The sequence below is a fragment of the Peromyscus eremicus genome, chromosome X (genome assembly GCF_949786415.1).
Source record: "Peromyscus eremicus chromosome X, PerEre_H2_v1, whole genome shotgun sequence".
In the NCBI taxonomy this organism is placed as follows: domain Eukaryota; kingdom Metazoa; phylum Chordata; class Mammalia; order Rodentia; family Cricetidae; genus Peromyscus; species Peromyscus eremicus.
This window is the reverse complement of record NC_081439.1, coordinates 121751069-121823157: the sequence shown is the minus strand read 5'-3', so window position 1 is coordinate 121823157 and position 72089 is coordinate 121751069. Positions and strand designations below refer to the sequence as shown.

At 41.1% G+C, this 72089-nt stretch overlaps 1 protein-coding gene, 1 non-coding gene and 1 pseudogene across 2 annotated transcripts; all 3 read right to left on the bottom strand.

The window, feature by feature from the left end:
* Positions 1 to 8553: 8553 nt before the first annotated feature.
* On the bottom strand, positions 8554 to 9430 carry LOC131900217 (melanoma-associated antigen 11-like; annotated as a pseudogene).
* Positions 9431 to 30383: 20953 nt separating this feature from the next.
* Positions 30384 to 30508, bottom strand: LOC131900315 (U6atac minor spliceosomal RNA). The gene has a single exon (XR_009376213.1). It is a non-coding gene; the product is annotated as a U6atac minor spliceosomal RNA (small nuclear RNA).
* Positions 30509 to 34957: 4449 nt separating this feature from the next.
* LOC131899288 (melanoma-associated antigen 10-like) lies at positions 34958 to 40717 on the bottom strand. Its single transcript, XM_059250710.1, has 4 exons — positions 40489 to 40717; positions 37761 to 37842; positions 36910 to 36994; positions 34958 to 36359 (listed from the first exon to the last, which is right to left on the bottom strand). Exon 4 carries the CDS (start codon positions 36292 to 36294, stop codon positions 35380 to 35382), a length of 915 nt encoding a protein of 304 aa, XP_059106693.1. The 5' UTR covers positions 36295 to 36359; positions 36910 to 36994; positions 37761 to 37842; positions 40489 to 40717; the 3' UTR covers positions 34958 to 35379.
* Positions 40718 to 72089: the final 31372 nt, after the last annotated feature.

Below are 72089 nucleotides of genomic sequence, written 5' to 3'. Positions count from 1 at the left end.
AAACACATACACACACTTATGCACACACACACACACACACACACACACACACTCATGCACACACTAACACTACCACCACCAACAACAAAATAAAAGAAATTAAAAATCATGATTCATTAATATCTCTCAATATTAATGGACATAATTCCCCAGTAAAAAGACATAGACTAACAGGATGAATATGGAAACAGGATCAATCCTTCTGCTGTATACAATAAATAAACTACAACAACAAAGATAGAAATTACCTCAGATTAAAGAGTTGGAAAAAGATTTTCCAAGCAAATGGACCCAAGAAGAAAGCTAGTGTAGCAATCTAATATTTAACAAAATAGATTTCAAACCAAAATTATTCAAAATAGATAAGAAGAATATTTCATACTCATCAAAGGAGAAATACACCAAGATAGCACCTCAGTTCTTTACATTTATGTCCCAAATGTAAGGGCACCTATGTTTGTAAAAAGAAAATTACTGAAGCTTAAATCACACATTGGGCCTCACTCACTAATAGGGGGAGACTTCAATACTCTACTCTCACCAATGGATAGGTCATGCAGACAAAAACTAAACAGAGAAATACCAGAGCTAACTGGCATTATGAATCAAATGGACCTAAGAGATATCTGTAGAACACTTCACTCAAACACAAAAGAATATACCTTCTTCTCAGCACCTACAGAACGTGCTCTAAAATTGACCACATACTCAGTCACAAAGCAAGTCTCAACAGATACAAGAAAATTGAAATGAGCCCTCTATCCTATCAGTCCACCATGGATTAAAGCTGGATTTCAACAACAGAAAGCATACGAACTCATGGAAACTGAACAATCCCCTACTGAATAACTATTGTCTCAAGGCATAAATAAAGAAATTAAAGACTTCTTAGAATTCAGTGAAAATGAATGAACAACATACCCAAACTACAGGACACAGTGAAAGTGGCACTAAGCTCCTACATAAAGAAATTGCAGAGATCTCACACTAGCAACTTAACAGCACACTTAAAAGCTCTAGAACAAAAAAAAAGTAAACACACACACCCAAGAGGAGTAGAGGGCCGGAAATAATCAAACTGAGGACTGAAATCAGTAAAATAGAAATAAAGAGAACAATAAAAAAATAAATACAACAAAGAGTTGGTTCTTAGAGAAAATCAACAAAATAGACAAACCATTATCCAAAGTAACTAAAAGGCAACGAGAGAATATCCAAATCACCAAAATCATAAAAGAAAAGGAGGACATAACAACAGATCCTGAGGAAATCCAAAGAGCCATCAGATCATACTTCAAAAACCTTTTGCTCCACAAAATTGGAAAATCAAAAGGAAATGGACAATTTTCTCAATTGTACTATCTACCAAAGTTAAACCAAGATCAGATAAACAATTTAAGTAGACCTATAGCCCTGAAGGACATAGAACCAGTAATTAAATCTCCTAAGAAAAGAAAGCCTAGGGCCAGATGGTTTTTGTGTAAAATTCTGTCAGACCTTCAAAGAAGTGCTAATACTAATACGCTGCAAATTATTTCACAAAATAGAAACAGAAGGTGATTCATCTTCTGGAGCCACAATTTTCCTGATATCCAAACCACACAAAAGATTTAACAAAGAAAGAGAACAACTGACTATTTTCCCTGTTGCAAAAATACTCAATAAAATACTTGCATACCAAATTTAAGAACACATCGAAAAGATCATCCACTGTGATAAAGTAGGCTTTGTACCAGAGATGTAGGGATAATTTAACATATGAAAATCAAACTGAAAGAAAAAAACACAAGATCATCTCATTAAATTCTGAAAAAGCCTTTGACAAATTCTCAAATCCTTTCATGATAAAAATCTTGGCGAGATCAGGAATATAAGTGACATGCCTAAACATAATAAAGGTGATTTACAGCAAGCCTAGAGTCAATACTAAGTTAAATGGAGAGAAAAATCAAAACATTTACACTAAAATCAGAAACAAGACAAGGCTGTCCACTCCATATCTATTCAATATGGTACTTAAAGTTCTAGCTAGAGCAGTAAGACAACTAAAGGAGATCATCAATGGGACATAAATTGAAAAGGAAGAAGTCAAAGTATCATTATTTGCAGATAATAGAATAGTATATGTAAGAGACCAAAAAAATTCTACCAAGGAACTCCTACAGCTGATAAACACCTTTAGTCAATTGACTGGATGCAAGATTAACTAAAAAAAAAATCAGTAGCCCTCCTATATATAAAAGATAAATGGGCTGAGAAAGAAATCAGGGAGACAACATCCTTCACAATAGCCACAAATAATGTGAAATATATTGGTGTGGCTCTAACCAAGCAAGTGAAAAACTGTTGGTTGAAGTATTAAGGCAACTCCACGTAGTTAAAAGGGAGGTTTCTTTTGTGGGGTAACTTACAAATACAGGAATTAGTTACAGGGTCCGGGAGAGGTGAAGTGAAGTCCAGGGGTATTCTCTGGAGAACTCTGCTCGATCTACCTCCAGTGTCCAGGACCCAGGAACCAAGAGAGTTGGCACATGCAGATTTCAGGTCTTAAGGTATCCTGTCTCGGCCCTGCCTCTTAGGCGGACAGTTACTGGAAGCCTCATTGGGGGCAGTACTTCCAGGTAAAAGCTGGAATATCTACCCACTATATCTCCCCCTTTTGTCTAAATAAGAAAGTTCTAACCTAATACAAAACTATATATAATAGGAAAGATTATCAAATATTGTCCAGGAGGAATAAGGAATAATTAATTACCTAGACAAGATGGAACTGCAACCAACACAAACGATATCAAACAAGAGACACATACTAAAATCCAGAGAAGTCTGGAGCATAGATAAATGGCATGTTACAAAGATCATTACAAAAGGTGTCCTGTCCTAAAGTACCTAAATATAACACTTAATATGTTCTACCTAAGAATATATATACTAAGTTGTAACTATAACTGCTAGACTTCAATCCCATCAAAGACCTGAGAAGGAATATAATGATATCTGTGAAATGGAAGAAGGACACAAGCAACTGCCGAGGACAATTTTAAGAGCCATGCCATATTGCATGCCTGAGTTAAGTTTCTGTTGTCTGGTATTGAGCCACTAATCAGAAACTTTTGACACGCCTGGACAAGTCCTGAGTTATTAGAAAGTAACTTAACATTTCTGTAGATGTAACCAACCATCTTATTAAATAAGAAACACAGAGCTGATTCAGAGAAGAAAGCCAAGAGGTCAGAACTAAGAGCCTTACCCTTCCTGCTTCAGCCAAGAGAGCTCTCCAAAAGGGAGCTACTTCCTGTGTGTTTGTCTTTATAAAGACTTTTGGTTCTGCCTTCTCATTAGTTGTAAACCCATGCCTCATCACTGCCTGTCTGTAAAGACTTCCAGGTCTTCTATGGTTGGGATTGAGATTAAAGGCATGTGTCTCCAACGCTGGCTGTATCTTTTTACACACAGAGATCTACCTAGCTCTGTCTACCAAGTGCTCTGACCCCTGGGCAACTTTATTTACTAACATACAATTAAAATCACATTTCAGTACAAATAAAATACCACCATACATTTCCTTACCTTTCTGCTACACTGCCCATTAGTAACAATGTTTTGTGGTTAGGTTGCTTGGTTGGGTTGCTTGGCAACTCAACAGTACCCTAATCTTTTTCCAAAGAAAGTTTCTTGGTCTGCTTACTATAAAACCCACCTGAGAAAAATAAAATTTTGCAGCTTGATCAGAATACTGTCTTGCTGTCAATTCTTTGTGTCTCTTGTCCCTTTCATTCGCCATTCCCCCTTCCAGGGTCTCTGCTGAAGATTCTACTGGTCGGGACAGCCCTCCAATGTTTGTGGGAGTGCAAACTTGTAGAGCCACTCTGGAAATTAGTATGGTGGTTTCTCAGAAAACTGGGAATCAATCTACCTCAAGACCCAGCCATAGCACTCTTGGGCATATACCCAAAGAGCTCTCCATCCTATCACATGTACACTTGCTCAGCTATGTTTGTAGCAGCTTTATTCATAATATTCATAATAGCCAGAACCAGGAAATAACCTAGATGTCCCCCAACTGAAGACTGTGTGATGTGTTTACACAAGAGTATTACCCAACTGTTAAAAACAATGACATCATGAAATTTGCACATAAATGGTTGAACCTAAAAAAAAATCATCCTGAGTGAGGTAACCCAAACTCGGAAAGACAAACATGGTGAGAGGATATTATTTGTAAAGTAAAAGATAATCATACTACAGTCCACTGACACAGAGAAAGTAAGTAACAAAAAGGGCTTAAGATGGCTGCAAGGAACTTCCCTAGAAGGGGTAATAGATTCCAGAGGACTGGGGGTGGGAGGAGTTTGGAACAGGAAGAATCAGGTGGTAAGGGAAAGAGAAAATACTGGGGAAAAGACTAAAATTGGAGGCATTTGGGGGGTGGGGCAGGTAAAAACCCAGTGCAATGGAATCTACAAGAGTAACCCTAGCAAAGACTCCTAGTAAATCAGGACAGGGAGCCTGAACAGACCATCTTCTGTAACCAGCAAGGCTTCAAGTGGAGGAACTGGGACACCAGCCCAGTCACAAAAACTTTGACCTACACTTTGTCCTGCCTGCAGAGTGTTCTGGAACCAGAGCTTAGCAGAATCTTTATTCAAGAGACCAGAGAGACTTCATCCAGCAACTGATGGGAACAGACATAGTGTCCCTCAGCCAAACATTAGGTGAAGCTTGGGAGTCCTAAGGAGGAGAGAGAAGGAAGCATCTGAAGAACCAGGGGTTTCAGGGACACCATGACAACACAGCCCACGGAATCAATTGATTGAGACTCATGTTGGCTCACAGAGATCAGGGAGGCTGTAGAGTTCTGACCTAGGTCCCCTGAATATATGTTATGGCTGAGTAGCTTTGGGTTATTCTGGGACTCCTAATAGTGGGAGCAGGGTGTAGCTAGAGTTTTTCTTGTCCTATCTGGCTCACAGTCAGGACAAATCTCTTTTACCTGCCAGTCCCACAGCCACTCAGACCCAACTAAGTAAACACACAGAGACTTATATTGCTTACAAACTGTATGCTTCTTATTACCTACTTCTTCTATCTTAAATTAACCCATTTCTATTAATTTATACTTTTCCCTGTGGCTCGTGGCTTACTGCTACCTTACATCTCCATTGTTATGACAGCAGCTGGCAGTGTCTCTCTGCCTCAGCCTTCCACTTCCCAGAATTCTCTTCTCTGCTTGTCCTACCTATACTTCCTGCCTGGCTACTGGCCAATCAGTGTTTTATTTATACAGAGCAATATCCACAGCAGCGGGGGCTGTCTCTGACTCTTTTGCCTGCTTATGGAACACTTTCCCTTCTACTGGGTTGCCTAGTTCAGCCTTGATGTGATGGTATGTGCCTGGTCTTATTGTGGCTTTTTATGTAGTGTTTGGTTAAAGTATCTGGATGGCCTGCTCTTTTCTGAGGGGAGATGGAGAAGAGTTGGATCTGTGGTGGAGGGTAGGAAGAGACTGGGGGAGTGGAGAAAGGAGAAACTGTGGTTGGGATGTAATGTATGAGAAAAAAAGAAAAATAAAAGAAAAAAAAAGAAACTGGAGAACTGACTTGATGGTTAGGAAAATTTGCTGATCTTGAAGAGAACTTGGGTTCAGCCCCACATGGAGCTTTGTAACTACCTATAATTGTAGTTCTGGTACATCTGACATCTAATTTTGACCTCTGTACCTTTATGCACATAATTCACATATAGAAAAGTATGGAAATACACATATATGTAAAATAAAATTAATAAATATTTTTAAAGAAATATAATAAAAGAATAGAGGTGAAAGAACCTGAAGGGAATCAATCTGTTAGGAATCCTTTTCTCTGTTTCTTCTTTCCCTATCTGCTTGGCATATCCCCAGACTCTTTAGGGGAAGAGTCCAGCAAAATGACATAAAAGATCTAACTTCTAGCAAGAGAACACAAGGGACACTGCTAAAACAAGTAAAAGTGAGAGATCAGCCCATATCCTTGATTAAGAATTTGTGGTGTCCACCAGAGAGTATCTGAGGTACTTGATACCATGATCCAGACCTCAGACTGGGATGTGTCAGAGTCACAGACACCATGGAATAAAAGACTGCTGTACTCACAATGACAAAAAATCCTGTTTTTTATGATTTTTTTTATTTTTGTTTGTTTGTTTTGTTTTGTTTTTCGAGACAGGGTTTCTCTGTGTAGCTTTGCGCCTTTCCTGGAACTCACTTGGTAGCCCAGGCTGGCTGGTCTCGAACTCACAGAGATCCGCCTGGCTCTGCCTCCCGAGTGCTGGGATTAAAGGCGTGCGCCACCACTGCCCGGCGATTTTTTTTATTTTTAATTATGTGTATATGTCATTAGTAAGGTTGCCTTTGGAGGACAGTAGAGGATGTCAGGTCTTCTGGAACTGGAGTTACAGGTAGCTGTCAGTCACCTGAACTAGTAACAGAAGTACCACAGGAAAAGCTCAAAAGTATTGATAACCAAATCTCAAAAGTAAGATAACCAAATGTTATCTTAGGGAAAGAGAGATATATTAGAGGCTAACTGTGCTAGCAGTGCAAGTCTGATGATCTTAGATATATCCCCCAAACCCACATAAAAAGTGGCATGCAACAGCAAGCATCTGTAATCCCACAGTTCCTTTGTCAAGATAGGAGGCAGAATCAGGAGAATTAGCTAGACTTCCCACAACCTTCTACCTGAGACCAATTAACTGAGTGTATATAGTGTAGCAGCAGAAACAGAGAGACCTTGCCTTAACAAGGTGGAAGCAACCTATTTGCAAGTTGTCCCCATCCGTTCACAGCTCTGTTGTGGCATATGTGCATCTGTCCTCATACTCACACACACAAATCATTTTTAATTTTTTAATTCATCTGGGGCTAAAAAGAATGCTCAGTAGTTAAGAGTACTTGCTGTTCTTGTGGTGGACAAGAGTTCAGTTTCTAGCACTCACACAGAGACTCTAGTTCCAGAGTATCCTATGCCCTCTTCTGGCCTCTTCAGGCACCAGGGACACAAGTAGTTTACTTATATGTATGCAGGCAAAACACTCAGACACATAAGAAACATTTAATGGTGTCTTAGTACTCAGTGCAGTCTTTCCCAACAAAATAGGAAAAGGAGGTCTGTTGTTGAATAATCTTTTTGTATACTGTGAAGATATGTCATTCTTATTGGTTTAATAAAAAGCTGAACAGACAATAGCTAGGCAGACACATGGGACAGTGGGAAGAAGAAAGGGCGAGTTGCCAGTTAAATGGAGAGGAAGCAGCATTAACAGTAAGGTAGTAAATCCAGAAGACAAAAATTAGATTGATAAAAATGGGTTAATTTAAGTTGTAAGAGTTAGTAACAAGCCTAAGCTATTGGCCAATTGTTTGTAATTAATAATAAGTCTCCAAGTCATTATTTGTAAGCTGGTGGCCCAAAGAAAAAGTTGCCTACAGATGTACTGCCTAGGAGTTCTAAGGTTCACTTTCTTATGGTGCCATCATGTCTCAGGAATCCCTTGCAGAAAGAGGGAGTAAACCACACAGCACATTTATTATTTATTTATTAACTCACATTCCTACCCTTGGACTGGATTCCTCTCTGTATCTTTTGGTTTTATGTTTTGAGGTGATGTATATGTGTTAGTCAAGTGTTCTACCACTTAGAGATAACCTCAGCCTAATTCATCCCTGCACTATATCCACTGACAACAGGAGTTTTCTCTTCTCTCAGTTCTAAGGCAGCCTCACCTCCCAAGGGCCTGGCCTTAGCTACTTAGCAGTTTAATTACAATCAACTCTCCCAGCCTCCCAAGCTGCCTTGGCTTACAGCACTGATACTGGGATGATCACTCCAGGAGACCCCTCTGCAGCCCTCCTACACCTGTCTTTGTGGTCTAAACAGACTTCTCACTGTCTTCCACAGAGCTACATTACACCTTTGTATGTGTAATGATAGACATGGCTTCTGTTTATGTCCCCTTGCTAGCATGGGGTCTCGCAAAGAGCAGATGCTCAGTGAAGGTTTGGGGAAGAAATTCCATTCAGCTTGCTTTAGTTTCAATTTTAATTGTTTAACCAGAATAAGGGAGTAAACACTGTAAGACAATCAAAAGTTAATTTTATTCTGTTCTTCATGTTAATGTCAATTTTTTCCCATGGTCCAGGAAATTCCAATTTCAAAGTCATGGTATCTTGTGACATATTACAAATTAGAGGTCATTCTCATTTGTTTTGAAGATAATAATAGTCTCCTAACATGGATCAACAATTATATATGTATAACTAATGTCCTTTGTAACCTTAAAAGTCTCAAGATAATGAACCTTGCAGTAAAAATCAGCATTTTGAAATACTTGGAATTCTCAAGTCACCCAGTGAGAACAGGAAGAACGAAATGGTTCATAACCTCCTCCTACCAGCACTCCAATGAGGATACAGTTCTTAGATCTGCCTGACATGTTGTTAGTTGGAAATTGCCAGTGCACTAGAATGTGTGGTGGTCAGGGCAGTGGTATCATTTGTTGGGCAATTCAGGCCTAGGTCCTCTCATCTCTCAAAGCCTCAGAATACCTGAAGGGGTAGGCTCTATGGTTAGTCCCAGTGATACTGGCAAAAAATTCCAAGACTTTCTTCATTGTTGTTCCAGCATAAGCCCTTGGGCCCCACAGGAACTCATGGCTAGAAGTGTGGCTGTCAAACACCTGCCTGTATTCCACATACCCTTCCTGCACAAACTCCTCAGTGATGAAACTCTTGGGCTCCCCAGATATGAAATGATTCCTCCCAGCATTCAGCCCCATGATAGTCAACACATGACAAACTATCTCCTCAATGACACAGTTGCCTTCTATGAAGATGATATACATGATAGCTGAATTATCAAGCCCATCTTGGTGTAACATTCTCTCATAGGTGATACCTAGGGCAGTGTCAAGAATATAGGAGTGGACAAAGACCTGCCTCATGCACTCAGAGGCCTTACTAAAGACCACAGAGTAGTAATCCTCATAATCTCTCATGATCCTATTCAGCATTTCTGCCCTAGTTGTCAGCTACTTCCTCCTATATTTGATGGGTAAGAATCCCACCAAATCAACTACCTTTCTATTGAGTGCATCCTGCAGGGCAAACTCAGGGTGAGCCACTTCCCTAGCTTGCTTTCCAGAGGCCTCAGCAGGTGGTGCCCCTGTAATGGATGTAATGGAACCCATGGCAGTGGGAGGAGGCTCTCTGAGCACTCTCGGGAGAATTGAGCATTCCTCCAGCAGACACATCCACTGAGGTGGTGGCTGTGGCTTCCACATCCCCTACCTCATACATGGGGACCTGAGCACTCTCTGGGCCCCTTTCCTGTCTTTGGGCCTGAGGGTGGTCTGGGATGTTAAAGCTCTGACTGTTCTCAGTAGGATCCATCTTTAGGTTCTTTTGAAAGAACATGTTCAGGTTCACAAATAAGTCACAGCAATTAAGATTGACAGACCTGGGGGAGATAAGGAGAGGATGAATAAACTCTGAAAGCTATTTTTTGGGCAGCTCTCAAAATGTCTGTTATAGGATTTTTCTTGAGTGCTCTAGGGTCCTGCATATGCTCTGAGATCCTGAAAGGGATACAGACACTGCTCCTTGGGGTGTAACCCTCTTGCCTGAGTACAATCTCAGAACAAATTTCTTTGTCTCTGAGTTGGAACAGAAGGCAGTGAGAGGTGACTGCATAAGGTATCCCAATTCAGCATGTTCCATTTATCCAAGGATGGAATACCAACGTGATCTTCACCTTGATAAATGGAGAAGTCTGAAAATTTTTTGTGATTCCAGTGCCCCTTTCCCTAAGGCAAAGGCCTATTTCTGTGAGGCAGAGGAAAATAGAGGTAAGAGGATAGGATTCTACTAAAGTGCTTGGATTTTTCCACTGTTGGCTGGAGGGCCAATGGGTACTGGGTTCCCTGTGTGGCGGTGGGACTCTCTCATTTTTCACTTTGAGTCCTACCACATACCTGATCCTCCCTCTGATGATTTGTCCAAGTGGTTCTTAGAAGATCCTTCTGTTACCCTAGACAAATTCCTGAAAACAAAATAGAAGTACTAGAATAACAGCCTTGCAGAGGACTGTGGGAGAAACAGGGTTCAGGGAAGACTTTTGTAGTATCTCTCTCTGTGCTCTGGACTGGATTTTCCTTCGGTTATCCCTTGGTTTCCTTATCTGGACCTTGCTGTATCTTGGAATATTTCTGCCTGTAACTCTCACTCTGATCTAGTTCCTTGCTTCATAGGAAGAGAAGTGAGTTGTTGCCATACTTGTATCTATTGACCCCTGTGTGGGATCTCCAGTGATAACAACATAAGCTGGACTTATCTCTGCTAGGATGGGTGTTCCCTAAGTCCACCTAAGTTTTTCTTTAACTGTCCACCTTGATATTTCCCCTTTACACCAGAATTCATCTGTCCAAAGACTCACACATTTCTTTTTGAGGTACTTTAAGAAATCAAGGCACTTAATACCTCTAAGGACTGACACCATCATATAGCCAGACTGTGCTATCATTTTATATTTTGCTTTACTCTCAGTCCTCAAGGAATGATACATTGACTGCTGTTCTCCATGTGTGTCTCCCTATGCTCAACTGACATCATCACTAGCACTGAGAGATTGTCATCACCCAGAGATGTCTCACCACAGTTCAAGAAGCCTAAGAGAGACCATCCACAGCATCCATCCCAACAGAGATCTGCATGTATCAGAACAGGGGACATACAAGCTTCATGTGGTCCCTGGCTTGTGGGGAGGTTTGTTCTCATCACAGGTTCAATTCAAACCATGGTTGCTCACCTGGATTACTGACAGATTCTGGGCACCTCCTCTGGTAACCTCACATGGCTCCCTCTGCCTTTCTGTTTTTCTCTCTTAACAAACTCTCCTTCCTTAGAAAGGAGACAGAAGTGTAGATGGAGCACATCTGTATATGGGTGGGGTTTCTCAAGACTCACAGAAGGAACAGTTCTCTTGTACTAACCTAGGAATTCCGAAGGTTTTCCTATTTGCTCTTCAAAAGGCCTCTGATGACACTCAGATTCATCTTTCAGACAAGGTCACCCTTGATCTCCACCTTACCCCCTGAAAGGGAACTAACAGGTAACATCTTTGGTCCACAGTCTTCCCCTGAAGCAGTCTGGGCTGACAGCAGGGCCAGTTTTGCATACCTTGAATCAGAGGTCTTGCTGGATCCTACTTCAGGGCCCCGTTATCTTACCTCTGCAGTTATGAGGCTTTTTTCCCTAGAGCAAGGCCCACTCATCCCTGATATCCTTACAAGCTGTAGCAAAGGTGCATTGAGTCTGATTGTACTCTCCTTAGTGTTTCCAGGGCTGATGAGAGAATGGAGGCCTATGAGTGGTCTGAAGGGCAAGAATCTCATTCCTATAATTAGGAGCCACTCAGTGCCAGGCTGCATCATTTGAAAACTATCTATCTAGAAAGTATCAGTCAGGCTTCTGCTGTCACCTTGACTTTGATATTGCGGTCGTCTCCTGAACAGTAATCTCATGGATATGGAATGATTTGAGTATTCTAAACAGCAGGAACCTCAAAAGATAACTCTTAAGTCTCCAAAGTCCCAAGATATAGATGCTTAAGATAGGGGAGGAGCTCATTCCCACAACTGAGCCTTACTTTGGTTCAGGATGGAAAAAGTATACACTGTAACTTGATTATCCCAGCCTGTCTATCTGGGGTGGGGTTTCCACAGCCCACTCAAGATCCATATTTTTACCACCAGACACCCTGCCCCTCCTCTTTATGAAACTCTTAAATGGTTCCTGGTCACTCCTAGGATAGGGAGAAGAGGTTCATTCCTTCAACTACACCCCAGTTGATTTGAGTACCCTCTAGATGGAGTGGAATTTCTTCAGTCCACTTTCAGATGCTACATGCACCCTGAAAGCCAAAATATGGTCTAAAGAGACCTATAAACATTGCTCCTCTGTACTGCCCACAATTACAGACTGGCAAAGAGCTCAGTACTACCATTGCCCCCACTTTCCCCCCATTTCATATAGTGTTCACAGCAGTGGTACAGCTTTAATATTGTGGGAGCCTCTGTCTGGAGTAGGGCTTCCTCATTCCACTCTCTGGCTAGACTTTCATCATGGACAAAAATAGTCTTCACCTTCAGAACCTTCTAAAATAGGCCCTGAGTAGTGTTTCCAAGGACTGACTGAGCAAGGGACTACTGCCTACAAGTAGGAATCCCCTCTTACAATGTTAAACAAAGGGGTGAAGCTGCATTAATTGGGGTCCTTCTATCCCCAAAGAGGCTTTTAGAATTAACCCTAAGTTTTCACCTTGATTCTGAAAGTATGACATGATCTTTTTCCTTCCAGGAAACTGACAAAATGGCTCTAAGACCCCCAAATTCCTGGATGTGAATGTGAAAGGATGGGTATGGGTACTATTATTACAAGCCAGCCTTGATGTGTCCTCTAAGCTCTAGGAAGCTCACAAAATGGCTCTGAGTGTCTCCCATGTCCCCGGATGCAGAAGCTTGCAGAAGGTTAATTCCTGCAAATCAGCCTGAGTTTGACACAGAACCCTCAAAAAATACAGTGTAGCTTGATTATCCCAGCTTAACTATCTGGATGGGCCTTCAGAGTCCTACTCCAAAGTTCCCATTTTACTCAGAAAATAGCTTGTCCCTTCCTTTAGAAAACTCTGAATCTATTCCTATGGACAGAGTCCCACCCTACCCCCTAGAAGGAGCAGAAGGGGCACACTTCCACAAATGACCCTATTTTATGTAACACATACAACTAGCTGAATTATATAATTTGGGGTCTCTCTGTCCACAGTCTAGCTTCCACAGTCCACTCTCAGGTCACACTTTTACCCTACAAGTTATACCTCCTCACTTTCTTTCTCTCTGAGAATGTTTGAAAATGGTACTAATGAAAGAGGTTCCAGGGAATGGAAGGGCAAGGGGTTCAAACATACAAGTGGGCTCCACTTGGAACTCGGCTTACCACAGGAGTGAAACTGCATTATTTGGGAACACTTTCTATCCTGAAAGAGGTTTTTAGAGTCCACCCTAAGAGCTTACCTTAGCTCTGAAAATACAGCAGTCTCCCAGTCTCACAACTGTCTCAAAATCTTCCATGTTCCCAGGTGTAGATTACAAATCTTATGAACAGACTCATTCCCATAATCTCGTTTTGGTGTATGTCCCTCAAAAAGACACAATGTAGCTTGATTATCTGGGTCTGCTTATCTGGAATGGGGATTCTGATATCCACTCCCAGCTGTCATCTTAAAGTGGCCAACTCCTCTCTGAGAAACACTGAAATGGATCCTATGGACAGAATCTCTACCACTCCAGATGGAGGAGAGGAGTTTAATTCTTATAAGTAACTCTATATTATGCAGCATACCAAAATAGAATAACTATATAATAACTAGGGTGTCTCTATCCAGAGCAGAAAAGGATGGGGCTTCTACAGCGTTTGTCTTGACTCTGAAATGATCCAGGCCCTCCCCACTCTAGAAATCTTGAAAGGTATCCCCTAGTCACAGAATCCTGGGATGGAATAAGGAGATGGGTGGGGGCTTATGCACACACACTAGGTCACATCTTGATGCCAGACTTACCACAGGGGATCAGTGACATTAATTTTGGTCCCTCCATGTGGAATAGAAGCTCTGCAGTCCACCCTAAACCCTCACCTTAATTTTGAGTGACATTGGCACTGTCCAATCTAGGAAGCTTAAAACCTGGTTCCCTGCAGACAGAAAGGTTAAGTGGGCTATTCATAAAAGGGAGTTTCAGATTGGTACCAGGTTTATGAAACATACAGTTCCATTGTTTGGTAGAGCTTTACTTTAGTGGGGCTTCCTCAGGCTGCCCTGTAGCTTTCACTTTGACTCTGAAAGGACTCAGGCCCTCAGCACACTGTGGACCTTAGAGCTTAGCTCCCACTCCCACAGTCTACAAATGGAGATGTAGGGGAGAGGCTGATATGTACTTTTGAAACCCATTTTGTGAAGTCTGGAAAACATGGCTACAGCCAGATTATTTGGTGTTAGAATATGTGGGCTGGGGCTCTCTGGTCCATTCTGGGCTATCTCCTTGACTCTTGCAAGTGCCCAGGCTTCTTCTATTTCATATACTTGAAATCCTGACTGTGGTAGTTTGGATGTATTTGGCTCCCATTTTCTCATAGGGAATGTCACTATTAGAAGGTGTGGCCTTGTTGGAATAGGTATGGCCTTGTTAGAGGAAGTGCATCCCTGTGGGAGTTCCCTATGTTCAGGATACTACCCAGTGTCACAATCAACTTCCTGTTGTCTGCAAGATTTAGGACTCCCAGATAATTTTCCAGCAACACATCTGCATGCATGCCACCATGCTTCCTGCCATGATGATAATGGTCTGAACCTCTAAAACTGTAAGTGAGTCCTCTCAATTAAATTTTTCCCTTATAAAAGTTGCCATGGTCATGGTATCTATTCACAACAATAGAAACCCTAAGACATAAGTTGGTACCAGGAACTGTGGTATTGCTGTGATAGGCCTGACCATGTTTTTGTTTGGAGGAATTTGGACTTTGGTACTATGGATTATAATAGCAATGGAATGCTTTAAGCACTGCTTAATGGGCTATACTAGTAGGAGCATGGAAGACAGAGGTGCTAAGAGTTATTTGAACTTTCAGGTGCTCACTCAAGAGGTTTCAGAGGAGAAAAATTTTAGTATGATGCCTAGAGATCATTCTTGTTATATTTTGGTGAAGAAAATGGCTGCCTTTTGCATTTGTCTGGAATCTTCCTAAGCCTAAAGTGGAGAGTTTTGGATTAATTCTGTTGGCAGAGGAAATCTCAAAACAGCCTAGTATAGACTCTATCATGTGGTTACTAGTGTTATGCTTATAAAGATTAATAATGAAAAGGAGCAAGCTGAGCAGGGTAAATTATAAAATGTAAATTTTGAGGAAATAAAATAGTACCAGGAAGTGAAATGGAGCTAAATCTTGTGTTCAAGGAGATAAATGGATTAAGAAATTGAATATAGGGACTGGTGACCTCAGGGCAAGATCGCACCCAGCTAAGTTTACAACTTCTGAAAAGGAACTAAAGAAAAGTTTAGAGAGGAATTGGTGGTGCACACCTTTAATCCCAGCACTAGGAAGGCAGAGGCTAGCAGATCTCTGAGTTTGAGGCCAGCCTGGTCTACAGAACAAGTTTCAAGACAGCCAAGATTAAGCAGTGAATGACAGAAAGCTGGTAGTAAATGAACAAGCAGGCCATGTTCCAGTCTCCTATAACCTGTAGAACTTGGCAGCTTTGACCACATGGTTCTGGCTTTAGAAGAAAAGGGATTTGCCTCCACACCTAAAGAGAACTGTTGAGGCCAGGCATGTGTCAGGGGTGTCCCTGAGATGTAGTGGAGAGGTCATTTCATGAATCTATGAAGGTGAAGTCTGGAGACCCCAAGACATTAGAGATGCCAGAGCCATGGGATGCCTGCTGAGGAAATATGCTAACAGGGAGTGAAAAAAGCAAAACAAGACAAAAAAAAAAAAAAAAAAAAGAGAAGTATGTTGCAGTCAACAGAGCCAAGTGGAGTTGGAGATGTGAAGAGTTTTTTGACATGAGACATGGAGATACAGAGTTTGGAGTTTGCCCAGCTGGTTTTGGTCTTGCTTTGGTGCAGTATTTCCTTGCTATGCTCCCTTCTCTTTGTGATCTGCTTTTTGATTTTGATTTTTATTGGTGATTATAGTTAAGAGATTGCATGAATCTCAGAGGAGACTGAAATTTAAAACACTGTTGCGACTGTGATAGACTATGGGGACTTTTGAAGCGGGACTAAATGAATTTTGCATTATGATATTATTACGAGCTTATGGGGGTGAGGGAGTGGAATGTGGTAGTTTGAATGTAATTGGCCCCCATAATTTCATAGGGAGTGGCACTATTAGAAGGTGTGGCTGTGTTGGAGTGAGTATGACCTTGTTGGAGGAAGTGTGTCACTGTGGGGTGGGTTTTGCGGTTTCCTATGCCCAGGATACTGAAAAATGTCTCAGTCAACTTCCTATTGCCTGCAAAATGTAGGAGTCTCAGCTACTACTCCAGCACCACCTCTGCCTGCATGTCTGCTCCCCACCATGATGATAATGGACTGAACCTCTGAAACTGTAAGCAAGGCTCCCCAATTAGATGTTTTACTATATAAGAGTTGCTGTGGTCATGGTATCTCTTCACAGCAATACAAATGGTAAATAAGACACTTAGATGAATATCCTCACTTCTCTGAACCTGTAAAACACACAGTGCAGTGGCTATCATGTCTGTTAGCATACTGAGAGCCGTCTTGGTCTGAGGTCAGTTGTCTTAGTTTGTCTTCTATTGCTATGATTAAAAAAGTAACAAAATAACAAAACAATACAAAATGACCAAGGTAGCTTACAGCAGAAAATATTTATTTTAGATTGTGTTTTCAAAAGTTTGAAGTGATGGCAGAGCAAAGGAATGGCTAAGAGCTCACATTTATACATAACCATCGGACAGTGAGAAAGCATCGGGAATTATAGAAGTAGTTTGAAACTTCTAAGCCCATTTCCAGTGACATAACTCCTCTCACAAGGCCACATCCCCTAATCCTGCCCAAACAGTTCCACCAACTACTGACCAAGTATTCAAATACATGGGCCTATGATAGTCATTATCATTCAAAGCACAACATTCCACTTTCTGGGCCCTATAGGCTGATGGCCATATCATAATGTAAAATGCATTTAATCCAACTTTGAAAGTCCCAATTACCTTTTATACTCAATACAGTTCAAAATTCCAAAGTTCAAAGTCTGTTCTCAAACTCAAGACAATCTCTTGTAACCCCTTTAAAATCTAAAAGCAAATCACATACTTTCAGCATACAATGTCCCAGAGTATGCATTACCATTCCAAAATGGTTGTATAAGGTCCCAGTGAGGAAGTACTGGATGAAAGCAAGACTGAAACTCAGCGAGGAACATGTCACTTCTGTAGCTCCAAATCTGATATCAAAGGACTTTAAAGGCTCCACCTTTTCAGCTTTGCTGCCTGCAACATGTTTCTCTCTCTTCCAGTCCTTGTATGCAGCTGTGTTTGATAGGCAGGCCACAGCCATGGCATCTCCAACATCTTGAGGTCTCCAGTGTAATCCAGGTATTACTTTCACAGCTCCATGAAATAGCCTTTCAGGGCTTCCTTGTAGGGACCCCTCTGTCATATACCAGGCCTTGGTGACTCTCCTTAACCAAGGTATATTATTCCACAGCTCCTTTATTCATGTGTCCCTCATGACTACAAACCATAACCATGTGGACAACACTGATAATTGCAATTAGCACTTGAGATGGGGACTAGTCTCCTACATTTGAAGGAGCTTTTCTTTATTATTGCTTTTTAAGAGCAGAAATTTCTCAGGTATTTCCTCTTTTTCAAGTTGTTGGCTAAGCTGGGTGGGTCATGCTCTGAGGGTACCACTTCCTTTATTCCTTTTGCACTGGGTCTTTCTTTAATCTTTTCATCTTTTTTATCACAGACCTTGGTTCAAACATTAAATTTTTCTCCTCAAACTGTACATTTTGTATTTTATTTTGTCCTATTTGGTTTTTCATTATAAATCTATATAAGTTACTATTAACAAATATGACAAAATCAGTATTAGACAGTCTTGAAATATCATTTACCAAGGAAATTAGGCCTTTATTTTTCAATTTAGCTTCAGACAATTTCTTAGGACAAGAGCAAAAAACAGCCACATTCTTTACCAAAAGGTCACAAGAATGGTTTCTGGCCCAGTTGCTAATATTGCTCTCCTCTGAAATCTCCTGTATCCACATTGTTCTCACAATGAATCTCTTCAAAGCTCCTACAAGATTGGCCTGTTAAGTCCATTTTCAGTGTTCAACTGCTTTCCTAGCCCAAAGTCCCAAAGTCTTCCACAATCAAAAAAACCCAGCATTTTCAGACCTTCAACAACAATCACACATTCCTTGAAACATAGTTGTCCTAGTAATTTTCTAATCCATGATAAGATATCATGACCAAGGCAACTTTTAAACAAGTGTTTAATTTGGGTTTATGATTACAGAGGTTTATATTTTATGATGGTAGAACAAAAGGACAGTCTAGAGCTCACATTATAACCCACAACCATAAAACAGAGAAAGAGGCACACTATCAATGCCACAAGTCTTTGAAATGTCAAATCCCACACCCAAAGATATACTTCCTCTAACAAGGCCACACATCCTAATCTTTCCTAAATAGTTCCACCAACTGGGGAACAAGTATTCTAATATGTTAGCCTATGGCAGCCATTCTCATTCTAACTAACATATCAAAATACACAAACTTTGGTCACCCTAAATTCTACATTTTAACATGAAAAAAATTTTATAAAGCCCTTATGTTAACAGAACAAAAAAATCATAAGTGTTGCTACTTTTTGAATATGTTGATGGGTATATCATGTGTGGGAGCCTGTTCTCGGGTTCCTCGTGGCTTTACCCAGCAGGTCCTCATAGAGGATGATTAGACCATGGGCCTGAGTGCAGGTGTCTGGGATGGTCTGCACTTGGCTGTGCTGGGGGAGGAGGAGGAGGTCTTTTGCTCCACCCCTTGGCGTCTCTATAAAAACCCTGGGGCAGAGACAGTCAGGGCCCATTGGAATAGGTTCCAGGCCCTCTCGAGGCTATCCTTTATTTTCTATCTGTTTATCTCCACGATATTCTCCGCAATAAATCCTATCTAATATTTCCTGCTGCTCTCACTCAAGAAAACTCTGGGGAACTGTGGGGGTGGTGGGTAAATGCCCCACAGAATGGTGCCATGAACAGGGACTAAAGAAAAAAGAAAAAAAGGGACTAAAGAAAAAGGGGGGACTAAAAAAGGGGGGACTAAAGACAAAGTAATAGGGACTAAAGATAAAGGAAAATAATAGTTTTATTAGAGTTTTTGGCGAAAGTACTGAGTCAGCCCTGCCAGTGGAAAGGCATGCTGGTGTTATGGAAAATATATATTTTATATATATTTTTGAGAGGCAGGGGTTTTATCCTCAAAAGTAAAGGAAAGCAGACTGGAAGGATGTCCAATGCTGCAGCGAAATTCTCTTCTGTCAAAATTTTCTATCTTCTATCTCTTTCTCAGTTTCTATCTGTGAAAAATAAGTATAAGGTATAGGGTAGTAATATAGTATAGGAAAAAACTTAGAAGTGTAAGATTGTGTAGGAAAAAAATAAGTAAGGCAACTAAACAGAAAAACTCTTCAATTTTCTAACTTTGGGGGCTTTGAATACAAACTGGGGGAAAAAATCTTTCTTTGGGCTTTATGGGTAGTAAAGCTCTTCTTTGAGCTTATGGGGAAGAAAACGTTTCCTATGGAAGCTTTTGACCTGGGGACAGCTGAAATGCTAAGTCCAAGTGGCAGGAGAAAGTAATTTCTCCCTGAGGCAAAAATGGGGGTGTAAAAAGCCAAAGTTTAAAGTTGGGAAATTTTGGGAAAAGTTGGTCTTTCTCTCTTGGGGAAAAAAATCTTTCTCTTAAACTAAAAGCTTTTCTTGGAAAATTTGGGGGAAAAATCTCTCTAAAAAGCTTTAATCTTTCTCAAAAGCTCTCAAACTTATAAACAAAAGCCTTTCAGAACTCTCTCAGAAGGACAAAAATTAGAATCACCTGAAGATATTAGTATGGGGACCACCTGTGATTAGCTCTAAGGGAAAACAACAAACCTCTTAAGACAGCAAAACCTAAGTTCTGTGTTTCAAGCTTTAAAAATCCTCCCTGCAATGCAGGAGGCAGGGACAAGTTCCTAAAAACCTCTTCTAAGCCCTCTCTTCAAGCTAGTAAAAGACAGTGGGTCAAAGTACCCTGAGGGAAACTCTTGGGAGAGTGTGGGTAAAGAGCTACAGAGAGCCCAAAAGGGCTAGAAACCTTACCTGAGAAAAGCAAAAAAAGCTAAGCTTTTCAGTTACAGCCGAGCTGAGGCATCAAGGGTTTTGTTTCAGAATGAAAAGGTGCTCCTAATCGTCCTAATGCAAAGATCCCCTGAAGCAATGCAAACTGTTAGCACTGTATCTTCTCTTCTGACCAAAAACCCAGAGGCGACTGGCCAGTTGGGGTGCATTTCGGGGATACTAGGGTTCCTGCAGTTGCAAACTTCCTGGAGCACAGAGCTGAGGCAGGAAGGTGCAGGACCCAGGGGAAGATTGCTAATGAACAAACAAAACTAAAGCCAGTGGGAACGGCACAGTTGTCTGCTTTCCTACAAGTCCTGGGTTGGTAGGTCCACAGCTGCAAAAAGAAATCTGAGACAAGCTTTCCTATCAGAGTAAAGACCTTTCTGGGAAAACAGCAAAGCTGAACTGTGTCTGAAGCAGTTGTGCTGCTGAGTCAGAACACTGTCTGGGGAAAGAGCCCAGCCAGGGCAGAACAGAACTATCCAGGAGTAAAGCTTTCTTTTCTGTCAGAGAAAGCACCTCTTAGAGAAAAGCTTTGTTTCAACTGACTCCCTGAGATGAGGGAGTGTAGCCCTGAGGGGTGATTGCCTCTGGCATAAGCTCTGTCCTTGAGCACCCAGACAAACACAACCCACTGGGGGACTGGGCCAGGTGAAGGCCTAATGAAACAAAACGCCTGTCCTAATGGGAGTTTAGAAATGGCAAAAACCTCCCTTGTTAGATTTTCAGTCTGTACACAAACCACACAGACCCTGAAAACAAAGGGACAAAAAGCTCCTACCTTCAGTAGCAGGGAAAGCCGCCACTGTAGTATCAGAAACTGTTTCTGTGGTAGAGGGGATAAACTGAGACCAAACTGGGAACTGTCTGGGAGAAAGACTGAAGAAACAGAAGGGACAGATACCTTCCGAGAAAATGCATGACCTGAAAAAGCTGCTAGAATTTGAGGCAGATTTGGGGGGGTGGGGTTGGAGAAAAAAAGCCCCTACCTCCAAAAGCAGCTAGCAGAGGAACAGAGCTGCAGACAGATACCTGAAGCTCTGCATCTGGTGGGAGCATTCTGGGAAAGGTAGTTTTTCTGTTAAAGATGGTGACATTGCCCTGAAACACTTTTGTCAGCTCAAAAATACGTTCATGGTAAACTGAAAATACAGCTTTTAAAAGAATAAGGAGGAAAATCATCTAAGTTTAAGTGTCAGTTCCAATGAAAAATTGAAAGGATACAGAACTAGGTGCTTCGTGGTTTGGGGCTCCGTTAGTAAAATGCCTTATTTAGCAAACAAGCCACTTTAAAATCCTTAAGAAAGCAAGAGAGAGCAGTTTATACACTGAACGTTTTCTTAGATATGAAAAAACTTACATGAAATTAAAAATTATTTACCTTTTGAACAAACTGCCTGCGATGAGTAATTCCTTTGCAAATCTAATAAAGATTTAAATAGGCATTCAAAAAAGAAATGACTGTTTTATAGATGGGGAACAACCTTCAGAAAATCTAGCTGTCTTAAAAAGAGTTGCTTCACCTGAAAGTTCCTTATAAGAAATCAATGCTAAATATCACAGCTGCTAATAACATCAGGAGTTAAAGCTAATAAAATGAAAATACTAAATCCTGAAAATGCTTTTTCTCAGAGTAAGCTAATGAAGGATATGTTTCATGAAAGAACATCTATGTTCTTGACTCCTTTGAATAGTAACAGTTTTGGTGAAAATATTGGAACTAACAACAACCAAGTCAAATGTTTCAACAAATCCAAGACGCTATTCCACAAAAGAAAGCTGCCATGCTTTGTGGGCCATATTAGAGCTCACTCCAATCTTCCTGGTCCTTTAGCTGAGGGTAATTCGAAATGGAAAGATCCCTGCTTGGGATTATGGAAGGGTCCCAATCCTGTGTTAATATGGGGTTGAGGACACGTTTGTGTTTTTTCACAAGAGAATGAAGCTCGGTGGTTACCGGAGCGTCTGGTAAGGAGCGTGGAACTGAGGAAAGGTCAGCTGCAATGACGTTCCTATAAAGGAACCAGAATGAAAGTGGCTCAATTAGTATTTCTGAGGTTCTGTCACTGATGAATGCAGACAGTGAGGAAATAGAGTTCAGAGCTGTGCCACTTTTGGCTTTAATAGCTCCTTTAGAAAAATACTTTATATCACCTAATAGCTGTGCAGTATTTGGTGAAGAGCTTTACAGCAGCTAAATACGGTAATTTCACCCTCAGCGTGAAGTGAAGTTTTTCAGTAGAACAAACCAAAAGTACTGCTGTAATAGAAACGTTTGTCTGAATTGAAGTACTGAGGGGAGCTATTATGAATTTGGGTGAAGGGACAGCCTCTAGTTAAAAACCATCTACTGCTGACAGTGCATCTCTGCCGGTCCGGAATGGCTGAGAGAACTGGCAGCTTTGGAGTGTGGCTTCATCCTGGGAAAGTTACAGTCCCCTAGCAACAACTATCACAATTCTATAACAATAACACTCACTAAATCCCAGTGTTTTATAGCAAAGCTGACTATAAACTCTAAACTTTAGAAATGATGTACGTACTTCCTGTCTAGTTAAGAGAATCTTTCTAATAGAGATAGGGATGATAATTAAGAGTAAGAAGTAGAAAAAGATGAAAATAAGATATGTGAGTTTGTAAAAATTCTGTCTTGTTAGTTCTGTGTTAAATCTTCAGGTGTTTGCTAAATTAGATATATGTTAATGGTAGCCCTATATAAGTTTGTAAAATAGATCTATATAGAGTTTCTTTAAGAATATAAGCTTGTGCCGGGCGGTGGTGGCGCACGCCTTTAATCCCAGCACTCGGGAGGCAGAGCCAGCGGATCTCTGTGAGTTCGAGGCCAGCCTGGACTACCAAGTGAGTTCCAGGAAAAGGCGCAAAGCTACACAGAGAAACCCTGTCTCGAAAAACCAAAAAAAAAAAAAAAAGAATATAAGCTTGCAAGAAGTATCTAATGTAGTCTTAAGACATGTAGTAATAAGCTTGTAATTAGTAAAGATGCTAGTTGTAAATGTAAGTTTAAATAAGAAATAAGATGGAATGAACATAAGAAATACATAAGAAGTAATAACAAATATATTTGCTAAAGTAGTTCTATAGTTTCCTTAAGGAGTATAAATAAGTAGATATTAATACGTTATATGTGAGTTTGTAAAAGTGTAAATGTTGAATGTAAGTCTAAGTGCTTTGCAAGGCAAAATGTTATATGTGAGTTTGTAAAAAAGTGTAAATGTTAAGTGTGAGTCTATGCTTAATGTATATGATGAAAAAAACCCTGAGATACAGGTTAGTGTCCCAGTAGACTGCAAAGTAGGCAGTCTGAATGGTTTCAAAAGCTCCAGAAGCCGCTAAGAAGCTAAGAATGGCAGACGCCAGAACCAGCACAAGGCATCCGCAGATGAAATCCGTGGAAAATGGACGCAACACAGAAAAACCTGAGCTAACATCAAAAACGGTGCGGTTTAGAATACTACTGTACCTGAAAAGGTCTCTGGCTTGAGAGTAAGTTCAGAGACAGTTGTTTAAACAAAAATTGTTAACTGCAAAAAGTTTTGGTTGAAAAATGAACAGACTGCTGGCAATGGTCGAGAGACAGTCCGAACTGACCTACTCTGGTGATGGGATGGCCAAACACCCTGATTGTCGTGCTAGAAACCTCATCCAACTACTGAGGGATCTGGATGCAGAGATCCATGACTAGGCCCCGGGTGGATCTCTGGGAGTCTAATTAGCGAGAATGAGGAGGGTTTATATGAGCGAGAATTGTTGAGACCAAGGTTGGATAAAGCACAGAGACAAATAGCCAAACGAGCCGAAACACATGAAATATGAACCAATGGCTGAGGGATCACCAACTGGATCAGGCCCTCTGAGTGGGTGAGACAGTTGATTGGCCTGATCTGTTTGGGAGGCATCCAGGCAGTGGCACCGGGTCCTGTGCCCATTGCATGAGTCGGCTGTTTGAAACCTGGGGCCTATGCAGGGTCCCTTGGCTCAACCTGGGAGGAGGGGACTGGACCTACCTGGACTGAGTCCACCAGGTTGATCTCAGTCTGTGGGGAAGGCTTTGCCCTGGAGGAGATTGGAATGGGGGGCGGACTGGGGGGAAGGTGAGGGGGGCGGGAGGGGGAAGAACAAGGGAATCTGTGGCTGATATGTAGAACTGAATTGTATTGCAAAATAAAAATTAAAAAAAAGAAAGAAAAAAGAAAAACGTCTCTTCATGTTTTGAAGTGAATGCCTAATACCAGAATTTATTTGTTTGAACTTTTTGAACTTAAAATGAGATAAAACTACAAAAAGATTTTGGTTATGGATTTCTTCATATTTGGAAGGCTTGTACCAGAATTTATCATTTGAATTTTGGGACTTAAGAAATGAAATGAACAGTAGAGATTTCATTGCAATGGGATAATTTTGAGTTTACTTATAGTAATGACCTAGGAACTGTTTTCTGGAATTGGGTTAAAAATGGACTTTTTTTTTTTTTTTTTTTTTGGTTTTTCGAGACAGGGTTTCTCTGTGTAGCTTTGCGCCTTTCCTGGAACTCACTTGGTAGCCCAGGCTGGCCTCTAACTCACAGAGATCCGCCTGGCTCTGCCTCCCGAGTGCTGGGATTAAAGTCGTGTACCACCACCGCCCAGTTTAAAAACGGAACTGTTTGAATGAAGAAATTTATTATTTCTACCTAGAATCAAGATGCAGTTTTGTGTATGCACATATGCTTTATTAATTGGTGATTCATGAATTGTTTTGTGGAACTGTTTATGTAAAAATGAAATTACTTACAGAACTGGTTTTGTGTTACAAATGGAACTGTTTAAATGGAAAAGTTTGGGTTTTCTAACTAGGCTTGAGATTTTGCTTAAATTATAAAGAAAAGGGGGAGAGTTAATATTCCTTAGTCTAATTTCAAAAGTTGTTTGAGTGGATTAATGTCATGTTTTTGTTAGTAGGAAATGCAAATGGGGTATACTAAGAGACTACTTTTAAAGTGTGTAAAGAGTTTTATTAAGAAACTGCTTTTAGATGTTTTGCTAAAAGTTTTCAAAGTGTTTATGGTTAGATTGAAAATATTGCTTTTCAATATGGGTTTGTAGGAATTGTATAAGTTTGGGTTCTTCTAACTAGGTTTGAGATTTTGTTTAAAAAATTATAAAGAAAAGGAGGAGTTATGAGATTGAATTATGTTTGCAGAAACCTATTGATATTAATGCACCCTGGTTTTTTGGAGTTAAGGAAATATTTAAGTTTGATGTGAATACATTGAAGTTTTTCCTATGTTCTGTTAGCAAGAAAATTCAAATGATTGAGTTAAAGTTGTAAGACGGAGAAAATTGTTAAATATATTTAGCACCATATATGCTAATTCAAATGGTTCTGTTAAGAGTTTGCTTTGAGTTGTAAGATTGAGAGAATTGTGACTATGTATAGCAATATTTATGTTAACCTGTTAATGGTAATGATGAAGCTAAGGGATTCTTTAGGTTTGTAGTCGCCTTAAGAGTTTTTGGTTTAGAAAGGGCTTGAGCCAGCTAAGACTGCTGTAGTCACCTTGGACCTAATTCAAAAGAGAAATGCCATCTATATCATCCTCTACTCCCATACTGGGAGGTGTAACAGCTTGGAGATTGCTGTAAGCCATTAATAGTTATTTTTTATATATTAAGAAAGGGGGACCTGTGGGAGCCCGTTCTCGGGTTCCTCGTGGCTTTACCCAGCAGGTCCTCATAGAGGATGATTAGACCATGGGCCTGAGTGCAGGTGTCTGGGATGGTCTGCACTTGGCTGTGCTAGGGGAGGAGGTCTTTTGCTCCACCCCTTGGCGTCTCTATAAAAACCCTGGGGCAGAGACAGTCGGGGCCCGTTGGAATAGGTTCCAGGCCCTCTCGAGGCTATCCTTTATTTTCTGTCTGTTTATCTCCGCGATATTCTCCGCAATAAATCCTTCTATCTAATATTTCTTGCTGCTCGCACTCAAGAAAACTCTGGGAAACTGTGGGGGTGGTGGGTAAACGCCCCACAATCATGTAGGTGGGTAAGCAGGTAAAATTCTGTGAGGCCTCAAATGCTGTCCAATAACATTCATAATTAGTTTGATTGGTGAACACTAGCATCTGTTCATAAATTCCAGGTGTTTTTCCTCTGTTACTCAAAGGATGTTAGAGCTGATGAAGAGATAAGCAAGGAATGGCTATTTAAGAAGTTAAAAACTAGCCAAAGATAATTCTAATAAATGCTCTGGACCCACAGCATTCCTAACTCTCCACATTCCTAGTGTTGTAATCAGTCAATCAGCTTTTGCAGGCGCAGCTCCTGTACAGGGATTTACTTTTTTAGAGGGTGGGGGATCTTGTGATCTTTTATTTATTTTATTTTTAAATTGTTTAATAAATAAGTATTTTTTATTGTCAATAGATTCTTCTCTCACACAATACATCTCAACCACAATTTCCCTTCCCTCCACTCCACTCAGCTCACCGCTATCTCCCTTCTCCCTTCACCCACCTCCTCTAGCTGTTTCATTTAGTAACTACCAATAAACTGGATCACTGAATTTGGTGGACTCCTTTCTTTGATCTGTCAGCTTCTTAGTGTAAGTGAATAATTCATTATCTTTTCTCCAAAAGAAAAGTCATATGAGACATGTATTCAAATAGAAACAAACAAAATCAAAAATGAGTTGTAGTGGGATGTTTGCAGCAGAATCCCAATATGCTCATCTTTCTATATATGTTAATAAATGGTATGCCTCCTAGCTGAGGTCTCAGTTGTATGATCCCTGGTATGCAACTGGGGCTGCCCTACTTTCCAGATGAAAGTTCTTAGTGGCTCTGCTATTAGCCCAAGAAACTTGTCTGTATAAGGAGGGAATTTCAATGGGAAATGGACATGCAAGAAGCATCCACATGTTAGCCTCTGATTTGGCAATAAAACCGGATAAGAGTGATGATGAGATGGAGGTTCTGGCTTGCTGGTTATGATGTATGTATGGGGGAATGAGAAGTAGACCAAGGCACCTTTCAGCCCTCCCAAGGACAAATAGACCTGGATTTATGTCATGCTGGAATTCCTCATGAAATCCTTTGAAACAAAAGCCAAAGGCTGTGCTTTACTTTGGGCAGTTTTAAAACACAAACAATGATTAACCAGAAGCCCTAATAACAGGGAAGTACAGATGCTTCTCTATGTTCCTGCAGTGGAGGGATGAGCTTTCATTGGGGTGAGGACTATACATGCTTTTCCCCTAACAGTGTAGCCAATGTTGAGTGCACTTGAGTATCGTGCAGACAATTGTGTTGTTTCTAATGTAGGGAACACTGAGACTTTAGTAGATACTGGAGCTGAGGATACCTTACAGCAACTCACAAAAGCATCAATGGCAATAAGGAATAGTGAATGCCTTAGAAGAAAAACAGTGCAGGGGGAAAAGATTCTTTGGAAGTTAGACATACTATGGCACACTGTGTATATTTTCCTGCAAGGAAACATGCTAGGAGTTCCAGGGTGAGGCTACCTTCTTATGAATTATTAGTGTGCAAAATGTCTGAAGATTCTACTCCCATATGCAGGCTAGTGCCACAGTATTCATTGAATGCCAGATATATGGATGTAAATGATTAGAGTGGTGAAGACACCACTCTAATCCCAGAAAGCGCCATATAAATATTTGGAAAGATATTACTAAGGGTTCTGGTTAGCTCTAGACCCTGTGGGTACACACTCAGCATGCCAGAAAAGTTGTATCTCTTAGTGCAGGTATGCCATGAGTACAACTAGATCAACTCAAATTGGATTTAAGGCCTGATCCATGGTATAAAAAACATGTTGGATACTGTAAGCCTAGTCAGTGAGCTATTGCTGGTGAAAACACATGCCCAAGCAGGGAGAAATGCTGTGGTATTGCTTTGTTAAATAGGATTTTGAAAATGTCTTTCAATTTGTGTTCTACTCATTTGTGCTTATGCCCGTAGATTAATGCTCCTATTGGCTAGAATGAAGAGAGCTTCTTTATTCAATGGGCAGTGATTACATCACTTTGAAAGGTTCTCTGGGTGATGTTACTTGCTGGCCAATTCAAAGGCTTCTCCTTCAATGCTTCTCCTTCTGCCATTCAACCACCTTTCTTGCTGGTCTCCTTGTTGAGCCCAAGCCTGTGCCACTGAAGCTAGTCTATCAACAACTTGAGGAATTTTTCTAAGCCAAGTCTCCAAATTTTCAGTAAAATACTCCCCTAATTCTCATGATACACAGTTACTGACTTTGGGAGACATGAAGATCCCTGTGCTACTCTTAGGCCACACTCATTTGTCCACCACAAACCACTGTCTTACCCTCTTTCCATGCCAGCTGCTCAAACCACATTCCTGGAGCTCCTGGTACCCTGTTCCTCTCTCCCACTTTTCTGGTACCTTACCTAGCCCTTATACTTCCATGGTTTTTCCTCAAGGGTGAATGATCTTTTCTATTCAATATCCACTCAGCCTGTAAATATGCCTATCCTCACATTAGTGGCACTGGTAAGGCTAGATCTCTGGGTCTTGTGATGCACAAATCTCCAAGGCCATTTGGGTGCTAAAAGGAGTTCAGGGGTCTTTTATTGACCTGCCAATGCTCTGAAGTAAGATGCCCATGAGGGCGCCAAAAGCATGGTCTAAATGAAACACACAATGTGTATGCACTTTACTCAAGACATTTCTCTTTCTTGGCAGTCAGGAGGCTTTGGAATTCTATTTTTCTTATAAATTAAAAAAAAACTGGCACATAATATAAAATAATTTATTAGGCATTTTCATACATATTTTGTGTCTGCTGATTTTCTTCCCTACTCTTTTCCCCATCCGCTTCCCCTCCTTTGTCTCTTTCCTCATCTAGAAGTCCTCATCCCACTTTCCTGTAATATGTACTCTATTACTACTCTTACCCCTCACTACAGTTTAAGACTTCTTTTTCTCTCTCATGGCTGCCTTTTTTTTTTTAAATGTTTATTTTATAATTAACTTAATTTCACATATCAGCCACGGATTCCCCCTTCCTCCCTCCTCCCACCTTCCAGCCCTTCCCCCAATCCACCCCCCATCCCCACCTCCTTCAAGGCAAGGTCTCCCCTGGGGAATCAGCCTAGCCTGGTAGACTCAGCTGAGGCAGGTCCAGTCCCCTCCTCCCTACACCAAGGCTGAGCAAAGTGTCCCAGCATAGGCCCCAGGATCCAAAAAGCCAGCCTATGAACCAAGGACAGGTCCCAGCTCCACTGCCTGGGGGCCTCCCATACAGTTCAAGCTAATCAACTGTCTCACTTATCCAGAGGGCCTGGTCCAGTTCCATGGGGGCTCCTCAGCCATTGGTTCACAGTTCATGCATTTCCACTAGTTTGGCTATTTGTCCCTTTGCTTTTTCCAATCATGGTCTCAATATCTCTCACTCATACAATCCCTCCTCTCTCTCAATTATTGGACTCCTAGAGCTCTACCTGGGGCTCGGCCATGGATCTCTGCATCCATTTCCATCAGACACTGGATGAGAGATCTATCATGACAGCCAGAGTGTTCGACCATCCGATCACCAGAGCAGGTCAGCTCAGGCCCTCTCTCGACCATTGCCAGTAGTCTATAGTGGAGGTATCTTTGTGGATTTCTGGGGACCTCTCTAGCACTCTGCTTCTTCTTATTCCCCTGAGGTCTTCATTCATCATAGTATCTCCCTCCCCATTCTCCCACTCTACTCCTGATTCAGCTGGAAATTGGGAATTAACCTCCCTCAAGACCCAGCTATACCACTCTTGGGCATATACCCAAGGAATGCTCAATCACACCACAAGGACACGTGTAATAGCCAGAACCTGGAAACAATCTAAATGCCCTTCAACTGAAGAATGGATAAAGAAAATGTGGCACATATTCACAATGGAGTACTACTCAGCAGAGAAAAACAATGACATCATGAGGTTTGCAGGCAAATGGATGGAACTAGAAAAAAATCATCCTTAGTGAGGTAATGCAGACTCAGAAAGACAAACATGCTATGTATTCACTCATAAGTGGATACTAGATGTAAAGCAAAGGACAACTAGACTGCTACTCACAACTCCAGGGAGGCTACCTAGTAAAGAGGACCCTAAGAAAGACACAGGGATCACCCACTGACAAAGAAATGGAAGAGATCTACATAAGCAAACTGGGGGTGGGGGCGGGGGAATGGAAGGCAAGGGTCGGGAAAGAGAGCTTAGGAGAGTGGGAAGTCATGGCTGCCTTTTAAATTTCATAACCTATTTACATACATATACACACATATGTAAAAAAGCAAAATGCAGGAATAACATATGAAAGGTAGTATGTATCTTTCAAAGTCAAACTTACTTGGTTTTTATATAATATGAAAACAGTTGTCAGATGCAACAAAATAGGTGGCAGCTCTTCAGCTATGTGCATGGTGTTTCTTGAGTGAGTACCTCTTCCACTCTTGACAGAGAGTGCTAAACTTTTCTCTTTTGTACAACATAGGTTTACTATTCTTTGGATAATATTGGCACCATGGCAATGTTGAGAGGGTCCCTTATGAGCAAATACAGAGAAAATTTTAACCATTTATTGTTCAGATTAAAATTAAAGGTCAGAACTAAACAAACATTCACATTAATTGATCTTAAAAAACAAATGATCCATAACAAGCAGAAGCAAGGGAATAAAAAGGGCACCAGAAGTCAATGACAGTGAAATCAGAAATTAAACCAATAAAATGATAAAAATCAGGTTCAAGGAAACTGAAACACTACCCAGACAGGGAAAGTTAAAGACCACTGAAAGACTGTTAGGGAAAAAATCAGGAAATGTCATTATAAAACCCATTTCCATGAACAGAATACAACTAAATACAGCATTCAAAAGAGCTTTGAAGGTTTTTGTCTATCTGGCTGTACACTGCTTGGTGTGGCTGTGAGTATGTTGGTCTGATCTCTGTGATGCCATTTTTTTCTGCCTCTATAATTCCTAGTTTTTCCTTAGAGAGTGGTTACATGTGATAAGAGGTACACAGCCTTTTGGGGTTCTTTCCCTGTTGGGGTGGTGGTGAGCTTATGCCCAGCCCAGAACTAGATGTAGTCTTTTAATCACACTGCGCCCCTTTGCCCTGATCTTCACCATGGTCTTCTCAGCACCGTTTTCATCTGTATAATGATGGATTGCAATTAAGCATTTCCCTTCAATGAGGAAAATAGGGTTTTCTATGATTTCAGTTATTCAGATAAGAACACTTTTCTTTGAGGCTAGGCCTGCTGTAGAACAGAATACATTGGGCAGTGTGTCAGATGGCCACTCTTCCTGACACTTCTGCAGGAATTAGCCTAGATCTTTCTACAGTCTTCCCTATTAGAAGAAAAGGAGAATCTTGATGGAAATCTTAGTGTCCCAAGATTCTGCCCTCTGGAGCTGCTATGTCTTATATTTCTCCTTATTGAGCTCCAAATATTGATCCTTGACATGAAAGTATCCCCTGCCTACCGTTGCTGGATCCTGTAGACTCCAAGATCTATTCTACAATGTAGAGTAATGTGCTCCTGGGGTTTCATTGTCTCCACCCATTCTGCAGAGACATTCTGTCTCTCCTACTTGTCTGTAGAAGTTTGCCACACATGCTCAGTCTTCCCTCTAAAGCATGACAGAAATGCTGCCTTTCAGTTTGTTTCATCTCAGTTTTGCTTGTGTCAATGACAGAGGCTACATAGCTCCTTCCATGTTCAAACTACACAGAAGGAATTTGGGAATCATCACTCAACAAGGTTCTTTTATGAAGAATATATAGGGCCTCATAGCTTAAAGAATTACAATATGTGTCAACATACAAAATTATACCAGGTTTCATTTCAATACCAAATAGAGTTAAACCTTCAGTTCTAGAGTATTCAGAAGAGCTGTGCAGAAAGAATATTGGAATGGCCTTGAGGAAGCCAGCTAATAAAAGAATTTTTTTGGAGAGAATTGTGACATATTTGTATTTTTGAATTTTTATAGCAACAATACATATAATCCATATATATATATTTTTTTGGTTATTTGAGACAGGGTTTCTCTGTGTAGCTTTGCGCCTTTTTCCTGGAACTCACTTGGTAGCCCAGGCTGGCCTTGAACTCACAGAGATCTGCCTGACTCTGCCTCCCGAGTGCTGAGATTAAAGGTGTGTGCCACCACTGCCCAGCTAATATAATCCATATATTATGAAATATGTGCAATACTAATTAATATCAGTGATATATATATATATATATATATATATATATATATATGTATATCATGAAAAATATTATGTGTGTTACGTCCTGCACAAGTAGTAGGAGGGTGGTGATTGTGATGGGGTAACTAGAAATTGTGTAATTGTTACCCATGTAAAACAAAAAAAAGTAACTACTGTATATTGTGTGATGGTAGCATTCTTTATATATTGATTAGGCATCTACAACCAGATCTGCCCTGAAATTCATGTATTCTTTTTAATTTAATTTCATTCTATGTTCAACCTGACCATTCTTTGCCTGAATATTTCATCAGGTACATTAGTCAGCATGAAAGACAGTCACAAGGAGGATGGGATACTCTTTCTGGCTTCCAGAGGAGGTGGCAGAACACCTGATAAAAAACAGGTACATACAGACCCCAGGGGGTCTCTTCCCAGCACTGTCACTTACCAGGCAGGAATTGGAAAAATTCCCAAGGCTGGGGGCCATGGTGCTCTTCAACTAGGAAGTGATAGAGTCTGTCCTTTAGGGCTGCTGGAATACTTGTCCTGCATTTGAAGGCACCAGTACAGTTCCTTAGCGAGGGGAACTATAGTGAAGGGCAGATGACTTATTTTTATTAGAATTTTATTCTAGCCCCTCCCTCCCTGGGGCCATGCTGTTGTCCCTGACCTCCAGGATATATCAGAGAACATGTAGCCCAGTAGGACAGTGGGACACAGTATAGCTAACCAGCCATAATGAAATTTCAGGAATAAAACTCACCAAATCCTTCCTCTTTTTGGATATACATCAAAATCTGGGTGCAAATTAACCACCCCTACAATGACGCTCCTGGAGTCTGAGTCCAGGAGCAGCTTCTCACATCCATCTCTCCCAGAGGCTTTTCAAGGTAAACCACTACCTCCAATAGTTCACCAATTGCACTGGAGATAACTGAAGTAAGATATTATCTTAGGATTGAAGAGATGATCAGAGTGTAAAAGTGCTAACTGCTCCAGTCTGACAATTTGAGTTATATCCCTCAAAACCACATAAAGTGTGAGGTTCAATAGAGTCCAACTTAAATCCTTCCACTCCTTTATTGAGGTGGAAGGTAGAGGAAAAATTGGTTAGAATCTCTGAGGACTGCTAGCCTGGAGTAAAAAGTACAGCAACAGAAATAAGAGAGATTGAAGCATTAATCTAATTAATCTTATCAATAAAAACTAGGAGTCAGATATCACGGGTAAAAACCTGAAAGATCAGAGAAGCAGGAGAGCACCCACAGTCCCCTCCTCTTTCATAGTCCAATCCCAAAGGGCAGAGATAGTATCTTAACACTTTCTGTTCCTCGCTCTAGAGTCCTCCAAACCTCTATGGTTAGCTAGTGGCTAGCTCTGCCCTCTGACTCCAAGCAAGCTTTATTTATCAGAACACAATCAAAATATCACACAAGAGGTCCTGCTTCAACATGGTGGAAGGCAAGAAACAATGTGAAAATTGTTTTCTGCTGCCCACACCTGTACAGTGGTATGCATGCATTGACCTCACACTGACATACAGACACAAATAATTCTTTTTTCAGTTTAACTTCATCTAGGGCTAGAGAGCTCTGGTAATTCAGAGCACTTGCTGCTCTTTTGGTACACCAAAGCTTTGTTTTCAGCACTCGCAGGCTAACATTCTAATTCCACTTCCAAAGGATCTGGCACCTACTTCTGGCCACCTTAGACACCAGGTACATATATACTTCACTTACTTACATGCAGGAAAAACACTGATACACATAAGAAATATTGAGTGACAACTTCATTTGCCGGGCGGTGGTGGCACACGCCTTTAATCCCAGCACTCGGGAGGCAGAGGCAGGCGGATCTCTGTGAGTTCGAGGCCAGCCTGGGCTACCAAGTGAGTCCCAGGAAAGGCGCAAAGCTACACAGAGAAACCCTGTCTCGAAAAACCAAAAAAAAAAAAAAAAAAAAAAAAGAAAAGAAATATTGAAAGTAATCTTAAGGGGCCCTGTCTAGGAGTTCTAGGCCTTGCTTTTCCATGATTCCCCCACATATGTTAAGAACCTTCTGTAGAGCATAGCAGTAAACCTTGGAGTGCATGAGTTGTATTCAATCGCAATTCCTATTTTTGTCCCAGGACAGGATTCTCCTAACTTTTTAAGTTTTGTGTTTTGATGTGATGGGACTACAATCTTCCTGATTTCATGTGACATGAAAGTATTTGACCACTGAGCGACAATCCCAGGCTGATTCCACTCTGCGGAAGTTTGCTGACAACAGGGACTGCTCAGAGTAGTTTTCCCTTCTCTCATCCCTAAGGCAGCCACATCTCTTGAAGGTCTGGCCTTAGCTATTTCACACTTTAATTACAATCAATTCCCTCAGCCTCCCAAGTTGCCTTAGTTTAAGGCACGCTGGACTTCTGATCACAGAAGAGTCCTTTGCAGCCCTTCTGTACTGGGCCTTGTGGTCTAAAAAGATTTCTGTCTTCCCCACAGGGCTGTGGCTCCTGCACTCACCACATCTACAAGAAAGCATGGATCTGGCTTCTTCTATGTACCAATTATCCATGGGTAGAGAGGGATCTGGCTTCTCCTTCATCTCACTGCTAACACAGGACTTTGCAAAGATCAGGTTCTCAGTGAAGGCTTTAGGAAGAGATTCCATTTAGCTTACTTTAGTTTTAATTTTAATTAGTTAACCCAAATGAGAGACTAAACATAGTAACACAATCAAAAATTAATTTTATTCTGTTCTTTATGTTAATGCCAACTTCTTTTCCATCACCCAGGAAATTCTAACTTTAACGTTATTGTATCTTATGACATATTATATATTAGAAAACATTCTTGTTTGTTTTCAAGATAACAAATTCTCCTAACCTGGACCAACAACAGATACATTACTAATGTCATTTGTAACCTTAAAAATCTCAAGCAAATGAGTCTTGTAGTAAAAGTAACAAAATCTTATAATGAGCCTCCTCAAGTCACTCAAACAGAATAGTAAGAAAGGAGTGATTTATACTCTTTTTCTCACCAGTCCACTATTTACTTCACCCCTCTGCCTGACCTGATGTGGGTTAGAAACTGCTAGTACAGTAGAACTTGTGCTGACCAGAGCAGTGTTATCTGCTGGCTTTCTCTGGCCTAGGCCCGCTCTTGCTCCTCCCTCAAAGCCTCTGCATACTTTTCAGGGTAGGATCTAGGATCCTGCTTAACAATGCTGGCATAAAATTCCAAGACCTTCATCTTGGTGGTTTCAGCATAGGCCCTTGGACCCCACAGGAACTCATAGCGAGGAGGATGGCTGTTGGGTACCTGCCTGTATTCCACATACCCTTCCTGCACAAAATCCTCAGTGATCAGACTCTTGGGCTCCCCAAATATGAAATGATCCATACCAGCATATATCCCTAGGCTATTCAACACATTCCAGAACACCTCCTCACTGACACAATTGTCCTCTATGAAGATGATGCACAGTACAATTATGACCAGCCCTGTCTTGGGTACACCTAGAACCCCATGCATCAACCCATCATAGGTGATCCCTAGGGCAGGGAAAAGGAAATAGGAGTGGACAAATGGGTCCACTTCCATCATGTCAATACCAAAGATCAACTTCATGCACTCAGAGGCCTTTCTAAAGATCACAGGATAGTACTCCTCATAATCTCTCATGGCCCTCTGCATCATTTCTGACTTGGTGGCTAGCTCCATCTTTCGAAACTTGATGAGCAGGAATCTCACCAAAGCAACTATCCTTCCATTTAGTACAGCCCGTGGGGGAAACTGGGGCTCAGCCACCTCCCCTTCTTGGTTTCCAGAGGCCTCAGCAGATGATGCCCCTCCCATGGCAGTGGGAGGAGAGGAGGCTCTCTGAGCACTCTGGGGAGAGCTGAGCATTCCTCCAGCAGACATATGCCCTGGGGTGGTGGCAGTGGCCTCTGCCTCCCTAGCCTCAGCTATGGGGACCTGCGCACTCTCCAGGCCCCTTGCCTCCCTTTGGGCCTGAGGGCTGTCTGGGAGGTTGAAGCTCTGGCTGTTCTCAGTAGGATCCATCTTGAGTTTCCTTGGCAATAACAGGCAGGAAACCACGCAGGTCACAGGGATGAAGACTCAGAAGCCTGAGAAAGAAAGGAAAAATGTAAGAGGACTCTAACTCTGTCCCCTGGGCAGCTCTCAAGCAAAGCTTGTTACAGGAGTTTGCTTGGGTGATATTCTAAGGCCAAAGGACTATGGTGCTGCATGCACTCCTAAAAGACTGAAAGGGGAAAAGACTTGACTTCTCCAGGCACACCACTCGTCTTGCCTGAGGCAAATATCCAGAAGTTCTGTATCTCTGAGATGCAACCAAAGGAAGTAAGGATGCCTCAAACCTCCTTATACCAGGTACTGAGAAAGTACAAAAGGTAGACCGAATCAATATGACCTGATTTTCCTGCATATGAGACCAGCCTGATCTTCACCTGGATAAATGTGTAAAGGAGGGGGTTGTTCCATGTGACCCTCATGTCTTCATTCCTTAAGGCAAGGCTCTATGTTTTATGATACAGAGGGAAGAGGTTGTGAAGGGAGGGAATCCTCCCCAAGTGCCTACGTTTTCTCATTGCTGACAGGAGGGCAGGGAGGTACTGAGTCTCTGTGTTGTTCTGATGGGACTCTCTCAGGTCTCACCTTCGTACTGATGTACCTGACACTGCCTCTGATGACTTGAGTCAAGCTGTTATTAATAGGTCCTTCAGCTCCTTTAGATTAATGCCTGGAAATAAGACAAGGAGTTCAGACTGATGACCCTGCAGAGAACTTTTGTGGAGAAAGTGGTGCAGGGAAGACTTTTTTGAGACCCATGTCTGTGCTATGTGCTGGAGTTTCTTCCAATCATCCTCTGAGGTCCTGACTAGAACTTGCTAGATCCTGGAAGCCCTGAGGTTAACCAAGGTCTCCCATTCTGGTCACATTTCTTACCTCCCTGAGATCTTTAAAGCCCTGGAGAGCAGAAGGATTCAGTATGGACCTCCATTGAGGACTATATTTGAAGTCAAGGGAAAATGTACTGTATAGACTATGTATGTCCTGGGATCATGTTTCAGAGACATTAAGTGGCTTGTTTACTTAAACTATCTCAGGCATGAGGTGAGAGTTTAGGGGTAGATAAGGTCTGAGGTAAAGGAAAAATCTCAAGGATAGGTGAGATGAACTTCAGGTGAACTTAGGGAACCCGTATCTCAGCAGAGATGAGCCCAGGTCATGTGATCACTACCAGAGACCCCACATAGGAATGGATGAGATGTGTCACCAGCTCACTTTTCCATATGTAGTTATCTTCTCAGAACTGACATTAATCCTAGGATGAAGTACATCTACAAGAGAACTATCACCAGTAGGCACGCACTTAAGCTTAAGCCCTCAACCCTAGCTACCCATCCAGGGATCTCCAGGCATAAGAACTGAACCATACAGACAGTGCTCCTTGGTTAGCAGATGTAGAGTTTCTTTACACCATTAGTCCTCATCATATTTCTCACCTGAATTGCTGGCAGATAATGGTAATCTCAGGTGGTTCCACTGCTGCTTTGGAGATACCACACACTGTACAGGTTTACTTTCCTGAGGAGGAAAATGAAGTGAGGATAAATCCAATCTTGAGACCCCTGGGAATTCATCAAGACAGGCAGAATGAGGAAGATTCTTCTTTGGTCTTGAGGGTTCTGGAGATTTTCCAAATTCTCCTTATAAGGCCTCTGCTGACCTTTAGATCCATCATTCAGGCCCAGGCCAAACATGATCCCCACCTAAACCCCTGAACAGGAAGTAAGAGGTGACATTTTTGGTCCAATGTCTTCCACAGAAACAGTCTAGGCTGACAGTGTGTAAGGGGTGTGCAACTTTTTCATGTATAATATCAGAGGTCTACTTGCTATTCCTTCAGGGCCCTGGTACCTTCTTCAGATCTAAGGCCTTACTCCTCAGAAGTACTCTGCCCTCACATCTTACAGGGTAAAACAAAAGAGTACTTGAATCTTATTACTCTTGCTTGGGCCTGTCAGTGCTTAGGAGAGAATGGAGGCCCACCTATGATCTAAGTAAAGGGCAAGATTCTATTTTAAACATTTGGGCCTCACTTGGTACCAGAATGCATTAACAGAGATGTAGCTGGAGTTATCTCCAGTCCCGCCCGGGCCCACAGCCACTCAGACCCAAATAAAGACACAGACGCTTATATTATTTAAACTGTTTGGCCTAATGGCTCAGGCTTCTTGCTATCTAGTTCTTATATCTTAAATTAACCCATTAATATTAATCTATAAGTTGCTACATGGCTCGTGGCTTACTGGTACTTTATATCTTACTTATCATGGCGGCTGGCAGCGTCTCTCTGACTCAGCCTTCCACTTCCTAGAATTCTCCTCTCTCTTTTTTCTGTCTATACTTCCTGCCTGGCTACTGGTCAATAAGCAGTTTATTTATTAACCAATCAAAAGAACACATTCATGGCATACAGATATCCACAGCACTGAGAAACCTCTATCTAGAAAGTGTTTCTTTGGTGCAGTTTCTGCTGTCTCCTGGATTGATAATTTGGTTGTCTCCCCTCCAGGAACCTCATACCGGGTAGAGCAGGGACCTGTTGCAAATTACGAGGGCTCAATCCTGCAAGTCATCACTAAGGCATCCTCTGAGCATCAGAAATTCGACACAACACATGGCTCTAAATCCCCCCAAATCCCAGGAAGCAGTTACTGAAGATAGGAGAGGGGCTCATTCCCATAAATCAGCCTTAGTTTGTAACAATATTATCAAAAGCATACAATGTAGCTTTTTTTTATCTTAGCCTATCTATTTGGCGACAGGTTTCTCAAACTACTCCCATCTTGACTTACAGATCCTGGACCCTTCCTCTTTCTGGAGTCTCCTGTGCACTGACTCATTGGAGAGTGTGAGGAAGTAACTAGTTCCCCAAGAACACTCCCAATCAAATTACAGTTTGAGTTTGATCTAGTTCATTGGTTCTCAGCCTTCCTAATGCTGTGACCCTTTAATACTATTCCTTATGTTGTGGTAACACCCAACCACAAAATTCCTTTTGTTGCTACTTCATAACTGTAATTTTGCTACTGTTACAAATTGTAATGTAAATATCTGTGCTTTCAAGTGGTTTTAGGTGACCTTTGTGAAAGGGTCTTTTCATTATCAAAGGGGTTGCAAAAGCACAGGTTGAGAACCACAGATCTAGAGCCCCCACTCCTAACACACACACACACACACACACACACACACACACACACACACACACACACACACACGGAAAGCAAAAGCAAAGTTGCCATCTATCTAAAGGGACCTCTAAGTATCCTCTGTATTTTTGTACAGTGAGCACATGAGCAAAGGGCTTATTACTAAAAGTAGATCACCATTTGCTGTACTACTGATCACAGGGATACAGATTTAATATTGTGGGACCCTCTATCTGAATTGGGGTTTTCTAAATCTACTGTCCAGTCAGACTTTAATCCTGGACAAGAGATGACTTTTTCCTCTTAACCCTGACAACGCGCCCGTGCAGTCCCCAAGGACGGACTGAAAACATGGCCTGTGCCTACAAGAAGGCCCCACATAGTACCATACTAACAAAAGGTATCAGACTACATTACTTGAGGTCCTTTAATCCCCAAAGAGGATTTTTGAGCCCACCCTCAGTTCTCACCTGAGCGCCGAAAGCACGAAACCAAGGCGAGGCTGTCCCTCTTCCAGGAACCTCACAAAATGGCTCTGAGCCTCCCAAGTCCCCGGAAGCAGAAAGTGCTGACTGGACCCGCCTTCCAGAAACCTAAAAAAAATGGCTCTGAGCCTCCCAAATACCTGGATGCAGAAAGTGCTGACTGGACCCGCCTTCTAGAAACCTCACAAAATGGCTCTGAGCCTCCCAAGTACCCGGAAGCAGAAAGTGCTGACTGGACCCGCCTTCCAGAAACCTAAAAAAAATGGCTCTGAGCCTCCCAAATACCTGGATGCAGAAAGTGCTGACTGGACCCGCCTTCTAGAAACCTAAAAAAATGGCTCTGAGCCTCCCAAATACCTGGATGCAGAAAATGCTGACTGGAATTCCGCCTTCCAGGGACCTTACAAAATGGCTTTGAGCCTCTGAAATCCCAGGTTTCAGAAAACGCTGAGGACTTCCCACTTCCAGGACATTCATAAAATGGCTCTGAGTCCCTTAAGTCCCCAGATGCAAAAAGTGCTAAGTGTACTTACCTCTTCCACGACCCTCACAAAAGGGTTCTGAGTCCCCCAAGTTCCTGGATGCAGAAAACCTGGTGTGCTGGCTGTGAATTGCCTAAATCCCCAGATGTAAAAGGGACCGAGTGGACTTCACCCTTCCAGGAGCCTCACAAAATGGATCTGAGTCACTAAACTACCAGGATGTGGATGTGAAACAGTGGGGAGGGGATCATTTCCACAAATCAGCACTGAGGAATCTTCTAGCCTCCGGGAACCTCACAAAACGGCTGAGTCATTCAAGTCCCCGGATGCAAGATGCGGAAGTTTAGGAGTCCACACATTGCCAGAACTCAGCCTCGATTTTATGAAAGACCCTCAGAATGACATAATGTTGTTTGATTATCCAGACCTTTTTATCTAGTATGGACTTCTGATATCCACAGCCAGCTTCCATCTGGACTCAGAAAAATCACATTGTCCTCTTCTCCCTGGGAAACTGAAATAGCTCTTATGAGCAGAATCTCCCCACCCGCCCTGAGGGAAAGGAAAGAGATCCTCTCAACAAGTCAGTCCAGTTTAGAGTAGTGCGCATCACCCTGGAATAACGATACTATCTTTTGTCTCTCTATCCAGAGTGGAGCTTCCACATTCCACTCTCAGGTCCTGCTTTCAGTCTGCAAGTTAGGCAACCGCCCTTTCCCTCCGGGAATGACAGAATATAGTGCCTATTCAAAGGTCCCAGCAATGAAAGCAGTAGGGTCTCATTTTTCTATGTTTGCTCCACTGAAATCTAGACTGACCCTGGGCATGACACTGAATTATGTGGGGACCTCCTGTTCTTAAAGGGCTCTTGTAATCCACCTTAAGCAGGTCTCACTGATTGAAAATATGATACAGAATGGCTGTCTCTTGTCCAGAAACCTCACAAAATGATCCTTCATCTCCCAAGCCCTTACATGTGGGTGTGGTATGGTGGGGTGGGGGCTAATTCGTAAATTTAACACTCAGGCATCCCTCAAACTCAAGCTAACTCAAAAAAATGGTTAGAAGTTTCCCAAGTTATCTTATGAGGATATAGAAAAACATCAAGTGAGTGCTTCTTCTTGAAGGTCAGCCCTTTTTGGTGGATCCTCAGAAGGGGTGCTGCTGGATCCAGGGCTGTCTATCTCGGATGGGGCTTCTACTACCCACTCTCAGCTTTCGTCTTGACTCTGAAATGATCCAGGCCCTCCCCACTCTAGAAATCTTGAAAGGTATCCCCTAGTCACAGAATCCTGGGATGGAATAAGGAGATGGGTGGGGGCTTATGCACACACACTAGGTCACATCTTGATGCCAGACTTACCACAGGGGATCAGTGACATTAATTTTGGTCCCTCCATGTGGAATAGAAGCTCTGCAGTCCACCCTAAACCCTTACCTTAATTTTGAGTGACATTGGCACTGTCCAATCTAGGAAGCTTAAAACCTGGTTCCCTGCAGACAGAAAGGTTAAGTGGGCTATTCATAAAAGGGAGTTTCAGATTGGTACCAGGTTTATGAAACATACAGTTCCATTGTTTGGTAGAGCTTTACTTTAGTGGGGCTTCCTCAGGCTGCCCTGTAGCTTTCACTTTGACTCTGAAAGGACTCAGGCCCTCAGCACACTGTGGACCTTAGAGCTTAGCTCCCACTCCCACAGTCTACAAATGGAGATGTAGGGGAGAGGCTGATATGTACTTTTGCAACCCATTTTGTGAAGTCTGGAAAACATGGCTACAGCCAGATTATTTGGTGTTAGAATATGTGGGCTGGGGCTCTCTGGTCCATTCTGGGCTATCTCCTTGACACTTGCAAGTGCCCAGGCTCCTTCTGTTCCATATAACTGAAATGCTGACTTTTGATTAATATCCTCACTTCTGTGAACCTCTGAGGCCTCACTCAGTATCCACCTTGCTTGAAAGCCTGCTCAAGTCCACCCTGACTTGACAGAAGTTTTGGAACAGAATATTTCCCACTATATCCCATTAATATATTCCATTCTGTGGCTGACACTAGTCCAATCCCAGTGAACTTTGGAGATTTCCTCACCTGGTTTTTTCATGTGCAAATGTTTTCTTCTCAAGAAGTGAGACATGGAAAAAGCCCCTGCACATCTGTGACAATACTGTTTCATCCCATATCATTTAACTTCCTTCCTGCTCTTTGCATAAGCTGACTTCAAGAAGGCCTTAGAATTCATTATTTGTTTTGAGTAATATTTTCTTCCAGAACTTAGTAAGGCTTCTTACTTTCCAAAATTCAAGTCAGAGATCAGCAACGTCTGAGAAAGTGGTTCCATCCATGACCATACAAAGTAGCTAGCATCCATCTACCACCACACCAAACAATGCCCTGTTCTGTTTCCTTCATCCACAGGCCACACTATCTAAAATTGTTTCATTTATTCCATGTTTAACTTTTCTGTGCCTGAAGTAAACTCTTAGTCACTGGATGATTGTTCTGCATTGTTTGGAATTTAATCTATATCAGTACAATAAACTCAGAAACAATGGCAAACTTACTAAGCAGAGAAACTGTGACTCTGGACCCTCAATCCCCATAGTTGAACACATTTGAGCAGAACAGAGATGCAGGAAAATCTCCTCCAATTCTAACAGAAGCCCCCTTAAAACACTCACTTCCGGGCTATGGTAGAGGATGTCTCTTGCTTTATGCAGCCATATTCTCATCCAATTGAAGGTGCCTGAAGCAGCTCCTCCATCATATCTTTGGAAACAGTGTTGCTTCCATGAGTAACTGGCTGGAATTTGCATTTTCAGTCCTAGGGATCCTGTATCCAGCTTTTCTCACAGCACTGCATTCTGGCCAAATTAGTCCTTATTTTCTTTTAATCCTAAAACTTGAATAAAAACATGTGTTTGGCAAGTGATTTAATCTATATTTTCATTCAATTTTGATCAAAGAGACATGTCAAAGCATAATAGTCTCTTCTGGTCACTGGATGGTTAGAAATATATTTTGTCCAACTGTTGTTGGGACAAGAATTGTTGAAGGATTCACAAGAAGGAAGTGGATAGCCTTCATCTGTACAAACCAATGACCATTCATTCTTGTCTACATCTGGCTAATTCATTCAGTTTTCATACCTGTAACACATTGATCAGAACTTTGCACTCCATTATCACATGACACATCTGTCCTCTGCAAACTTTGGGAGACTATGGTGCAGTGTGTCCTCCACTCTTAGCTACTTCTTATAGCTGGGTATCTGGGTGACTCAAGAGGAAGCTCTTATGCATTGAGATCACAGAGCTTCCAACTAGCAGCCAGGTACTGTGACGACGGGGCACCTTCAGTACATTACAATTCCCCTACTTACCAGAACTAAGGAAGAAGAACAGTCCCCATTCAGGAAACACTCATTCATGACTTACATCTGCTCTGCGGTGTTGCTGGGGTGTTAGGCAAAGAACCAAGTAGGCAATGACAGCACAGATGAGAATCTAGGGAAGTGATGTTTTATAACCTGGCAGGCTTCATGGAACCTAGGGCCCTTGTCTCACCTCCACATGCTTTGTTTCCTGGAGGTCTTCAGGGTAAGAGCAAAGGACACCTCTCTAGAAAGGAGGGAGCACTCCTTCTTGGATCCAACATTTACAAAGCTGTTACAGTGTCCTGGGAATCGCACTTACATAAATAAGAGAAAACAGGCCTTGCCTGAAAGAAACTCAGAGATTCTGTATCAGCACAGTTTCTGAGAAAGCAGGTACAGCCTCAAGTGACGTTCAAGGGCCTAACACAAGGTGCATGTGGGTGGAGGGCAAAATGCTACCAGAATCCAGAAACAAAAATGTCTAAATTTCTCTAGCAGGCAGTGAGAGTGCCATTTTAGCTGTGTCTTTAATGTCTTTAATGAAAGGGGCATCCAGGACAAGATGTGGGAGTGTGGGAAGTGTTTAGAAAATTCTGGTTGAACCTGTTGGGTCAGAGATAAGGGCGTACAAAGCACTGCAGGACCCTAAAAGTGGAGTGTCCCTGGTTTGAAATCCCATACTGGTTCCTAAACACAAGAATGCTTAGCAAGGGAAATGGCTTAGGTATGGGATGAACAAGGGTAGATTTGCAGTCTAAAAATTGAATCAGTGTGTACAGTACGTGATGGGTGGAGGGGAGGAATTCAGGAGGCTGACAGTGTCATCCAGCATCTCAGGGAGGAGTTCAGACAATAGATGAGGAGTATCCTCAGGAAATAGCCTAGGAGACCTTGAGGAGGAACATAGTTTTTCACAGGTATTGCAGAGGAAGAGACCTAGTGTAGCAGGAATCTTAGAAGGTCTTATTAATAAAATCAAACCTGAGGCCAGTTATTGGGGTGAATGCTGGAAGATCAGAGAAGCAGAACAAGCCACAGCTTCCTCACCTTGCCAGTTCCTCAGCTGATCCAGTTTCCTCAGACTGGAAGCCTCTGAGTCCTCATATCCGAATGGATCTCAGCTGAATTGCTGCTAGAAGCCTAAAAGCTTAACCAGCCAAATGCTGCTAGTTCCTGGTCTTCACACCTTATATATCTTTCTGCTATTTGCCATCACTCCCTGGGATTAAAGGCTCACTTTCTGGAATTAAAGGCATGAGTCACCAATGCCTGGCTGTTTCCAATGTGGCCTTGAACTCACAGAGATCCAGAGGGATTTCTGCCTCTGGAATGCTAGGATTAAAGGCATGTGCTACCACTGCCTATCCTCTATGTTTAATATTGTGGCTGTTCTCTTCTCTGACCCCAGATAAGTTTATTAGCGTGCACAATATTTTGGGGAACAATACCACCACAACCTAGACCTTGACCCTTAAGACAATGTGCATGACTCTGTAAGGAAGCATGGGAACAGAATACAGGAGGTTTGAGAGAAACTACTTTTTACTAACTGCAATGGAGAAAACAGGAAAGCCAAGGTTTGTGGTCATATTGGACTCTGTCTTGGAGGACCTATTCCTTTAGGCCAGCAGGCCATGAGAGTAAGATTTTTTTTCTCCCTTGAATATTAAGCCTTAACAAAAAGGGGCCACTGACAGTTATGGATAGTAGGGCTTGGAGGAAGGAAGGATAGTTTGAGTCTTAGCCTGGGGATGCCTAGGTCCCAGGAAGAGTCTATGCCTTTATGACTTCTGTAGTTATGGTATGGCAGTATTCCTGAGGAGACATCACAAAATAATAGGGAACCAAAGATAATCCAAAGTAAGTCTACCACTGAAGTCTGATGTGGTGAACTAATGAGTTTTAATGGGGTTATGCACACTTAATACGGGTGAGTGCCTTGGTTACAGTTCTGTTGCTGTGATAAAACACCATAACAAAGGGAACATATTAAAAAGAGTTTATTTGGATTTATGTTTCCAGAAGGCTAAGAATCCATTACCACTGTGGTGTAGATTCATGGCAGCAGGCAGGCACAGAAAGTGGAGTAGCAAGCTGAGAGCTTACATCTAGAACCACAAGCCAGAAGCCAAGAGAATGCACTAGAAACTACATATGGATTTTGAAATCTAAAAGCATGCCCCAAGTTCATATTTTCATGACAAGGCTACATCTCCTAAACCTACCCAGTATCTACAACTCTAGACCAACTATTCAGATTCCCAAGAATATAGGGATATCTCATTCAAACTATCACATTCCTCTCCCTGGTCCCCAGAGTCTAACTGCTGTATGAGGCTGCAAAGTGAATTTAGCTCAACTTCAGAAGATCCATAGTCTTTCACAGTCTCAACAGTGTTTCAAAGTCCATGGTGTCTTCTATGACTAAAATCAATCCCTTTACAGTGACTTCTTGGAAAATCAAAAGACAAATTACATACTTCCAATATACAATGACATATATATATATATATATATATATATATATATATATATATATATATATATATATTCTAAAGCAAGGAATGAAGTCATTTTTATAGAAATCTTTTTCCAATGGAGAGACAGGTATAGAAGAAAGAATAAATGAGTTGACCATGAAGAAGTGGAAAAATAACAATGAACAACTACAGTCATGTTGTGAGTCAGGTTCCTTTAAGCATTCTTTATGGTTGATCTCATTCACAATAATTGTTTCCAACTTGCAGCTGAGAGAACTGAGGCTCAGGAGGCTTAAGTAACACCAGCAAATTTACAGGTAGCAGTTGGTATAACAGGATCACAAATACAATTTCTTTTCACACCCCCCATGGTAGCACAGTGAAATGTTAGAAAGCTTTAAGGCATTTATTTAACAGCTTCCTCAGATTAGAAGATACTGTGTACTTTAGTTTTCTTAGTACCAGGGCTCTAAAGAGAAAACACATAATAAAACATCTTTCAACCTTGTAGAGGTGAATTTCAAGTCTAGATTTTTGAACCCAGTCCTCTACACATTTGCTGTGGGTGGTGAAGGCTTTTTAGATTCCCACTAATGTGACTGTAAGGCACTGCTGATAGAGCTGTGGTGCCCTGAACTGACCTTAGCACAGTGTGAAACATTTATCTAGAATCAAAGAGAACACCCAGTCAAGGAAAATGTATAGTAAAGGTTTTCCAAAAATGAGAACTGAGGTCAGGGAACACATATGTTTTACCTTTTATTTAGGGATATGTCCTGGGTGTGAATCTTTCTATTTAAATTTCCCTAAGCAACAATGTTCTGGCTGAGCCCACATTCTGATCCACTGGGTTAGCTGTAGTTCTTTCACACTGACAGTGTCCTAGTAAAGACATCTATGTCTTACAATTGCAGCAATCAAAATGCTAGAAGTATTTTATTTCAATAAGTGAACATGGCAGGATCTCAAAAAGTGCTTCTACAAAGTAGAATAGAGATTCATGGAGAAGCAGGCTTACTGGAACCAAAGGATGATATAATACTATCTCTGTTGAGCCCAAGCTGGCATAAATTCATAAGAAATATAGTAAGAAAAACTTCCCTTTGAAAAAAAGTGAGGATCCTGAGATGATTTATTAGGTAGGATCAAAAAGGATTAGTTGAATTTAATTTTATATCCATTAAGTATTCATGAGTAAATTGTTAATTCATTTAGAAAAAATGTGTAGAGTAGGTTATTAACAGGTTTAATGTATTAACTGATTGTCCTATAAAATTTTAGGCATCACAATTTAAAAACTCCCTGAGAACTCTAAAATTCATTTAGAGAACAACCATACATTTCCCAAGTTTTTCTTCACTATATTTATCTGTTTAGGATTCTCAGTGTGTTTAAATTCTTTTCATTCACTGATAGTCATAGAGACTTATTTATGTAGATCTGTATGCAGACAGACACCATTCTCTGATACATTGCATGTGGCTGTTGGCCCTTACATCACTGTACATCACCCTATGCCTAAAAATGTGCATTGACATGAGTCTATTCCTCTTCTGGAGATTGGATAACTGGATAATTCTGGAACACAAAAACCAAAAAGCGCTACTTTAAATTAGGAGAACCATGAAGGTCATTAAGCCCTGAAACCACATCAAACTGCCTGTGGTAGTTTAAATAAGAATGACCCCCATATACTCATGTATTCTAGTGTTTGGACATAGGGAGTGCCACTATTAGGAGATATGGCCATGTTGGAGTAGGTGTGGCTTTATTGGAGCCTTTGCAGTCTCAAATGCTCAAGCCAGGCCTCGTGTGACTGTCACTTCCTGTTCTCTGCCAATTCAAATCTAGAACTCTCAGCTCCTTCTCTAGTACCATGTGTACCTGCATGCTACCATGCTTCCCACCATAATGATAATAGACTAAATATCTGAAACAATTAAATGTTTTCCTTTATAAGAGTTTTCATGGACATGGTGTCTCTTCATAGAAATAAAAAGCCTAATTAAAACATTACCTGAGTACACATTTTTATAGCCTCATCTCAGGTTACTATCTTCTATTACTCAACTCTGCCTTCTTTATTCTCCAAAGGACCTATTCCCTTTTAAGAACCTAATTTACCTGTAAATAAAGGGCATTTTTCTATTTAGGCCTTTACAAAAGCGAGATTGTCTTAATGTGGATCTTCTCAAAGGAATGAAAGGCAACTGGAAGAGGTCCAGAGACATTTGCATCATTCAAGGGTATCATGTAGATCATAAAAACTCAGATAAGTATCTTTCCTTGGAATATGCAAACACCAGGATGGGATAGTCCTTAGTCATCTTGTTAACAACAAAAAAATGGTGGAAGGGTTCCTAATTGCTGTTACCCTCTGGATCCCAGAGCTCATGTAAAGTGTAATACTGTCACTCTCTCTTGAACTTTCCCTAATAAATCTCTTGTATACAACTGTTAATCTCAGAGTGTGACTACCAGGAACCCATTTCTCGAGATTTACGTGCCATCTCTCCCAGTGGACTAAGTTTGATCTCCTCTGGTTAAGATACAGGCCCCACCCTTCAATGAAGATCTAATGGCAATCAATGCCTACTGAGAGGAAGAGAATCAGTTTTTTCTAGGAACATGTCATTTGGTAGATTCTCCAATACCAATTTTCTAGCCATAAACATATGTATGAACGACATTAAGTGGATTCAATAGGGTATATATGTAACACGAATTGCATAGAAACTCACTACAGAGGTTTAAAGTGTATAAGTGAAAGACACCAAAAGATAGTTTTCTCTTGGTAATACAAGTTAGGATAGAAAGTCAATTAGGTACATTTTGGATTTACCAAAATAGGATAGATAATGGAATATTTTCTCTGAATTTTTCAAATGCAAATGGACTAGACATTGTTAATGTAATTCTTGACTGTATATATTATATATACTTATTGTACTTATTGTATATAGTTTTTCTTATAGTCTTTTATTATTTTAGAGAAAAAGGGGGAATGTGGTGATATATTGTGCACCCCAATAAAACTTATCTGGGGATCAGAAGAGAGAGCCAGCTACTAGATTAGACATAGAGCTCAGACAATGATGGAACACACCCTTAACCTTATCACTTGGGAGACAGAGATCCATCTGGATCTCTGTGAGTTCAAGACCACACTGGGAACAGAGCCAGGCATAGTGGCACACACCTTTAATCCCAACACTTGAAATCTCATGCCTTTGCTTGGGAAGCACACACACCTTTAATCCCAGGAAGTAAGAAAAAGGTATATAGGGAGTGAGGAAACAGGAACTCATGCTTTTGAGGTTGAAGATTTCATAGAGGTAAGAATGTGGATGGCTTGTTCTGTTTCTCTGACCTTCCAGCTTTCACCCCAATATCTGGCTCAGGGTTTTATATTAAAAGACCATTTAAGATTTGTGTTACATGTGTGAGTGAGTGAGTGTGTGTGTGTGTGTGTGTGTGTGTGTGTGTGTGTGTGTATAACAGTAACAACTGAAGAAAAAGAGGTCATGAGTTTGAGAGGGGGTGACTGCCATGGGAGTAATTACAGAGCAGAGAGAAATGCAAGTGATGTAAGTACAGTATTCTAGCATGATATTGAAATATGTAAATAGTTTATTAAAAATAAAAAAATAAAATCCAGGCACTAGAAATATATAGCAATATATGTTATGAGACATCTTCAAGATTCTGGGCAGAGCTTTAAATTCTGTTCTGACATTTTCAAAATTATTCAGGTTGTATGGGGTTCTGGATACAAGAGCCACTTCAGGTTGAGACCATGAATTAAAATTCTTTGTCCTAATGATATCCTGGTATCATAAAGATGGAAACTTGAGAAACCATATATATATATTACCCACATTCCTGAGTCTGGGCTTTGCATTTTGATAAATGGTCAACAATAATGGTGAAACCACTACTCATTGGTTTAGAGGGCAGCAATCTGGAAAAGATAAAGCTTAGAAAAGTATAATGGTCACTGGGTGAAGCTTACATTAAAAGCATCATGGGAAACATGTAGACAAGCATAGAATATATATGAAAGGGTCATTTTTGAAACTTGAGATCCTGTTTTAGCAATCAATCCAGTAGAAACTTAAGTTTCTTCCATACCTTAGCAATGAATAATAAATGACAACTGAGTGACAGGTAAGATCTAAGTGTTGTGGGTTACAATAAGTTATCTTGAAATCTTACTAATTAAAATAAAAACTTTTCTTGGCAAGAGTGCTCATACTTAAATGATATCAAAGATTAGAAATTCCTGAAACTTTAGTAATGTAAGATTTAAAAATAGGCATTATTCTTCTTATAAATGTTTCTTGGGGTTACTTTCATGTGTAGGGATTTTACCTTTGGATTCTGGTTTAATTTGTGACTCTAAAGTGGATTGAAACAAATGTAGAGAACAGAATGAATAACATTTTAAGAATTTAAGCTCAATACACATGATATCTCAGCATCCCTATTCTCCATAATAAGAGAATACACATCAGGACTTAATAAAGCTGGTTTGGGAGATGGCTCAGTTGATAAAATGTTTGCTCTATGAAGCATGAAGATAGATGCTTAGCATTCACAATTAACTGGGCAAGGCAGCATACTTAGAAAACCACAATACTGGGGTAGGAGTAAAAAAATTGGAGTGGCTCTAGAGACAGGTGCTCCTGGGAGCTCACTATCTAGTCAGTCTTGCCAAAATAGAATGTTCCAGGTTCAGTAAGAAACCCTGTTTCAAAAAGTTAGGTGGATAAATGACTGATGAATTACCTGGTGCTCACTTTTGGCCTTATGCACTCATTGATAAGCACACATATATGCACACAGACACATACACCTCACACAAAGAATTACCTTTCTTACTATACAATTGAATCTGTAAAACTGGTAACCTAGCATACTTCTAAGAAATGTCTACAGACCATATAGAAGCACCTCTCAGCCATACATATAAAAAAATGTAGACAGTTTCTTGTTGGATGCCAATAAGCAAATAATGACACAGAGAATTATTATTGATTATGAAAGTTTGGCCTATAGCTTAGGCTTCTTCCTATCTTGTTCTTATAACTTAAATTAACCTGTTTATATTAATATATGTTTTACCACATGGCATTACCACTCTTCCATCTTACACCTCCTGGTTCCTTTCCATGTCTCCTGGCATCTCCCATACACGCCTAGATTCCTCCTCCTACTTCCTCTCTCTGCCTGAAAGTCCTCCCTATACCTCCTGCCTAGCTATTGGCTGGTTAGCTTTTTATTACATCAATCACAGCAACATACCTTCACACAGTGTACAAATATCCAACAACAAATTATCAAAACAGAAAAAAAAACTCTGTGGGGAAAATGTTGACTTCTCTACAAATATAACTTCAAAACAAACATAGCATTTAGTCGACTCCTATCCTTAATTTGCTTGTTTTCATGTTTCTTCTCCTTATTTCTCAATTTTTACACAGATATTTCCAAGCCTTTCTCTTATCATGTATATATGTAGGTTCCTCAATTGAAGGAATTAAACTTTTCTGAGCCTTTGTTGACTGATAGCAAAATGGAGGAAATAATAGACATTAATGGCAATAATAGACAATAATGGCATGTTCACTTGATGCTAAGTATCAATATGCATCTTTATGAAACATTATTGAAAGGAGATAAGTTTTCTGCAACATCTATTATTTCACATTACCTTTAATTAAACAGTTATTGCACCTCTCATATCACTTAAGGATAGAGAGAAATGAGAAATACTTTCTGTTTGCTCTCTCCTTCCTACTACTTTTCTCCCCATCAAGAAATATAAATCTTTCAGAAGAGATTAAGAGCAAAGAAAACTTATTAAGAAAATGAGCTCTTGGGACTAAATGTAAAATACGCATGTACATAGACATTTATTCTCCTGAACAACTAGTAAATATCATTGCTTGTTTACAAATAAGGTAACTGATATCTAGAAAGATAATGTTACCATTCAAGATCAATCATTTCCTTATTATGTATTTATTTTCATGTTTGTGTTATTATAAGAGTTAAAATAAAAATAACTTTTGGAAATAATTTAATGTTTTATAATCTTGGACTAGTATTTTAGAATAAATTCTGAGAGTTTATATTTTTTGACAAAAAGTATGTGCTTTTCAGGGGGTGTGGGGTATTGTTTTGATTTTTATTCTACAAGGTATTTGAATTAACTAAGTATCCAATTTTTTTGCAAAACCAGAAATGACTTTGGTAACATATACTACTACTTCTATATCACTGGAAAATACATTAGATAAATATTAGAGTTAATCACCAATGGGTTCTTTACCTCTTGTATTTATTTACTTTTGCTGATAATTTTGAGCAGTTATCTAAGTGAGGAGCTAAGTGCTTCTGCTTTCCACAGCCTCCTGCAAGTATGTCTGGCATTTCTGACCAACAGACTCAGAGATCTCTATCTTATCTTCAGTGTTAGAGTCCCTTCTGCAGTCATGCCATAGACAGTTGTGGGAAAAAAGTCTGCTGAAAGAAGAAATTTTCCATTTGTTTTCCCAGTTTATTTTGATTAATTATGAGGTAGAATGATTAGTGTAATAAGATACTTTCATCTCTTTGAAATAAAGATTCTCTCAGAAGAAGAATTCAGCATGAAGTGAGAAATGCTAGCATTGATGATAACAAAAGCAGAGTTTGTGATTGCTGAATCGACTAGAATGGCTGCAAGAAGTGATTACATTTCTTGCATTTCTTCAGTATAGTTTGATTCTGTGAGAAGAATATGAATATTAAATGGAGTTAAACATTACATTGGAAAGTCATTATTGGAGAATATACTAAATTTTAGTATATTTAATAAATATATATTCAATATATGGATACTTCTTTTGTGGAGATAGACACACAGACTCACAGACAGGCAGACATACAAGCTCACAGATAGACACATGCACACAGACAGACAGATGAAAAGAATTTTATTCACTATGAGATGAGAAAGTTAATGCATGGAGGGGCTAGATGCTTAAAGACACACTCCTGAAATTTGTAAAAGTGCCGGAATTTGAACATCTGACTCCACTTTTCCCCTTTATGGATAGTATCTCCTAGTGTCATAAGACAAAAGTATAATTAAAGGTCTGTGGGAGTTTAGAGGAGGAATTGGTTAATTCTTTCTCAGGGGTCAGAGAAGGTTACTGATGGTTGAGTAGGCTTTGATTGGCAAGGAAGAGGTGACATGAAGTTGAGAAGGTGAAAGACTATAAAAGATTAAGAAAGCAGTGTGAGTAAAATCAGGGAATTAATGTGCCTGATATTTTCAAAGCAGGGAATTATATGACCCTTGTGGATGCCCCATAAGTTGATGGGGGCATAGGGGATAGTTCTGGAAAGGAGAGCTTTGGACTTCACTGTGGAGGGACTTGGAATGATAGGACAGAACTTAATATTTACTTTTTATATGAAGTTTCATTGATGGCAAAGGACTAAAGGACAAATTTGAGAGATAAAAGCCTGAGACCAAACAGTGACAATAAATATGAAAGAAACTGACACTATTCCAAAGATAGTTACAAGGCAAAATTAGCTGACTTTCATGCTAAGGAATAGGAGGAGTTCAAATTGATGCTGAGGATTCAAATTTGGTAAAGAGATATTGGTTTCAGTTTTTTCAACTGCATCCACCATTTATATACCATGCCACCTTTGTCATAAATAACAAAAAAGCAAGTTTGCTTTTTCAAAGACAGTCGTAGTGCTGGAAGTCTGAAAGAGGATGTTTTATGGATTCAGGACCTCTAGTTCAATAAAACTGTTTGTATCCATATAGTAGTGTATTATAGGAACTAGTACTATCTCTGAAACTCTGTAATATACTAAAGTGACTCAGTTTACCTTACTAGACTTTTTTGACTAAAAATAATTTTTTTAATTCCTACTCTATGTAATTTCTTCAACAGCTATTTAGAAGTACCAGCTATCAATGCTTCAGAGATAGATAGCCAGGCTTTTAATCGTGCTGTACCTACTCAAAAATTTTGAGAGAATGTTGATAATAATTCATCACCTTATGTCAACTCTACTTGCCTTTTAAATAACTTTTCTGTGGTAGATATTGAGAAACATGTGGTTGTATTTTTCAGGCTCTTAAAATCATAAAGTTAAAACAGGCTGATAAGAAAAGAGACAAAAGACCAAGATGTGGCTGTGGTCATAGGATAGGTGTTTGCAGAGCACCTTCACTGTGCCTTTGTTGCAATGGAAACCATTGCCATTGCTAGCAATAAGACAAGGAGAGAGGCCAGAAGTACAGCTCTTGCTGTCATTCGCAGCCAGCGTACTTGTGACCACATGGTGAAGAAAGGTAGCTAGGTAGTAAATACATTTTTCATTAAAGAAATGGTAGGAAAGAGGTTCAACTGAGAGCTTATCTATAGATGGCGACATAAAACTTGTGGTTTTATATGTGATTAGAAGTTGGCCTAGTGACTGGGGGTGGGGCAACACCAACTGTAAGGTACAACTTCTTCAGTGTCAGCAGTGGGTACTGGAGTGAGTGACATTCTTCAGGGACTACTTAACCTCCATTGGCTTTATATTGCATGGTATCCTTCTCTGTTTCTCTTTCTTAGTTTCATCCTGCCTAACCACTTACCATTCTAAGCACTCTTCAAGACTCACTGGCTCCCTGAATGTACAATCTCTTTTCACTGCTTCCTGTGAAGTTCTTAGAAACAACATCCATGTAGGCCCAGCCTTCCTTTGTCCCATATGTGCCTGAATCTGTGTCTTATCTTCTTTCCAATATGGTAATTCTTGTCTCCAGCATCTGTCTTTGCACAACTCAACATATGCTCAGGTCTGTAATAGGTAACAACAGTGCACTCCGCCCTTTCCTGCAAAACCCTGGCTCATGCATCTGAGAAGCTGTGCTTCTGTCAATGATGCAGTTCTACTGCCTTGATACATCTCTGACTCTTCCTACTGCAAAGACCTTGTGAGGACTCAGATCCAGGCTGTGCTAGTATCAAAATATCAATTGTTGCCTTTATATGCAATTCTAAGCCACGGATGCCTATGCCAACTCTGTTGACATCAGAGCCCCGTTCAGAAAACATTAAAAATGATTGACCGTGGTGGTAATTATACCTGCATACTCCTTTGTGGTGGTATTGTGTTCCCCCAAATATTATGCACCCTAATAAAATTATCTGGGGTCAGAGAACAGACAGCCACTAGATTCAGAGGCTAGAAAATGGTGACACTCACGCCTTTAATCCTAGTATTCCAGAGACAGAAATCCCTCTGGATCTCTGTGAGTTCAAGGCCACATTGGAAACAGCCAGACATGGTGACACATGCCTTTAATCCTTGAAACCAAGCCTTTAATCCCAGGGAATGGTGGTAGAAGGCAGAAAGGTATATAAGGCATGAGGACCAGAAACTAGAAGCATTTGGCTGGTTAAGCTTTCAGGCTTCTAGCAGCACAGTTCAGCTGAGAGCCATTCGGATATGAGGACACAGAGGCTTCCAGTCTGAGGAAACAAGACAAGCTGAGAAGTTGGCCAGGTGAGGTTAGCTGTGGCTTGTTCTGTCTCTCTGACCATCCAGCATTTCACCCCAATAACTGGCCCCGGGTTTGATTTTATTAATAAGAACTTTTAAGATACCTGCTACACTCCTTGATCACTGGGAATGTTATGAGAATGACTTCATTTATTTGCAGAACTCAGATAATTCATTTTATGTGTTTTGTTTAATTTGGGACTAAAACTTCTATCTGTGTGCTCTCTTGTTCTCATTAGAAGCATAGTGACTTGCCACAGTAAACAATTAGCAGCCATGACTTACTCAGGAAAGGCAGAAACATGGCAACTTTTCTTCATGCTATTGTCTTTTACTACAGAAATTGTTACAGTACCCCACATTGTGACTATGTTCTTCTTGATACAACCACACCTTTCTTTATGTGACATTTTCTGCTGTGTTGGAGAGCCCTTTTTCTCTGCCAGCACTTAATTTATATTTCTGCTTCTGTCCTATTTCCACTTGTGCTTTTACTCTTCCTCCCTTACTATCCCTGTGACCTCCATGGCCCCCAGAACCACACATCTGAACACTCAGCTCAATGTTCTTCTCCCAAAATTGAGTTGTGTCTTATGCCTCCAGTGGTTTGCCTCCTTGGCCACAATTTGCCATGTACAGAATGGTTCACCTGCTTGTTCTGTGGATGAATTTGCTTCAACTGTGACTGGAAAATCATATGGCAAATCATGCTGATTGACATGCTAATTTGGTTACAATCTGCTTCCATATGGTTTTCAGATCTGAGAAAGATTAAAAGAGGCCCTGCTTTGTCACAAAGTAGTCACAGAATAGTTGTGGTCACTCACAGCCAAGTTCAATGCACATGCATTCAGTGAACACACATATGTGTGTTGTGTCCTTGAGATGGTGAGGGAAGCCATCACTAAGAATATGTGGATGTAGGCTTAAGCCCTAGAGTGTGGCATATAGCATGCAATTTCCTGAAGTCAGTATATGCACAGTCTGCTGGATCACAGACATGACATTCTGTCTATCTGTCTGTCTGTCTCTCTCTCTTCTCTCTCTCTCTCTCTCTTCTCTCTCTCTCTCTCTCTCTCTCTCTCTCTCTCTCTCTCTCTCTCTCTCTCTCTCTCTCTCTCTCTGTGTGTGTGTTTGCGTGTGTGTGAAGGTATTTCTGAATGATGAGGGTAGAGGTCTCACTCAATCTGCCAATTGCATGAATAGAACCAAATGGTGACTAAGAGTGAGCTCTTGCTGCCTGACTGTGAGGGCTATAACATTCTATTCTATTTTGTCCTTAGGAATTTGACTAAAACATCGACTCTTTTGGTCCTCAGCCTGTCGGTTTGGGGACCAGAACTTATATCTTCAGACTTCTATGGGAATTTCCAGGTGAGACCTCAGGACTCTTCACCCTCCAAAATCACTGAGACAATTATTTACAATAATCCAATTATTCACAATGTTTTTCCTCCTTTTTTTGAGATTCCAATTATAGTTAGCTACTTCTTTTACTAATGTCACCTACAAAACCTATCTTCTGGGGGATTAGTTGTAATTGGCATCCTCTGAACTTAATTTTTTTTATGTCTACACTTATGAATTTTAGCACTCATGTGGATCTCTATATCCATGAACACTATCAAGGAAAGAGTCCCATCACTATCTTGGGTTTTCCTGTTTCTCTTCTGTAGCCAAAGTCGCAGCAGGAAGCTCTGAGACCTCAAGGATCTGGACTCCTTCTTGTACTCCTGTTTTTTTAAGACCAGAGATAATCAGTGCTAACATAAGTAGTCTGTTCACTTTCTCTTTTTTGTCTCTCAGAATGATTCTCTAGAGAATAATTCAAGTTGCTTGTGCCACTAGTATTTTTCTCTAAGCATTAGTCTGTATTATAGACATACCACATTCCAATCATCAGTCATTCTCTGTTGTGAAATTTCCTCTGAATTGAAACATTCCCTTCTAGAGAAGGGAGGGAAGATAACAGGACTCAGAAAGCTAAAAAATTTGGGAGGTCTGGGATCCCAGAAAGTCACCACATTGACAAGGCCTGTCCCCAAGGCCATATTAAGTAATAACAGTCACTGGGGAGTGGAGACTGACTAGCTTTGAAGGAACTGATTGTAAGTTGTGTAAGGAGCTGCAGGGATGCTGCTTTGATGAGTCATCACCCTTGCTGGCATGGGCTTTCTGGTGAAGCAGCTACCTTTGAGTCACCCAGACCATTGGTAACCCCAGGAAACTCACTGATTTACCATGCTAGGCCTGAGTGGAATGGCATCTTTGGTCTGTTCATCTCTCCCCAAGAAAAGTCACACAATACTCTCCCATTAAAGGTGTTTATGTTGTTTGTGGTTGATGGTAATTAGGACTAAAACTCCTCTTAAGCATTCCCATTCAGACTTTGTGTTAATAATTCACATGGATAAACCCCTCTTTTCCCCTTCTCTCCCATATCTCTGCTCTTCAGCAAAGATACAGGCAAACACTTCTTAGTCGAATCCAAACAGCACCTAGGGCAGTCTATGGATATTTGCAAATTTTTTGTTTTTACTATACTTGAACTATATTCTGGTTATTCTGAGAGAAAGTCAGTATAAACATATGTGAAACATCTCGAAGAAGGAATAATGATGTGTGGAGGCAATACTGAGAGTCAGGGACCTGAACTACAATCTGACAAGTCAGACAGTGCAACTATAACTCCTTTCAAGTCCATCTCTGTCCATAGGTTCTATCAAAAATGGGAAGACAAAGAATGAGGAGTTGCAAAACCAAAGCCTGTGGCATGTGAAGAGGCAACACAGATATATGATGTATGATGAGCATAAGAGTAGTGAATAGCAGAGGAATATTGATAAAAGACAGTTGGCTGACTCCCAGTAACAATGAAAGGGTAGGGAGCACAGGGCTAAAGTCAACTGAAGCCAGCATAGGGCTGCCTGACACAGTGACTCAGCTCCAACTGACATTTGTTCAATGTTGATGACCTTGGTCCCACTGTGTGCTAGACAAATTAGATAAGTGCTGTACTGTGAGCTCTGGTCTTCCAACCCAGATTGCTGTGCAAACTACATGACATCCACAGACTGTAGTAGCTTTGATTCTCATTTAGCTAAAAGGGATCAGAAGCAGGGTGATGAGAGGGTGAACGATGGACTGTCATCTTCCTGGAAGGAATAGAGCAGCTCTGTTAGCAATCAACATTTCTGTTCAGTACCATACCACCTGCATGGTAGAGTACACTACCACACTGAATATAAATAGGAAGGAAACTTGAGATTCTTACATTCCCCTAAGCCTTTATAAAGGCAAGTATTGCTTAAGAAATGAAGTGGTATGGAGAAGAGAATATTATGTGTTAGTGAAAGTTACATGCAGGGAAAATGGTGAATTGATTAGAAAGATGAGTCTAAAACACAATGGACAGAGTGTCTTGCTTATGTTACTGAGTTAATGAGTGTGATGGGTTTGTCAACCATGACAAGCTCTAACTGACAACCTTATCATCATTTTGAGACCTACAAAGTATATCCACTCAACAGACTTTCCTTATCTGAGCCTGAAGTGCTAGTACTGTAATGGTTTTCTGCGATGTGGTGAGATGTAGAAACTGTCAAATCCCAAGCTGTGACTGCAACAGAGATTTTGTGTTCAAGATATCTGGTGGGGGTTGGGATGGGCAAATAAATGGTTGTAGCCATTTTCAACATTTAACTATACTATGTTTCCATACTGTCATACATAAAATGAACCAATTAAAATGAAAGAGAAAGAGTATACTGAATATCAATAGTAAAAACAAACAAACAAAAAACCATTAAATACCACATTTTTGTCTCCTCTCCCTCAAAATCCCTAGTATTGATTTCAAGCAGATTCCCAGAAGTGCCTCTTTAGAATGAAAGACTATCCTGTCAAGCTGTCTTGCTGTGGGGTGACAAAACCTCACAATGCTTTCTCTCTCTCCCTTTGATCTGTACAATTGCAGGTATTTCTCATCGCAAACTCTCTCCATCTATCATGTGGCATTGAAACACTTTTCATATTAGGCACAGTAATAAAGGATTACAATCCTTAGCCTTAGGCACTTCAGAGTGAAAAATATTAAAACACTGGATGGGCATTATAGAAACTGTCTTACTCCTCACACTGCCTGATCTGAATGGCTCACTTTCTATGAAGATGGAAACTACTAAAATTTCAAACTTTTAACCTTTTTTGATATTACCTGTTTGATATCAATGCTTGTGTATATTTCATTCTTTTTGTTCATTCAGAATGATACTGTCAGTATTAAATGTAAGCAAGAGACCCTCTCTCCTCAAATGAAACACAGAAGTGGACTTGTAAATGTTCAAATAAGTCGAGGTAACAGTCACTATTATACCTGTGATTCACTAAGAAGATACATCCTATATCCTTTTGTCATTGCAGTCCATCATGGGGGTCTCTTCCAAGCCTGGCTGCCAAGCTAGCATTGGGGGAGGGGGGTTAAAGAGTGGGGCTACTTTAGCTTTCTGAGGCAGGGCCCTGTGGTTGGCTTTTAGGTGCCTGAGTGTATTCTCATGAAGGGGATTACAGGGCCCCAGTCTCTTCTTGCTTTTCCTTTGTTTCCTGGCTCCAGAGCTGAGCAATTGATTCCACTTCTCTGCACTGTGACAGTGATACCAGGAAAAGCTAAAAGAAGTAGGTCCAATCACCCTTTGACAGAAACCTCTAGAATAAGAAATTAAGCAAATTCTTTATCATTTTAAGGTAATTGCTTGGAATTTTTTGTTGTAATAACTTCAGATTAATACACCTCAGTAACCCCTTTCTCCTTGACACGGATGCCTGCATGAACACCAAAACAAAGCATCATTCTCCAGTCCATTTTGTTGCTACTTTTGTTTATTTTTCTCTTTTGAGATATGCAAATTCTAAAGGAAATGGGAAGAGTGTCAACCCACTGGAAAACTTGTGAGCATGCCATCCCTATCCTTGGTCCCCTCTCTCTTGTCTTCTTCTCATGCTCAACCCCCCATTCTCCTCTTATGGACGAGTTCAGTCTGCTGGCCATTTTTAGTCTGTATGCTTCCAGAAGCCTCTAGCTATTTTCTCCCTCATATCTACAATAAGCCTTCTCCTTAATTATACCTTGGAGCAGTCATGTCCTCAATTTTTTATTCAATGAGAAGTTTACAGATGTGCTTAGGGAGATGTATCCAAACCTCTTCATGTCTCTTCACACAGTAAAATATTCAGCATACCATCTGAGTATGCTTTAACAACTACAACACCAGTGAAATTGCAGCTCACAGAACACAGTGTGTTCCATGTATTAAATATACTGATTAGTTTGGAAAGAATTGATGTCTTCTAATTTTGTATCTTCTAATCTATAAATCAAGAACATATTCTCATTTATTACTTTAGGCCATTAATTTGTCTTCACAATGTTTTGCAGTTGTTTGTGTTTACATCTAGTAGATCTTCAATCAAACTTACTCCTAAGTATTGCATCTTTTGTGTGATATTTCAAGTCACATTATAGATATCAATGTTTACAGTTTCAATACTCATAGATGAGCACATATGCATCTGTGTATTGATCTTGTATGTTGCATCCTAGCCATCTTCAGTTACGAGTTGTGGATGTTTATCTTCAGGTGTGTTTTTCTACATAAACAATGATGTATGTTTTGAAGTAAGATTCTCTTTTTTACCTTACTGCCCCATTTTTTTTCTTTTATTGGAGTAGATCAAACCTCTGCTACATATGTGACCAACATCTACTCTGTCTGTACACATTAGTCTTCAGTTGCAATGTCTGACATGGGAACAAGCAGGGAAACTTTGAACATAAGGAAAACGGCAGCCCCTGTATGGCAAAACCTGTTTTTTGTCACAATGTTACATTTAGGGACACTGAAGTTATCACACTGTGCTGATTTGAAGTAAGACTATATTTCCCATTATAGAAAGCTTGTACACTGAAGTATTGACAGACAGAGGTTGTGATTTCATATGGAAAGAAAAATATTGAGGAATTATGCATGAACATGGAACAGAACCAGATTGGATGGAAATATGGTAGACATGTAGCCAGGAGATAAATTGTCTTGACGGTGTAACTGAAGTTTGACTGCAGAACTTTGACTACATTGATACGTAAGATTTTTTTTTTTCGAGATAGGGTTTTTTCTGTGTAGTTTTGGTGCATGTCCTGGATCTCTCTGTGTAGACCAGGTTGGCCTCAAAGTCACAGAGATCCACCTGACTCTGTCTCAGGAGTGCTGGGATTAAAGGCATGCACCACCAGGATTTTTAAGAAAGATACCCAAAGTACGAGAAAATAAGATGAGGATACAGCAGCATGGTCCATGTAATAAGGGTGGCCCCAAGAAAGGTTTGAAGGAACCCATTTCTTGTGATGTGTACCATAAATATTTAACATAAGGAGATGAGCATGTCAGTTGGGGATACATAGTTCAGTGTTGATTAACCACTACAGCATGTTGTATTCCTCCATACCCCACAAGCCCACCACACTCATGAATATGTAAAGGTTAGGCTTTTGTGATGCATAAACCAACAGAGGGCTCCATTGTTTGGTGACCTGGCAAGACCTGGAGTACCTGGATGACCAAACAAACCTTAAGGGTGTGGCTTCTCATTACCCTGGAGTGAGTATATAAAGGACAGGCAGGGACCCTCCTGCTCATTACTGCCAGAGGTAGCATTGGCTACAAAAAGCTGCACATCAGGGGAAGCTAGCATAATTACAGATCACCAGGAAGATGGAAGAACCTACACAAAGCAACATCGTGGAAAAGACAGAGGCAGAAGAACCTGTTACTGTTGCAGAAGAACCTGCTCAGCATGAAAACAAAAGAGATGAGAAGGTCACACTTTCCTAAGCTCCTCCCCTTTTCCCCATGGGTCCCTGCTCCCATGAGTTTCTCCTTACAAAACCCTTCCCAAACCTCTACTCCCTCTTACAGAGCTCTCCTTGACTGCTAGCTATTTTGTATCTTAATCAACTAACACTCTCCCACCTCTCCTTGATTCTCGACTAGAGGGAGAAGATAATTAAGAGAGTGAAAGAAGTGCTCGCTCAGAGGCCAAACAAGGCCAATAAACCAACTGTGATCATCATTTGCTATAAAGGCAAGAAGAATCGAAACCCTGGGCAGCTGGAAAAAAAGGAAGATACCCCGGACCATTCAAGAAGTTCAAATAACACTCAGTGAATGGCAGCAATCCCAGACCTCAGCAGCCTGCACCATCTCCAGCAGGCTGCAGAGCCCTATAAGGAACACATCAGGTCTGGCCAATAAAGTAAGAACAACATATAGCAAGAGAAACTGTAAGAAAGTTCCTTGATGATTAGAAAGGAAGAGAGCTAAGGAAAGAGAGAAAAAGGCAGAGGAAGAGAAGGGGAGGGGAAAGGAAAATTAGGATAAAAAAAGCTTAGGAGGAGTGAGAAGGTAGTGGAAGAAGGGGAGAAGTAGGAATGGAGGGAGGGATAGAAGAGAAGAGAAAGTAGAGTAGAAGGCAAGGAGAAGAAAGCCATAAAGAACAGCGTAGAGAGAGGAAGAGGGGAGAGAAGAAAGCAGTCAGTTGGAAGAGAACAGAGTAAGAGTTGGCTGGGAAAAGGAAGGAGGAGGGCCTGGCACCAGCAAAGAAGGATAGGGGAAGAGGTGGAAGGAAGAGAAGGAAAAGAATTCGAGAAAAGGAGAGGTAATTGTGATAGAATGAACAGAGAGGGGGAAGGGGGATTAGCAGGAAAAGGAGAGAGGTGTGGAAGGAAGGAACTGGAGGGGTAGAAGAGCAGAGGGAGGGATAGGGATTGGGGTGAGAGGAGATGAACAGGAGAGGAAAAGAGGTGAGATCACAATGGCGTGAGGGCAAGGAGAGGGTGGGGAAGGTGAGTGAACTAGAGACAGTGTAGAGGAAGAGATTGGAGGTAAGTGAGGGGAAAGGAAGGGGAGGAGGTGGGTAAAATTAGATAAAAGGAAGGAGAAAAAGGGATGTGGTAATGAACAGGAAAGCAAAAAGGAAAGCAGAGAAGGAGAATAGAGATAGAGGAGGGAGCATGGGGGAAGGAAGACATAGAGGGGGAGTTAGAGAGGAAGGCGACAGAGCATGGAGGACAGAGAGAAGGGAGAGTTGAGAATGGAAGGAGGAAGAAGATAGTAGAAGAAGCCATGGTAATGGGGGAACATTACATAAAGAGGGGGAGCTAGTGGGAAAAGGAGATGAGTGGGAAATGAGGGTATTAGAAGGGTTACAGGATGAAAGAGAAGAGCTGGAGAAGAAAGGAGAGGGATTACAATGGAGAGAGGAAGGAATGGGAGAGACGGAAAGGAGAGGGTAAGGAAAGGAGATGACCAGAATAGGGTGGAAAATAGTGGTAACTGAGGGTAATGGAAGGAGAGGAGGTAGGGACAGAATTGCATAGAAGAGGTAGAGAGGGATGGGGATGGAGAGTGAAGTAAAAAGCAAATTAGTAATGGGAATTGTAGCTAGAGTTTTCCTGCCTTGCCCACAGTCAGAACAAATCTCTGTCACCCGCCAGTCCCACAGCTGCTCAGACCCAACCAAGTAAACACAGAGACTTATATTGCTTATAAACCGTATGGCTGTGGCAGGCTTCTTGCTAACTGTTCTTATAGCTTAAATTAATCCATTTCTATAAATCTATACCTTGCCACGTGGCTCGTGGTTTACCGGCATCTTCCCATGCTCTTGTCATGGCGGCAGCTGGCATTGACTCCCTCCTCTGCCTTCCACTTCCCAGAATTCTCTTCTCTGCTTGTCCCGCCTATCCTTCCTGCCTGGCTACTGGCCAATCAGTGTTTTATTTACTAACCAATCAGAGCAACATATTTGACACACAGATCATCCCACAGCAGGGAATGGAGATAGATGAGTGAGCAAGGGAGAAGGAAGGCAAAGAGGAGGGGTTAGAGAGAGGAAAAGAAGAGAGAGAACAGAAGAGAAGGGAGAAAGACTTGGGGTAAGGGAAGTGAAGTGAAGATGGAGTGGGTGGAATCAGGAGAAGGAGAGGAGGAGAGGAGCAGGGAAGCAGGGGGAAAGGTAGAAGAGAAAGGGAGAGGCAATTGTAATGGAGGGAACAGAGGGGAAAGGGGAAGGCTAGTGGGAAAAGGAAAGGAGTGGGGAAGGAGGGAACTGAAGGGGTAGAGGAGGGGAAGGATGGGGAGGGAAGGATTGTCAGAGAAGAAGAGAGAAGAAAAGCAGTGAGATCACAATGAAAAGAGGAGAAAGGAGAAGGGAGGGAAGGGAAGAGAATGGAATCATGAGGATAATGGAAGTAAATCAGGATAGGAAGGAGAGGACAGGGAGGAAATATGAGGGAAAAGGAGGAAAGAAGAGATGATAGAGTATGTTACAGAGGGAAAAGGCATGTAGAGGGAATGAAAAGGGATTGGGGTAGTAGAAAGAAAGCAAGGCAAAGAAAGGGTAAAGGAAAGTGGAGGAGGAAGGAAATGCTGGAGAATGGAAAGAATGTGGAGGTGATCTATAGGATGAAAGGAGAGGGGTGCAGAGAGGTGCAAGAGAAGAAGGGAAGGAGTTAGAAAAAGAGAAAGGGAAGAGCAAGGATGGAGGAAGACCAGAATGGGGCAGGTGAGGTAACTAGAGGGGAGTGTAGAAGGAAGAAGACAGGAAAAGAGGGGGAAAAGGTTGGGTAAACTATGGGGAAGGGTAGAGGTGGAGGGAGGAAAGTAGAGAAGGGAAAAGGGGAGCAAGAGAGTAGAGGAGTGGATAGGTGATGAGATGAAAGAGAAGAGGGGGAATGGGAGGAGAGGAAGAGGAAAAACTGAAGGCATAGAGAAGGATGAAGATGAAGAGGGGAAAGAAGAATAGAGGAAGATGGAGGGAAAGAGTAAGGGAATGAGAAGGGACAGAAAATGAAGGAAAGGTATGGAATATGAAGAGGAGCAGAGGGAGACAGAAGTGGGAATCAAGGACAGGAAGGAGAGGGTGATGAAGGAGAGGGAGAAGAGAGAGAGAGAGAAGGAGGAAATAACAACGGAGCAGGGGAAGAGCTGAAGGAAGGTGATAGAGGGTGATGAGAGAAGAGAGTAAACAGAGTAGAAGAAAGTAAAGGAGAGGGGTCAGGAAGGAGAGAGTGGGAAGGAAGTAAGAGGGTAGGTTAAAGAGAAAGGGGAGAGGGCAAGTGGTGGGGAAGGGGAGGAAGGGAAAGTATCCTAGTTTGGTTTCTATTGTTGTGGTAAAACAGTGGCCAAAAATAACTTGGGGAGGAAAGGGTCTATTTGCCTTCCATGTTCTGAGCACAGTCTATCATGAGGGGAAGCTGAAGCAGGAACTCAAGACTCGAACTGAAGGCATCAACCAAAACTGAAGCAGAGACCAAGGAGGAATGCTGCTAACGGGCTTTCTCAGTTTGATGACCCAGGACCATCTGATGCTCAAGGATAGCTTTGCTGCCAGTGGGCTTGAACCTCTGTCAATCATTAGTCAAGAAGATTCCTCATTCACATGCCCACAGGCTAATCTAATGGAGGCACTCTCAATTCAGGGCGTTCTTCTCAGCTGACTCTTGCTGATGTCAAGTTGACATAAAATAAACAGAACAAGAAGGGAGGGAAAGGGAACCAGGGCAAGGGGAACAGAGGAGACTTGAGGGAGAGGGGACAGGAGGGAGTAGGATAGATGGAAGAGAGGCAAGGGAGGGCAAGGAGGAGAGAAGGTGGTAGGATAGAGTGAGGTAAAGAAGGGGAGAGTAGGGAGAAAGATGGTGGGGCAAACGGATTGGGGAGGACAGAAGAGGGGAAAGGAGGAGGAGGGAACTAAAGGCTGTGGGATCAAGGGAAGAAATGAAAGAGAGGTGAAGAGATTAGAGGGGGAATGAAGAGGAAGGTAACGGAGGGAGTGGAATGGTGAGAAGAGAAGGAAGGAATGGTGAGAAAGGGAAGAAGAGGGGTACAGAATAAAGAGTCAGCAAGGTAGACAGGAGAAGAACTGGTGGAATGAAGGTAGGGAAAGGCAAGAGAGAGTGAAGTGGAAGGGGAGGGAAGGGGAGGAAAGATGGACTGGGGAAGGTGTTAGAGGAAATACAGGAGGAGGGAGAGCTGACAAAGTGGGAAGGGAAGAGACAAGAGGGGACAGCAGGAGTGGAGGGGGAAGAGAGGAAGAAGTACAGATTTGGGAACTGAGGAGCACAGGCATGGAGAATGAACCCAGCAGTCGACAAGTTAGCCAAGCATTGCCAAGAACCAGAAGAAAAGGAATGGAGACACTTCAAAACATTTTACCACATATGGGGGGGATACAATATTTATAGGTGTGGGAGTGGAGTGGTATGTGTGTATGTGTGTGTGTGTGTGTGTGTGTGTGTGTGTGTGTGTGTGTGTGTGTTGCATATAGGAGGGGAAATGAGATCTATATGTGGAGTGTTGATGACATATTTACAAAAACAGACAAAATCTTCTCTTTGTCATAGTGATACATGCTGTAACCCAGTCCATGATATGAGAGTACAAATACTTTCAGTAGAAACAAAAAGTTTATGTCTGTCTTAGGAGTTTCTAATACTGTAAAGAGACTCTATGACCACTGCAATTCTTATAAAGAAAAACATTTAATCGGGGCTGGCTTACAGTTTCAGAGCTTTAGTTCATTATTGTCATGGAGAGAAACATGAAGGCATGTAGACAGACATGGTGCTGGAGAAGGAGCTGAGAGTTACTTGATCCATATGCAGCAGAAGCCCAGTGAGCCATACTGGGCATATCTTGAGCATAGGAGACCTCAAGACCCACCTCCATGGTGACATACTTCCTCCAACACGGCCACACCTACTCCACAAGGGCCACACCTCTTAATAGTGCCACTCCCTATGAGCCTATGAGGGCCATTTTCATTCGAACCACCACAACCTCTTTGTAGTATTTGTGATGAAACCTGGTTTGGAACAGTGTCCTATTAAAGCAGAATGGTGTGCCCCTCACAGCAGAAAATGAAGGGGGCACTCTCTACTGAGAACTGGAGTAGAAGAAAACACCAATACTCTTACTATCTCCTTCACTCTCCAGCATTGCTACCACTCTCAGCGATTATTTTTCCACTGTAAAGGGTGGCAGAGTGGGATGGAGTTGCTTGACATCTGACCTTAATGATGAGGACTAAACTAATCCTAGACCTTCAGCTCTTTTTCAGTGCCATCTCCTATTGCTGTACTTAGTATCTCTCCTACCCCACATTCCTCAGCTTTATGCCCTTTGTCTTCATATACACTCATTCTAATGCATGTATGCATAGACTTCTTTGAGGGTTAATTCCACAAGTATGTTATTTGTGGGCATTGATCCTTTTCACAACTCTTGTTAGATTTTAGATTTTCATTCAGGCCTGTTTTTAAGACACCTATTTGCTCTTATATCTTCTGTTCTTCCTTTTTAGTGCATTTCTCAGATACATTCTTTTTACTTTGTGAATTTTTGAAAGATGCTTGGGATTAAACATGTGTTCCCATTCTCTTACACCTTAGTATTTAATTTTCTTTGTTGTGACTATGTGCTTAATTTAGATGACCCATGCTCATTTTAAATATAAAGAAGTGTGATTGCCTTTTAAGTTGAATTCTGTTGTTGGAGGCACTTTATTGCATGCCTTTGTAAACAAAATGCAATCACTTTGCGTCCTTTACTAAGACTCCTCTGGTGGTAACATCTCAAAATACATGGAACAAAAATCACAGCTGAAATATGGCATGGATCTACTTCACCTGCCTCACTCCAGTTTGCCTGGTTTTGCATGCAATTTTATGTGAGTGGATGTTTGTTCACATGTGGTTTTTGTCATACACACAAATATGTGTCAGTTTGCCAAAGTGAAGTCTAATCCAAAGTCAGAGAACAACTGAGCTATTAATACAGCACACAGCTCATGCAAAAGCAGAGTTGTGAGAATTTAGGGGTATGATGATGGCACATATATTTGGCAAGTCTAATAGACTGCCATTGAATATGGTGATCTTATGTCAGCTCTCTGACTTGGGGTCATAAGGATGCAAGTTTGACTGAGACTTGTTGAGTGCTATGCAGCAATACCTCTATGAGAAAGAATATACCAATAGGAAAAGCAGTCCCAAGTGCAGAAACTCCATAAGGCCATTGAGCTGGATGATTTCACCTGGAACATTTACAAAACGTCCAACTGCAAGGTAAGGACATTTTGCCCTTTCCTGTGGGCATGAATGTCTCACTATATCTGTTACTCCCTACAACAAAATGTCTAGCACTTGCAACTGTATTTCTCCTTGCAGAAAGCAGACTTCTGCTCTGCTTGCTTTCACTTAAAGAATGTTTGCAACATAGGCACTGAAGCAATGACAAGGCTGCATGTTTGCTCAGTTGCTTATTATGAAAACATTGACATTTGACCTTGTTCACTAAAGTATCAGGGAATAGCGTGGAATCTGACTTATAATACACAATGGAGAAATATTTAAGGAATGATGATGGAGTCAAGAAGGTAAAGTGTATTACAAAATTAGATAAAAAGGACACTGAATGCTAGATGTAATTCTAGTCCTTGTTCTGACTGTAACTATTAATATGATTTGGAGCTAGTTAAATTACATTGAAAGGTGATGTCTAGTAAGATAATACTACAAAGCTAGATTTTGTAAGAGCTTAAGACCCAAATTTTTAATGACAAAAATCTATCTTTGTAGTATCTCTCTGTAATGTTTACATAATATAAAGTTGGACTTCTACCTAAAGGAAGATTCTAATATAGATAGTCTATATACTTAACTACATTATTATTTTCATCTATAGAAATATTAATTTTTAGCATACCATAGAAGAATGTATTTTTTAGTAAATCTCAAATAAGTTCACATTTAAATTAAGAATGTTCCTTTGGATCAAAAAGATCCACAAACCATGAATCCCACTAATGATAATGACATATAACATTTTCAAGTAATTATGTTTAACATTTAATAAATATCATGCACTTTCTGTGCTCTGTGGAATATAACCTGCATAATCTACCTTTAGATCCTAATGTGCTTTTTAAAATATTTTTTTCATACAATATATTCTGACCACTGTTTTCCCTCCCCCAGCTCTTCCAAGATCATCTTTGACTACCTAACTCCATGCCTCCCTTCTCTCTTTCTTTAGAAACAAAAGCAAGGAAAAAACATGAAACACACACAACCAATAAAAAGATAAAATTCAAAACCATATCTATAAGCAAAAGACCAGTGTCTTAGTCAGTGTTCTATCACTGTGAAGAGAAACCTTGACCAAGGCAACTCATAAAAGCATTTAATTGGTGGCTTGTCTATAGATTCAGAGGTTAGTTCTTTATCATCATGGAAGGGAGCATGGTGGCATGCATGGCACTGGAGCAGCAGATGAGAGCTACATTCTAGTCCCCAGACAGAGAGAGAGACTAGCTTGGTAAGGGCTTTTGAAACTTCAAATTCTACCCCACATTAACATACTTCCTCCAACAAGGACACATTCCCTAATCCTTTGAAATATTGCCACTCCCTCATGACCAAGCATTCAAATTTATGAGCTTATAAGGGATGTTCTCATTCAATCCACTACAACTAGTTAAAAAACAAGTCCAAAGCAAAGAATATGAGACAAAAAGTATACAAAAGTATTGAGTTTCTCTTTTTGTTGGCTATCGACGGCTGGGCCGCAAGTCTACCCTTAAGTATAGTTAGTATACACACTGAGAATCCACTGGGGAAAACTTTTTTCCTTTAAAAGTGGATGTTGCCGGGCGGTGGTGGTGCACGCCTTTAATCCCAGCACTCGGGAGGCAGAGGCAGGCAGATCTCTGTGAGTTCGAGGCCAGCCTGGGCTACCAAGTGAGTCCCAGGAAAGGCGCAAAGCTACACAGAGAAACCCTGTCTCGGAAAACCAAAAAAAAAAAAAAAAAAAAAAAAAAGTGGTTGTCAATTGGAGATAGCTTTCTTGTTAGGAATGAGAACACTTGCCCACTTCCCCCTCTCAGCCCTGGAACACTGTCTGGCTTAAACCTTGTACATGTTGCCACAGTCTCTGTGAATTCATATATGTGTTAGTCCTGTTGTGTCTTGAAGACACTGTTCTTTGGTGTCATTTATCCTCTCTAGCTCTTAGAAACTTTCTGCCCCCTCTTCCATATAACTCCCCACATACTGAGTAGAGGGGTTTGATGAATGCATATTATTTAGGCATCAAATACTCTGTGCATTGTCTACTTATGGGTCTCTTTAAGAGAAAACTTCTGTGATGTTGACTGAGCCATGTACTGATCTATGGGAACAGTGGAATGTCATCAGGAGTTTAATTTCTATGTTCCTTTAGCAGAGCAAAGGATGTTTGCTTTTGTTTTCCCCCTAAGCCCATGTCCTATTGAGTTTCATGTCTTTGGCTAGCCTAGCAGTGCCAGGCATGGGTTCTATCTCATGAATTTTGCCTTACATCCACTCAGAGAGTGGTTGTTTACTCTCACAATGTTTGTGGCACTATTGCACCAGCATATCAATGCCATTGTAAGTCACAGGTTTATAGCTGGATTGGTGGTTACCTTTCTCCTCTGGTAGCATGCAGAGGACCTTCTAGTAACAGGAACACAATTCAGCAGGAATTAAGACTCTTGTTAGATTCAAGCTCAACTTCTTTGAGTTCAATCAAATATGTAAGTGTTGTAAAAAGGGCCTTATTAGTCATCAGTTTGCAGAGAAAAATAATAGCCTTGGCAATAGTCTGAGTTATTAAGGCGTTCAAATTCTGGCATAATACAAGCAATGTTCACATTTATATCCTTATATATGTCTAATCCTGGCATTCTGTTGTTCCTTGGTCATATGACATTATAGTGGCTCTACATGAGCTAACTTCTAAGAGAGGGTGGTCCTAACATCTCATAATTTTATCATCTTTACACTCCATACTTTGATCATCAATATGTCTCTGTGTAGGGCAGAGTTGTATACCACATAATTATCTGAGTGTACAGTGGGAAGAGGCTTGTAATCTGAACTGTGGCCAACTCCTCTAGCCCACAGAATCCTGTTGAGGTTTTTAATTTTACTTTGTTTTGAATATCTTGTTCCTGTGTAAGTAGAGGGACAGATGTTTCAAGAATATCTCATAGCCTCATAAGGAGACCTCTGGCTTCTTCTTCTTTATGTGTTACAACCTCCAAGGCATAAGGAAGACCTTAAAGTAGATAAGGATATCTCCCTCAAAGTGGGAGAT

Bases quoted from the DNA above. Each gene is read 5' to 3' on its own strand.
- LOC131899288 (XM_059250710.1), bottom strand. From the start codon at position 36,294: ATGGATCCTACTGAGAACAGCCAGAGCTTCAACCTCCCAGACAGCCCT.